Here is a 72,089-nt window from a genome sequence, read left to right as displayed (position 1 = left end):
CACGCCGTCCGTACTTCATCGCCCTTTCTCCCCTCCCCTCTCGAAACCCTAGACTGCTCATCCACCGGCGTACCTAGCCCATTCACTGCCAGCAGCGTCCACCTCGCAGGATCTGCTTCTCCGGCCGCATCTACCCCTCCCACCTCCCCTAGAAACAAGTAGACTGCTCATCCACCACTGTACCACAACCCATTCAGTGCCTGCCTTGTCCACGGTGCCGGAAGTGCTTCGCCGGTACTCTCATCAACCGCCGCGCATCTGCAGCGGCTCATTCGTACTCCCCACCGGAGACGCTTCGTCCACACCCCCCGGAGCCGCCCTACCGACGCCCCCGTCGACGGCCTCTGATCCTCTTCGCCAACACCTTCATCAACCCTACCGGAGCCACTTCGCCGACACCATCGTCAACCCTACCGGAGTAGTTTGCCTATACCATTCTCAACCCTGTCGGGGCCACTTTGCCAACTCACAAGTCCACGGTCTCAGATCCTCTTCCTCGCACCCTCAACCAACCTACCGGAGCAGCTTCTAACGCCCCGTCCACGGCCGCAGATCCGCATCGTCGACACCACCCTTAACCCAACCACCGGAGCAGCTTCTGACGCCCCGTCCACGGCCGTAGATCCGCATCGTCGACACCATCCTTAACCCAACCACCGGAACAGCTTCTGACGCCCCGTCCACGGCCGCAGATCCTCGTCGTCGACACCATCCTTAACCCAACCATCGCAGCAGCTTCACCTACGCCCTCATCCACGGCCATAGATCCGCTTCTCCCACACCGTAGTCCACCCTACCGGAGCTGCTCCACAAACACCCTACTCAAAGGTTCTAGATCTCCTAACCGGACCCCGATAGCCAGCGCAGCATCATCACCCTTGACGTTTCTAACATGATTCCCACCGTTTGGAGAGATGCCAAGCACCCGCCACGGCCTAGGTACTTGTCACCTTTAATCCCGTCCAACTTCACCTGCCCGATGTACTTAAAATATACTAACTGGTCGCTGTTACCTGTTATGTAGCTGGCAAAAACTACAAGGACGATGTTTCTTCTGGATCTAACAGCTTGGCCAACCAAGATCCTGAATTGAGGCATTGCTATGATCTTGTAAGCGCGTATCTCTCTCTCTCTTGTATTGTTCTGTGCCTGCCAGCGTGCTTTGCTAGGATTTTCGACCAGTAATCCCTATGTGCAGACAATGATTTCTACTACTGGCTGCTAAATTAGATATGTAGATGTCATACATGATAATACCTCGTACCTCTGTTCCTAAATATAAGTCTTTCTAGAGATTCCACTATAGGCTACATACGGAGCAAAATGAGTGAATCTACACTCGAAAATCCATCTATATACATATGTATGTGGTCCATACTGGAATCTCTACAAAGACATATATTTAGGAACAGGGGCAGTACATTACACAAAATCGTAGGTGGCATGTAGGAATTCCAGTGCACTACATTAGGCTCCCTTAGAGTGCCTGCTAGTCCAGCATACAGAGTCATGGCTAGTTTATGGTATGCACACAATCGTTAATTGGTGGTTTGAATATGCGCAAGGGATATGCAATGTAGTATCTTGTAGAGATGTCTGAAATTAGCCGTGTCAACTTGCAGATAGGGTTACACAATGAAAAAGTACAAGATGTATGTGGCAATTTCATGGGACATCGCAAAAAAGGAGAGGCAGCGGTGAGCCTATACAGTGTGCTATGGTACATCACTCCTCCATTGCAATCATCGCGACATGTTATTTGTATGCCAGTTCTATTAGCCAAGTTTCTTAGGGACAATTATTACGAGTTATCCTAAGAAAATAAGCACCTGTGAATATAAGCTCCATGTAATAAGCCAACCAGTTCTTTTCATTGCGTTTTCAGCTTATCTTTGGTATGATCAGTGGAAAGTCTAGATTGCATTATATTTTTTCATTTTGCTTCCCATATGGAAATTAATTTGACTTGCAAAGATCACAAATTGAACCCAGTGCAGTAACTATTATGATAGGAAAACAGACCATCACTATTTGCTCAAAATGCAAATACAAAGATACCATCTACTTGGCACAATCTACATTGGTCAATGTTTTCCATAGAGATCCCATTGCCTAATTTAAACGAAGAACGCATGACCCACATTTAAATGAAGAACAATTATTTATTGAAATTCGATGGTCCAAGTGGCTGGTTATTATCGTATAGCAGCACCACCTGAAAGCATCATATAGCAGCAGAAGCAGCTCATAGCAACTCATCATACAGCAGCAGCAGTCTGTAATTCATCATATACTAGCAGCAGCTCATAGCAATTCATCATATATCAAAAGCAGGAGAAGCTCATAGCAATTCATAATATAGCAGCAGCAGGAGCAGCTCATAGCAATTCATCACATAGTAGCAGCAGGAGCAGCTTGTAGCAACTCATCATATAGCAGCAGCAGCTCATAGCAATTCATCATATAGCAGCAGCAGCAGCTCATAGCAACTCATCATACAGCAGCAGCTCATATCAATTCATCATATAGCAGCAGGAGGAGCAGCTCACAGCAATGCATCATATAGCAGCAGCAGAAGCAGCTCATAGCAATTCATCGTATAGTGGATCAGAATGAAAATTTGGCAAAAAATCAGAGGAGATCCTCACCTTGTTGGATGAGCTCATCCTTCAATAGCACCTCAAGGCCATGCCCTAGGAGGAGGAGAGGGGGAATAAGGTGCCTTCTGCCGCAGTGTGGCATCAGCCGTAGTTGTGCAGCGTCCGCCAGAGTTGTGCGTTGGACGAACCACAATGGAGCAGCTGCTGGAGACCATGAGAATGAGGGGCGGCGCTCGAGGGAGGAGCAGCCAGGGAGATTTGCCCCTACCCGCCGGCCATGTAGCCTAGCTAGACATAGCATCGTCGAGGACCAGGCCAGATGGGACCAGTGGCGATGGCTCGCTGGAGGAACCTGTAACGCCCTCGATGCGGCTATATCTCCCACGTGTCGAAGCACGACTTAGAGGCATAACCGCATTGAAAGCAATGTCGCAAGTGAGGTAATCTTCACACAACCCATGTAATACATAAGGGAAAGAGATACATAGTTGGCTTACAATCGCCACTTCACACAATTACATGAATAAAGCATTACATCATCCAAATACAAACAAGGCCCGACTACGGAGCCAAAATAAAAGAAGACTACCCCAAATGCTACACAGATCCCCGATCGTCCCGACTGGGCTCCACTACTGATCAACTAGAACAAAACAACACAAAGGACAAGATCTTCATCGGGCTCCTCCTTGAGCTTGGTTGCGTCATCAACACGGACTCATCGGCACCTGCAAGCTGGTTTTGGAAGTATCTGTGAGTCACGGGGACTCAGCAATCTCACACCCTCGCGATCAAGACTATTTAAGCTTATAGGAAGGGTAAAAAGGTATGAGGTGGAGCTGCAGCAAGGGACTAGCAATATAGTGGTTAACATATTCGCAAAAGAGAGCGAGAAGAGAAGGCAAAAGCACGGTCGAACAACTATGATCAAGAAATGATCCTAGAACAACCTACGTCAAGCATTACTCCAACACCGTGTTCACTTCCCGGACTCCGCCGGAAAGAGACCATCACGGTTACACACATGGTTGATGTATTTTAATTAAGGTCAACTTCAGGTTTTCTACAACCGGACATTAACATATTCCCATCTGCCCATAACTGCGGGCACGGCTTTCGAAAGTTCAAATCCCTGCAGGGGAGTCCCAACTTAGCCCATCATAAGCTCTCACGGTCAACAAAGGATATTCCTTCTAGCGGGAAGACCCGATCAGACTCGGAATCCCGGTTACAAGACATCCTCGACAATGGTAAAACAAGTCCAGTAAGACCACCCGCTGTGCCGACAAATCCCGATAGGAGCTGCACATATCTCGTTCTCAGGGGACACCGGATAAGCTAAGCGTACGGGAGCCAACGTAACCCAAGTTGCCAAGGGACGGCCCCACACAGTGCTCTGGGTTGGACCAACACTTAGAGGAGCACTGGCCCAGGGGTTTAAATAAAGATGACCCTTGAGTCTGCAGAACCCAAGGGAAAGAAAATGCTAGGTGGCGAATGGTAAAACCAATGTTGCGCCATGCTGGAGAAGTTTTATTCAAGGCGAACTGTCAAGGGGTTCCCATTATCACCCAACCGCGTAAGGAACGAAAAATCCGGGAACATAACACCGATATGACGGAAACTAGGGCGGCAAGAGTGGAACAAAACACCAGGCATAAGGCCAAGCCTTCCACCCTTTACCAAGTATATAGATGCATTAATTAAATAAGAGATATTGTGATATCCCAACAAGTAAACATGTTCCAACAAGAACAACATCTCCATGTTCCAACAAGGAACAAAATTCAATCTTCACCTGCAACTAAAAACGCTATAAGAGGGGCTGAGCAAAGCGGTAACATAGTCAATCAACGGTTTGCTAGGACAAGGTGGGTTAGAGGCTTGGTTCAACAATATGGGAGGCATGATAAGCAAGTGGTAGGTATCGCAGCATAGGCATAGCAAAAGAGCGAGCAACTAGCAAGCAAAGATAGAAGTGATTTCGAGGGTATGATCATCTTGCCTGAAATCCCGCAAGGAAGAAGAACGAGTCCATGAAGAAGACAAACGGACATAGTCGAACGGGTCCTCACAAACGCGACGTTACCGGAACCAACCCGAAGAAGCAAACACCGGAAAGAAGCACACAACATAGTAAACAACCAACACATGAACATGGCACGATGCACAACCAAGTATGATGCATGTCCGGTTTAATATGCATGGCATGGCAAAGTGCACAAGCAATCCTACAAATTAAGTGTAGCTCAATATGCAACAGAGTTGCATATTGAAGAAAACAACACATGACTTATTTAGTCCTCTCCCGGTGATGTACTCAACAAAATTAAAGGTTGGTTAACATGGCAAGAGGTGAAACATGAGTAAACTACACAATCTAAGCAATTTAAATGGGCCCAGATATAACAAACAAAGAATCCGGTAAATCCTCATATGCCTTAGTAATTTATTGCAACAACAATCTAAACATTTTAATTGTTGTTATCATGATGCGGATGACATGAACAAGTTTTATGCAAAATTTATGAAAATGTTGGCATGTTATAAGATATGGGGCATTTGTCACCGTGGTGGAAAGGAAAGGTGTGCCACGGCAATGATAACGAAAATGGTGCCACGGCAGTGTTCCGGTTCCGGTAACTCGATTGAGATACCGATGCAAAGGAGAAGTGTGCGGATGCGTGCAAAAGATGGTGGGGCGCTCCCGGATTCCGGGTGTCCCACGAGACGACGGTAACAAGGCAAAAGAGGGGCAACGTGCATCGACAATTTGAGCACGGAGTAAGCACGAGCATCTCATACATCACACATGCATTAGTTCACGGACGGTCGTCTCGGCGGCTATACCTTTGAAGCGTGCATTATCGGAGCAGTTCGAGTCGGTGTAGAGGAAGTAGTGGAAGTAGACGTTCTCGGACGTCGAGGGAAGTAGTGGTTCACGCGACGATAGTCAAAGTAGTCGTCCTATCGTTCATCGGCGTTGGTAGTGGTTCACAGCGATGGTAGTCGTTCACGTTCTGCGGTAGTGGAACTTGTCGTTTCGGTGTGAAGTCGTTCGGGCGTCGGTCTTGCCGGTGGAGTACTTGGCGAACCCGCATAGTCGAACTTGGCGTAACCAGTGGTACTTGTCAGGTTCCAACAAGGAGAGGCATCGAAGGATCTCCGACTCGTTTGGCGGTGGACGAACTTGGCGAAAACCACGAAGGCGGCCTTGGGCTTCCCTGTATGCCATGTCTTGAAAGTGACAAGAGGAGCGACGAGGCCAGCGGGCAGCAACCGAAGATGTCCGGGTCGGGCATCGGGGTTGAAGACCGGAGGTGGTTGCGGCCAAAGCAGCGGCGACCTTGGAGGCGGAGGAGGTCCGGCGAAGGTAGCAAGCCGATGGCGGGGAAGGCAGCAAGGCGGCAACGCGCGGTGGAGGGCTCGAGTCCCTGGCGCAAAAGAGAGGCAGGGAAACAACGGGGGCTGCCGCGTCATGGGACGGAGGTGGATGAGGACCGCATGGTGATGGTGCGGCAGCCGGCAGCGGCACCTGTGGCCGGCGGACTTGGAGTAGAGGAAGGGGTCCGGCGAATCCCAAGGGCGCAGGCGGGACTTGGCGGCGAGGCTTCGGCAGTAGGGAGGCGCAGACGGCGGAGGGTGACGCGAGGCAGAGGAGGAGACCATGGCAGGAGCGTGCGGCGGCTGGGAGAACATCTCCGGCGTGAGGAACTGGGGAATCGGGCTGCGGGTCTCCCTCTCCTCTGGTGCGATGCATGCGTGGCGGCGGTGGAAGGGAATGAGGAGGAGTGGGATCGAGAGAAGAGGGAGGTTGCGGCTGGGCCTCGATGGCCTAGGGTTACGGGGAAGGTGGGGGCGCGGCTGGGCCTTAGAGGCCACTGGAGGCTGGGCCTAGGCAGCTGCGGGAGAACTTAGAGGAGGCCGGCCTGGGTCGGGTCAGAGAGGCCCAGTTGGGCTGGCTCTCCTCTCTCCATCTTATTTTCTTTAACAGAAAACAAGAGAAGAAAAAAATAAAGAGGGGGGGTTACGGAACGAAGTTGGACTCGCAGATAAATTTCCTGGACTCACAAAAATGTGAGGAACTTAAATAAAATGGCAAGAGGGTTTTTGGAGAGCAATAGATTCGCACATGTTGAATTAAATTCAAGATGTTTGAATTTTGAAACCCATTCGAAAGGACTCTAAATGGGCTGAGATTTTTAGAGGAGTCTCGATAAAAGAGATGAGATATATTGGCAGTGTTTGAAGGTCAAACTCGAAGAGGAATAGACATGGAAAATATTTTGCACGTGTGTTATGGGTGATTCCGAAAATGAAATATTTAATATAGCTCCCTAATATCGGGAGGATATGTTATAAAGAGAAGTCACTCTTCCCTCGATTTAAATGGATCGAAGATCCACACAATTTATTTAGTTGAGATGCAGAAGATTTATGAGATGATGGCATGATGACATGATATGCAATGCATGACACGCACACAAGGACAACACAACAACAGCGAATAACTAGAGGACACCTGGCACATCGGTGTCGGGGCGTTACAACACTCCACCACTACGAGAGGATCTCGTCCCGAGATCTAGAATGGCACTGGAGGGAAAACAGAAGAGAAAGAGAAGAGGTAAAACTAAGTTGCTCCTTTGACAAACGAGTGAAACCAAAGAACCTTGAAAAGGTTAAGCCATTTTGAGAAAAGAATACAACAGAGATAAATGAAGTTGAAAGCACTCCGTTAACTTCGGGCAGCACTCTGATTGAAAAGAAAAGGAATTGAATAAGAACTTGGTAAGATGAGAAGATACTTGATGAAATCACAACACACTGCCTCCGGAACTATTGAATGAATGGAACAAGGGGTAAGAAAGATCTCGGACAGCACTCCGGTTTAAAAGAGATGAAAAACTTGATAAAATGAAAGAGCTTGAGAAAAAGGGACACAATACTCCGGTTAAATGGATAAGCATGAAAAGAACACGATCATCACCATTCGAGATGAGAGAAAAGAGAAACATCACAATGCCTCCGGATGAAGGAATAGAAGATAGATAATTGAAGTAAAAGAATGGAGAGGAAAATGCCAACTTCTGTCACAATTGAGCTTGAAAAGGCATCCTTAGGAGAAGGGTCGAACGGAGTTGCTGGAACACCAACAACGAAAAGAATAAACTTGATATGGTCTTATGGAATACATCTCAAATTATGAGGTGACAACCTGCCACTCACGGAAAAGAATTGGATTGGTATGAACAAGGAGACAAGAAATTTATCTCACCGGGAGGATAAATGAAGAACTTGGGTCAATTATAAGCACCATAATAGCAACAATCCTTAGGGAAAGCTTTAGGTGAAATATAACCCAAGATAACTCCAACAACGAGATTGATGGATTTAATATACCTCATTCTTAACAACATGTGAATCATGAAACATGAACTCAACTTATCAAGAATGACATAAAACCACCTCCAACAATACGGTAGAAAGAAATTGCACTCCGGATTGCAAGATGAAGAAAGCTTGAGCTCCTTTGAAAAGAATCTCAATGAACACTTGGAGAAGGAATTATTTCTTTGATGAACCATCATGTAGCACCTTGATGAAGAACTCTGTAAACAAAAGAATGATCAAACGGAAGGAAAAAGAAGTTGAAAACACAAGGTGAAATCTTGTAATGATTTAGATGGAGCTTCGCGACGATATAATGCAGAAAAAAACTTGGAACTCCGGAAAAGAGAAGATGAAACAACTGAAATCAAGAATTTTGATGAACCTTGGATGAAACAATAATAAGAATTACATTATGCTTATCCTTCACCAATTCAAATTGATGACAAGCCATGGATTTGGCATACTACTTATTCTCGTAGAAAGGATTAAGATAGATATGGAGAAAACTTGAGAAGGTCTTCAACGAACCACCGTAAGAATTGAAACAACGAATAAATTGATATGATAACGAATGACGAGAGCTCTTGAACGAACCACCGTAAGAACTAAAAATGAACGAAGAGAAGATAAAGAAACACTGGGAAGAATTATAAAAAGAACGAAGATACTTGAGAGAATTTAGATACAACTAAAATGAAGAGATCACAAATTGATTATAGGATGTTTAAACGATGCACCGATGAGATTTGGGGAACGAGAGCTGAAAGCTGAGAATGAATAAATCTGAGATGATGGACTCAAGATAGGTGAACGGAATTCTCAAAATCAAAACAATTATGAAAAGATGGCCTTGAGCTAGAACCACGAATCTTGAAGAGAATGGAGCAATATTGAGAGAAAAGTCTTCTTCGGTCTTCAAATGCAGAGAATGACGATGAGAAATACCATCTTGACTCATTTATGCACTCCGGAAGAATCAAAATGAATAGGTTGAGCCAACGATGAAAAGAGTTTGAAAGATCTTGGCGAAAGGCAATTGACTGATGATAATTCATTCTTACGTCAAACTTTAGAAGATTTGAGAATAACTCCGGGAGAATAAGAAGAGTCAGGTACAATCCTGGGAAAAGACCTGTGGGTTAGGGCCCACTAAAAAGATACACCGTAGAACGATTTCAAAGAGAGATTGCACCGGTTGAATTTAAATGGCTTGAATGAGATAACATCCTCGAAAGAGCTTGAACGAAAGCAGAGTGTAAGCACGAATCTTCGGGATTTCTTGAGCACTCCGGAACAATTGAATAGCGAGAATTGAATGATTATGAGGTACACCGGCACGAGAAAAGCATTTGAAATACAGAAAAGAATATGATCAACACCGAAAGCTTGAATTGAATCCACAGGAGAAGAAAAGAATTAAGGGTGATGACCTTGAGGCTCCGTTAAAATCTTCATGAGAATCACTGGATAAGAACATTGACGGAAAAAAAAGAATGGAGAGGCTTCACATGAATAAGATGGATACTTGATTAAGAAATATGAGTCCTTGAAGAAACAAGGGTGGGAGGGTGGGAAAAACAAAGGCAACTTGGAGACGGATGAAACAAACACCGTTGGGAAGAACTGATACTTGATCTTGCGGTTGTTGAAATGATCGGATCCACTTGAAGAGAAACACACCGGTTGAAAAGAAATTAAAAAGACAAAGTCGATGATCGAGAAGGATAAGTATTCACATAGAAATATGAGAACACCGCTTAGAAAAGGTATGGAATCAACACTTGACTTCGAAGCAACTCGAATACCACAACTCAAAACAAAACAAAGGATTGGCTTGAAAAATAAGCCGGAACAAACATATGATAGAGATTTCGTCCGAAGTTTTCGTGGTGGGGCCTACACGGGCTCGATCGTACAGCACATCATGTACAAGGCAGTGCACATGACATACGAAGCGTCCCCGAGTCAGCATAGCTAAGGACTCTTTAAGACACAACGAGACCACTGTAAAACCGACCGTGGATAGGCGGACCACTAGACGTCGAACCCCAATTTCATATCATACATCTGTCGGAAAGATATCCTAAGAGCTACTTGAATTCCTACCTATGAAACTCCCGAACCTTTCCCGTTATGCAATCGGGTGTTGGGGATACAGGGGAAGCATAATATCTCACCCAAACTAGCAAATCCTACATCCAGCTGTATCCATCCTTCAACACATAACCAAGAAACCTTCGGAAATCATCTACCTCAACCTTCGAAAAGCATCCATTATACGAGTTATGGCAATACTCCCGAACTCTCGCCCTAGTACTGGGTGGCGTCGAGGTTATCTCACCAACAACTACATAAAAGAGATTTTCGTTGTCGGCATACTAAACTCAGGTATTCCAGAACTGCAACGATAAAATTGTGACGACAACACCTCGGAGCTCAACTCCCAGGGACACTGCCAAAACCCCTAAATGACAGGAGGCACCAAGAACAATGTTCTCGTCACAAAACCATCGGAACGATTCCAAGATACCCGCGTGATCCTAAAAAAAATTAGTGAAATTTGAGAAGAGAAGAGTCAAAACTCTACATCAGGATGCCTTACCAGAGCGATGAGGAGACTGCAGAGTAAAAATTATTCCTAAACTCTCCGATATATAATTCCTAAATGACTCAAAACATTTTTCTAGACTCAACAACGGCTGCTAAAAACGATCAAGCAGTGGGGCTCCTAAGGTCGGGGAAGGCTCTGATTACCAACTTGTAACGCCCTCGATGCGGCTATATCTCCCACATGTCGAAGCACGACTTAGAGGCATAACCGCATTGAAAGCAATGTCGCAAGTGAGGTAATCTTCACACAACCCATGTAATACATAAGGGAAAGAGATACATAGTTGGCTTACAATCGCCACTTCACACAATTACATGAATAAAGCATTACATCATCCAAATACAAACAAGGCCCGACTACGGAGCCAAAATAAAAGAAGACTACCCCAAATGCTAAACAGATCCCCGATCGTCCCGACTGGGCTCCACTACTGATCAACTAGAACGAAACAACACAAAGGACAAGATCTTCATCGGGCTCCTCCTTGAGCTTGGTTGCGTCATCTACACGGACTCATCGGCACCTGCAAGCTGGTTTTGGAAGTATCTGTGAGTCACGGGGACTCAGGAATCTCACACCCTCGCGATCAAGACTATTTAAGCTTATAGTAAGGGTAAAAAGGTATGAGGTGGAGCTGCAGCAAGCGACTAGCAATATAGTGGTAAAAAGGTATGAGGTGATCCTAGAACAACCTACGTCAAGCATTACTCCAACACCGTGTTCACTTCCCGGACTCCGCCGGAAAGAGACCATCACGGTTACACACGCGGTTGATGTATTTTAATTAAGGTCAACTTCAGGTTTTCTACAACCGGACATTAACAAATTCCCATCTGCCCATAACCGCGGGCACGGCTTTTGAAAGTTCAAATCCCTACAGGGGAGTCCCAACTTAGCCCATCACAAGCTCTCACGGTCAACGAAGGATATTCCTTCTAGCGGGAAGACCCGATCAGACTCGGAATCCCGGTTACAAGACATCCTCGACAATGGTAAAACAAGTCCAGCAAGACCACCCGTTGTGCCGACAAATCCCGATAGGAGCTGCACATATCTCGTTCTCAGGGCACTCCGGATAAGCTAAGCGTACGGGAGCCAACATAACCCAAGTTGCCAAGGGACGGCCCCGCACGGTGCTCTGGGTTGGACCAACACTCAGAGGAGCACTGGCCCGGGGGTTTAAATACCAGGGAAAGAAAAGGGAAAGAGAAAGGCTAGGTGGAACCAATGTTGGGCCATGCTGGAGGAGTTTTATTCAAGGCGAACTGTCAAGGGGTTCCCATTATCACCCAACCGCATAAGGAACGCAAAATCCGGGAACATAACACCGATATGATGGAAACTAGGGCGGCAAGAGTGGAACAAAACACCAGGCATAAGGCCGAGCCTTCCACCCTTTACCAAGTATATAGATGCATTAATTAAATAAGAGATATTGTGATATCCCAACAAGTAAACATGTTCCAACAAGGAACAACATCTCCATTTTCCAACAAGGAACAAACTTCAATCTTCACCTGCAACTAAAAACGCTATAAGAGGGGCTGAGCAAAGCGGTAACATAGCCAATCAACGGTTTGCTAGGACAAGGTGGGTTAGAGGCTTGATTCAACAATATGGGAGGCATGATAAGAAAGTGGTAGGTATTGCAGCATAGGCATAGCAAAAAGGGCGAGCAACTAGCAAGCAAATATAGAAGTGATTTCGAGGGTACGATCATCTTGCCTGAAATCCCGCAAGGAAGAAGAACGAGTCCATGAAGAAGACAAACGGACGTAGTCGAACGGGTCCTCACAAACGCGACGTTACCGAAACCAACCCGAAGAAGCAAACATCGGAAAGAAGCACACAACATAGTAAACAACCAACACATGAACATGGCACGATGCACAACCAAGTATGATGCATGCCCGGTTTAATATGCATGGCATGGCAAAGTGCACAAGCAATCCTACAAATTAAGTGGAGCTCAATATGCAACGGAGTTGCATATTGAAGAAAACAACACATGACTTATTTAGTTCTCTCCCGGTGATGTACTCAACAAAATTAAAGGTTGGTTAACATGGCAAGAGGTGAAACATGAGTAAACTACACAATCTAAGCAATTTAAATGGGCCCGGATATAACAAACAATGAATTCGGTAAATCCCCATATGCCTTAGTAATTTATTGCAACAACAATCTAAACATTTTAATTGTTGTTATCATGATGCGGATGACATGAACAAGTTTTATGCAAAATTTATGATAATGTTGGCATGTTATAAGATATGGGGCATTTGTCACCGTGGTGGAAAGGAAAGGGGTGCCACGGCAATGATAACGAAAATGGTGCCACGGCAGCGTTCCGGTTCCGGTAACTCGATTGAGATACCGATGCAAAGGAGAAGTGTGCGGATGCGTGCAAAAGATGGTGGGGCACTCCCGGATTCCGGGTGTCCCACGAGACGACGGTAACAAGGCAAAAGAGCGGCAACGTACATCGACAGTTTGAGCACGGAGTAAGCACGAGCATCTCATACATCACACATGCATTAGTTCATGAACGGTCGTCTCGGCGGCTATACCTTTGAAGCGTGCATTATCGGAGCAGTTCGATTCGGCGTAGAGGAAGTAGTGGAAGTAGACGTTCTCGGACATCGAGAGAAGTAGTGGTTCACGCGACGGTAGTTGAAGTAGTCGTCCTATCGTTCATCGGCGATGGTAATGGTTCACGGCGATGGTAGTCGTTCACGTTCTGCGGTAGTGGAACTTGTCGTTTCGGTGTGAAGTCGTTCGGGCGTCTGTCGGATTTCGGGTTCCGGTAGACCCTTAAGGTTCGAACACTGGGGTGCGCGCGGATATTACGCCTTCTACCTCTCCATCTCGCAAAGATCTAGACTACTGAAAGAACTGCACAAGAGACACAAGGTTTATACTGGTTCGGGCCACCGTTGTGTTGTAATACCCTACTCTAGTGTGTGGTTGGTGGATTGCCTCTTGGGGCTGATGATGATGAACAATACAAGGAAGAACAGCCTCGCGAGGGTCTGTTCTTGGCTGGGGCCATGAACTGCTGGGAGGAGTTCAGCCACCTTTCTCTTTCTCTCTCTCTCTCTCTTACTTGCCAACCGAACGAACGAACCCCCTTGCTATGTGGGTGGCTGGTCCTATTTATAGAGGCCCTGGTCCTCTTCCCAAATATTGAGCGGGAAGGGAGCCAACAATGGCGGGCTAATTTGAAGGGGGACAGCAAGTATCAACTATCCTGACAAAAGCAGTCTTCGCCTGCGCAAAGCTCTGGTGATGATGCCGTCTTGGGCTCCACGGTGACCTCCGTCTCGTAGTCCTCCTGGTCTTGGTCTCGTTGCACCGAAATGGCAACCTTTGCCTAATGCCTCGGTACTCCGCGGCTGCGCTTGCCCCCTTTGCACCAAAGAGGAAAGAAGGACGCTGCGCGGGCTGGCACCCGCCTGGCGCCCTGAGTCATCATGGCTTGCCTCACGGGCACCTCGCGAGGTACCCCACCTTGATCTCTTCGCCTTCTCGCGAGCCAGCCTGACGAGGCCGTGCCTGAGGAAGCTCCGTGTCGTCTGCCTCGCGAGGCTTGGCCCCTCGCGAGGGTCTTGAGTCTTGTGTTGATGAAGATGGGCCGTGCTGGGCCTCCTTTGAGCCACGCCGCAGGCCGCAGGCAGGCAAGTCTGGGGACCCCCGTTCCCAGAACACCGACAGTAGCCCCCGGGCCCAAGGCGTGCCCGGGCTTGGCCGTGCTGAGAGGCGAAAGGGCAAAGGTGAAGCACTGCGGGCGCTAACAGCCTGCTGCCTTGGGCGCCATGTGGCGGTTGATGGGACGTGGGCGGCACTGTTCCCCCACGCCCCCTTATTCTGCGCCCTGCTAGGCGGACTTGTAGTTGCACACAGCCGCTCCCCTTCCTATTGCTCGGGCGTCCCCTGTCCTTCCTTCCTTTGAACGCCAGCTCCTGCCTCCAATCCAATCTCGAATCTTCCCCCTCCTTCCCATCGCTATGGCTCCGACGAAGAAGGATGGAGGGAAGCAACCCATGCCTCCGTCTTGCGTGCCGCCATCGGCGGCCCCCGCCGTCGGCCAGTCGACCATACTCAATCAAGAGTGCCTGGGCAAGGACAGCTTGGCTCTGGCCACCATCTTCAATGAGTGCGGGAGGACGACGGCCTGGCCCGCGTCCCACTTCTCCATCGACAGGATAGCTACCGAGGTCCCATATTTTACCGACGCCCTGTGGGCGGGTCTGGTTTCCCCCTTTTCTGATTTCTTCAATGCTGTCCTCTCCCATTATTAGATCCATATGATGCATCTACGTCCTGAGTCCATCACCCTTCTTTCGGTCTTCGCCTTTGTTTGCGAAGCCATGGTGGGCATCCCTCCTTCGGTTGCCTTGCTGCACCATTTCTTCTCGCTGCATCTTGTCGACCCTACCCAATGCTGGGCGTGCGTGAGCTTCGCTGCCGAGCCTGAGACCGAGGCCTCTGGGATTGACTTCAAGCTCCCCCTGCCCGCGGTTGGGTTCCGCGAGCGGTGGCTGTATGTGGACGCAGGGGTGCCCAGCCCCCTGCTATCGGAGCCGACCTCGCCTGCTGTCCCCAATTCGGGTTGGGGCTAGGAGACGCTCGAGAGCCCCCGGCTCGTCTTCGTCTGGCGCCGCTTCACGCTCCTGAGGAAGCTCGGCGTGACAGCGCCCAAGGTGGTGAAGGACTTTCTGTTATGCCGTGTTGCTCCCCTTCAACGCCACTCTCGCCGGATGTGGGCCTTCCATGGGCGCGAGGATAGCATGAGGCTCCAGGAAGAGGACCTGGCTCCCGAGGTGCTGAAGTCGACGCTCTTGACCTTGGTCGGGGACCCCAACCACGGCAACGTTCGGCAGGGAGGGGCCTCGCTGTATCTCTGCCAGAGCAGGGTCGACTTCGTGAAGCAGATGCCCGTCTTTGATGAGTGGGGGCTGCACCCCGCCGGCCTCTAGGGACCTCGTGAGAATCCCGTGGTGGTGACTGCCCTTCCAATCGGCTGAGGCGACTCCTCCTCAAGTGGCGGAGCAGGGAGGCAGGAGGCGCCGGAGGCCGAGGGGGCTCCTGATGAGGTGGCAGCGCCGGGTGATGCTCTCGAGGGGACAGCTCCTGGGACCCGTACCGCTGTGGCTGAAGGTGGCAAGCAGCCGCTCCCAGCGCCCGGGGCTGAGGCCTCGGAGGCCCCAGCCGCGTCTTCTGGCGAGGCGATGGACGGCACGCGCCAGGCAGGCACCCCTGACGCGGATCGCTCCGATGCTCCGTCTTTGTCGCAGGTTGATCCTTGCGCTCTTCTCTTGGGCCGCTTCCGCGTGGACTTTGAGGCCCTCCGGAGGAAAAGGGAGGCCCTGGGTGATGACTTCCCTTGTCGCGTGCTGAAGCACAGGAAGTACTTCGCCACTGACGAGTAAGTCTTCTCCCTCTCTGGCTCCTGATCCTCTTGTTGCTTTCATTGATCCTTGCTCCGCAGGCCCCTTCTGGCCGAGCTCGCAGAAGTAGCAGAGGTGCCGCCTCCTTTGGCTTCGCCCCCTCTACCATCCTCAAGTGCTCCGAGCAGCTCTGCCCTTGTGGTGAGGGCGACTGAAGGGGTGGACCATCCCAAGGTGCACCGTGGCCCCTCATTCCCCCCGATTTTCCTTCACGGGCCCTCTCGGGGAATAACCAGTCTGCCGTGGGCTTCTCGTCTGGTCGTGGACTGCGACTGGTTGAGGCGCCCCCTACGCCCTTCATCTGGAGACGGGCTGGCTCCAGGCTGGGCTTCTGGTGCGGCGCGCCCGGCCGTCGCGAGGGCGCCAGTCCCCAGCCCCCTGCCCGGAGGAGGAACGATGACTCGTGGCCCCCGGCGCTTGCTTGGGACGGATGATGGTGTGGAAGACGTGCTTGAGCACGCCCGGGAGCGCCGCGCTCGCCGCCAAGGGTTCCTTCGAAGGGCGACCGACGCGGTGAACCTACTTGGGGAGGAGCTTGCTGACGAAGACGCGCGCCTGAAGGCCGAGGGCCTGCGCCTGGCTGCAGGGAGGCGTGAGCTGGAGGCCGCCATCGCCCTCGCGCGCCGTCAGCGTGATCTTGACGATGAAGAGGCGAAGGCGTCGCTGGAGGCCTCTCGAGTGGCCCGATCCCAGGCCGCCAAGGAGGCCCGGGGAGCCGACCGGCGGCGAGAGGCGGCGGAGGAGCGGGCTCGAGAGCTCCTGGCCCGGTGCCACTCACTGGAGGAGCAAGTGGAGCTGCACGAGTTGGCCCTTGCGTCGATGCGGGTGGCCTCCGGCGACCCAGCTGAGCTCCAGAAGCGTGAAGAAGCATTGACGCTGAAAGCCGCCGAACGCACCCGCGAGTACGAGCGGCTGGAGACGAGGGAGCGCTTGGTGATGCAGGCGGAGGACGATGTCGCCGCACGGGAAGCTCGTGTCCTGGAGGAGGTCGGACGTCGGGTGGTGATGGCGCGCCAAGACCTCGAGCGCGAGTTCGAGGGGAGGCTGGAGTTGATCCGGGCCGAAGCTGAAGGGAGGACCGCAGCCTTGAGGGCCAAGCGGGAGGAGGCGACGCGGCTGGCCGACGCCTCCCGGGCCGCCCTTGAGGTAGCGCAAGGGGAGTTAGCCACCTCCCAGGCTGAGATGCTCCGTCTTCGCCAGCGGGTGGAGGAAGCTGAGGGCGTCGCGCGCCAGAACGCGGATGAGATATGTCAGCGGCAAGTCCTGGAGCACATGCATGGCCCCATGCTCGCCATGCTCCGAGAGAGGGCTAGTGCAGCCTTGGGCAACATCTGTGAGGCGGCTGTTGGCGAGCCGCACACAGCCAACTATGCTGGCAACCTTCAGTTTTTCACTGCCGTGGTGACGCAGCTGGAGGCGCGGTCGGCCAGGGCCGATAGGTTTCTGGAAGAGAGGAGCCGCGCCCTGCTCGGGCGCGCCTTTTCCCGTGTCTTCAGTCATCTCCTGAACATGGATTCCCACTTCGATTTTGACGCCGTCATCGCCCCAGTTCCCCAGGCCGTCCGAGGCGACCTGGCGCACTGGGTAGAAGACAACGTGGACGCCCTTGTCAGGGCCTTCGCTTCGGATGATGATGACGTGATCGTGGCTGCTGACGAGGGCATTGCGGTGAACGGCCCTGACGCCGCTGGTGGCGACGGAGACGATGATGGCGAGTTCGGTGACGCCAGCGACGGCTCGGGAGGTGCTTCCGAGGACGCATTGGGGGATTGGTCCGAATGAGTGTATATCGCCCCTGTCTTTTTTACCCTGCATGAATAGAACTCAGGTTTTTGACCTGATGGCTGTGAGAGCATTTTGGGAGGGGAAGCCCCTCATGTAAAACTTGTGTTCATCGTATTAGTAGTTGTCATGTTGCACGAGCGCCCGCACCTGGTGGTTGGCTGGTTTACCTTTGTTTCGCGCAAGCCCCGAAGCAGCCTGTTGGAGGGCGTGACGTCTGGGGTGTTCTTTAGTTGAATCTGTAGGATATGAGAGTGTCGCTGGCGGGGAGCTTCACAGGCGTTGGCCTTTTCACAGGCTCCGGGCCTTTTCCCAAATGCGACGGCTTCACAGGCATTTTCCTTCTTCACAGGCTCTGGGCCTTTTTCCAAAACGTGATAGCTTCACAGGCTCTGGGCCTTTTCCAAAACGCGATAGCTTCACAGGCTCTGGGCCTTTTCTAAAACGCGATAGCTTCACAGGCACTCGCCTTGCTTCACAGGCTCTGGGCCTTTTCCAAAACGCGATAGCTTCACAGGCACTCGCCTTGCTTCACAGGCTCTGGGCCTTTTCCAAAACGTGATAGCTTCACAGGCACTCGCCTTGCTTCACAGGCTCTGGGCCTTTTCCAAAACGTGATAGCTTCACAGGCACTCGCCTTGCTTCACATGCTCTGGGCCTTTTCCCAGCAGGACAACCTCCGCAGGCACCCGAAAGTCCTCCCGAGAGGGAGCAGCAGCGGCAGTTTGGGTTGCGCATGAGCCAGGCCTGACCAGACTCGTGAGGGGCTCGCGAGGGGAGGCAGTTGTGGTGAAGCGGTAACCAGAACGCGAGAAACGGCTCGAATGAGAATAAGCACCCCTTCCCCGAACACACGCAAATCTCAAATTCGAATCCAACTTAAATCCAGCGGGGGAAAAGCTACAACCAAAGGGAAAGGCAATGAAAGCAGACAAAAGGCCGCGTCCGGCACCTAATCTAGTCTTGGACGTCTTCTCACCAGCGCGGAGCTAAGTGCTGTCCACTGGGCGTGGGAGGGAGCCCCAGGGCCTGAGGCCGGCACCTCTGAGACTCCGGGGCGTGTACAGCCCCACTCATTATTATGTGAGAGTGTCACGGGGCGGCGAGCTTCACAGGCACCGGGCCTTCTTCACAGGTACTGGCCTTGCTTCATATCGCCAGACGAGGGCCCTGCCTTGCGCCACACTCTAGTGCCATCAGCAACGACCGGAACCCAGGACGCTGCCCGATGGGGTAGAGCGGTCGCCAGCGGTACCCCCGACGACCACGGGTCCTCCGTCAGGGGCAGGCCCTGAGGCACCTCCCCAGCAGAGGGCCTACCTCCTGAGAACACCTTGCTCCGAATGCCGCGGTGGTGATGTCGGATCTCAGCCCCTCTCCTGCAGCCCCCTGCGCCCTCCTCCCGAGGGGTAGGAGACTGTGGGAGCGGGGCAGCTGCTTGCCGCGGCGACCTGCACCTCCTGCGATCCATGGTTAGTGTATACCTGCTCCTGAAGAATTAGCGGTGCCCGATAATCGTTGCCTCCAGCATGGCCAGCGGGACCATTCCGGGGCTCCTGGAAAGGCTCAGCTTCCAGCGCCTCGTCCCCCCAGCTTGGGCCGAGGAGCGAGCCTTGTCCGTTCTCGTGAGAGTGTCCTTGGTCCATCATGAGGGGCACGTATTCCTCCGACGCCGTCATCGGGCTGGTGCGGCGGCTGGTGGGGGCCTGTCCAAGGCTCAAAGTCATCAAGCGCTCCTTCTACATTGAAGGTGCCCATAGGGCCCTTGCCCGTGCTAAGGTGCACTGGGGCAAGCTGGATGCTGAGAAGCTTGTGAAGGATGGGCCACCGCCGGGGAAAGAGCATCGCAAGCCCGAGAATTATTATAAGGATGTTCTGAAGGGTGCCCGCCTTGTGGCGGATAAATGTTCTAGGGATGTAATTCTTGAGTGAAACTTGCTCGTTTTGTCTTGTGCACTGAAAACTTGTTCATATGCGCTAAGCAATGCTGTTTGAATTTAAAATATTACCTTCTGTGCGGATGTTTATCAATTCTGAGAGATGGAGCATCGTCGGCTTCTGCCCCCGTGCCGCTAGTGCTGGGGTGTTCGGGGATAAACCTGAGCGCTCTTTTTCCCATGTTTGGGTCCTTCGAGGGAGGTGCTCAGCACAACGAACAAGGCAATCGGACTATAATGCTTGAACACTCTCACTTAGCCATAGAATTCTATAATTTTAAATTTCGGCGAAGCCCCTGGTATTCGGAAGCCCGAGTTCGGGGCGCTATCCACGCCTTGGCCGGACAGAGCCGACTCCTCGCTCTAAGCGGCATAAGTCTTTAGGGACTCGAAAAACCTCTCGAACAGCGACCAACTCTCGCTTCATCATGACAGTCAGTTTTAGCTTTCTCTACTGAGGTGCTCGACCCAGCTCAACTGGGGCACAATCGCAGTAGTTCTCCTAGTGCTACCTTAGCCGATATAGCGGAACATAAGGCACCAAAACATAGGAGCCGGGCAAACCCAACTATTGACCCAAGACATGATTCGGAGCCGATGCATATAATGCTATAAGTTCGGGGTGCCGCACTTGTTAAAGTGTTCGGACTTCTCACACCATATTGAGGGGTAATAAAGCCCCTGGCGTATTTTGGCCGTACCAAAGTTTACGGGTGCAACATGTCGTTAAGGAACATATATTTGTAAAAAAAGAATAATGCAAAAATAGACAAAGGCTATGCATTGTTTATTAAAAAGGGCTGCGATCAAAGCAGAACGATACAAATAATGCGATAAGCAAAAGGTTGGACTATTTAACATGTCCATTCCAGGGGCAGGCTGTGGAATGGTAAGCGAAACAGGTATACTGCTCGTGATAGAGACCACCTGGGAGTTTCGTAATGCGGCATGGCTTGTCTGCTTCCCTGGTTCTTGCATCTTTTGTGCGGCAATTGAACTGCCGAACAGGGCTTCCGAAGAATGTAGTCCTGAAAGTTAGAGAAAATTAAAAATTCGGCAGCCCCGGGTGCGGTTTAAGCCGTGTTTCGGGCGTGCCGTGATGGTGCCCCTCCCCCTGTACCCATGGTATTTCTAGAGCGTAGTTATGTACGCGAAGCACTGGTGTCGCATTTTTGCGAGGGCTGGGGTTGGAGCCTCATTGCTACGCCTGCTCGGAACGTGCCAGGAGGACTTGTTGTAGGTTACTCCGGGCGCGCTTGACGGTGTTCGGACGTTTAATGGCCGGACTGGAGAACTGCCTGGAGAGGCTGCTTTGTACTTCCGTTGCAAGGGCCGCCGTGTGCTCCTTCGTTCGGAGGGAGCGTTCAGTGTTTCCATTTACCGTAATTACTCCCCGAGGGCCTGGCATCTTGAGCTTAAGGTATGCGTAGTGCGGTACCGCATTGAACTTGGGGAATGCGGTTCGCCCGAGCAGTGTGTGATAGCCACTGCGGAATGGGACTATGTCGAAAATTAACTCCTCGCTTCGGAAATTATCCGGAGATCCGAAGACCACTTCAAGTGTGACTAAGCCTGTACAGTTGGCCTCTACACCTGGTATTACGCCTTTAAAGGTCGTTTTGGTGGGCTTAATCCTCGAGGGATCTATGCCCATTTTTCACACTGTATCCTGGTAAAGCAGGTTCAGGCTGCTGCCGCCGTCCATAAGGACTCTAGTGAGATGAAATCCGTCAATAATTGGGTCTAGAACCAATGCGGCAAATCCGCCATGACGGGTGCTAGTGGGATGGTCCGTTCGATCAAAGGTGATCGGGCAGGAGGACCATGGGTTGAACTTTGGGGCGACGGGCTCTACCGCGTATACGTCCCTTAACGCGCGCTTCCGCTCCCTCTTGGGGATGTGGGTTGCGTATATCATGTTCACCGTCCGCACTTGTGGGGGAAAGCCCTTCTGTCCACTGTTGTTCAGCGGCCAGGGCTCTTCGTCGTCATCGCTATGCAGCCCCTTGTCTTTATTTTCGGCATTTAACTTGCCTGCCTGCTTGAACACCCAGCAAACCCTGTTGGTGTGATTGGCCGGCTTTTCGGGGGTGCCATGTATTTGGCACAAGCGGTCGAGTATTCGGTCCAAACTGGACGGGCCCCTAGGATTTCTTTTGAATGGATATTTTCGCTGACCGGATTTATAGCCTCTGAATCCGGCATTAACTGCCGTATCCTCAGCATTGTCGCCGTTAATGTGGCGCTTCTGCTTGTTGCGACGCGACCTGCCACTATTGTCCCTAGTATCCGAATTACCAGGGGTCTTGGTCACATTGTTACTACGAGCAAGCCAGCTGTCTTCTCCCGCGCAAAAGCGGGTCATGAGTGTCATGAGTGCTGCCATAGATTTCGGCTTTTCCTGTCCAAGGCGTCGGGCAAGCCACTCATCACAGATATTGTGCTTGAAGGCTGCTAGGGCCTCTGCGTCCGGACAGTCCACTATTTGATTTTTCTTTGTTAGGAACCGTGTCCAGAATTGCCTGGCCGATTCCTCTGGCTGCTGAATTACGTGGCTTAGGTCATCGGCGTCTGGTGGTCGCACGTAAGTGCCCTAGAAATTGTCGAGGAATGCGGCTTCCAGGTCCTCCCAACAACTGATTGATCCTGCTGGCAAGCTATTAAGCCAATGCCGAGCTAGTCCTTTAAGCTTGAGTGGGAGGTATTTGATGGCGTGGAGATCATCGCCGCGGGCCATGTGGATATGAAGGAGATAATCCTTGATCCATACCGCAGGATCTGTTGTGCCATCATATGATTCAATGTTTACGGGTTTGAAACCCTTGGGGATTTGATGATCCATTACTTCGCCTGTGAAGCATGGTGGGTGTGCGGCGCCTCTGTACTGGGCTATATCACGACGTAGCTCCAATGGGATTTGTCTATTGTGTTCGGCCCTACCGGATTTGTGTCCGGCGTGACGGTTATCGTCTCGAGTCGTGGGGCCCCCACGCAATCCGTAGATCGATCTTGTTTGCCTTGCCTTGTCCTCCAACATATCTCGCAGGTCTGGCGCATTTTCCCGTGCCTTGGTACGGGGTGCGGCTTGAGTGGAGGGCCGAGAGGCCTCTCTGTCGCGGCCACGAGGTGGCCGAGAGGCCGTATCAAGTGCTGGTGATGTAGGTTTAAGTGCTTCTTCCTCTATTCGGGGTAGCAACCTGCGCTTTGGGTAGCTCTTGGAGGGGCGTTCGAGTTTATGCTCTTCGGCCGCAAGGACTTCAGTCCACCTGTCGACTAGCAAATCTTGATCAGCTCTAAGTTGTTGCTGTTTTTTCTTGAGGCTTCTTGCCGTGGCCATAAGCTTGCATTGAAAACGCTCTTGCTCGATGGGATCCTCTGGCATGACGAATTCGTCGTCATCGAGGCTTGCCTCGTCTTCGGAGGGAGGCATATAATTAGCATCCTCGACCTCTCTATCTGCCGCTCTCTCATGAGGGCTGGCTTCTCCATCCTCCTGTGCTGAATCTTGCTGGAGGGGGTTTTCTTCGGCACTCTCTGGAGTATTATTATCTCCCGTGCTAGAATCACCGTATTTGCTTTGGCGGGATTTTGAGCGGTGCCGCTGACGCCGGCGCTTAGGCTGTTTCTTGGAGGGGTCATCCTCCGCTGTTCCATCGCCATCTCCTTCTTTTGGGGTGTCCACCATGTATATGTCATATGACGAGGTGGCTTTCCAGGGCCCAATAGGCGCTGGTTCATCATCGTCTCCTGCATCGGCGTCCATACCGTCGATGTCTTCGGAGTCGAAGTCGGGCATGTCAGTTAAATCGTCGAAAGTGGCTACAAAGTGGGTGGTGGGTGGGCTTTGAATTTCTTCATCGTCCGTATCCCAACCTTGCTGACCGTAGTCCGGCCAGAGCTCTCCTGATAAAGAGAGAGACTTTAGTGCCTTCAGAATATCGCCGAAAGGCGAGTGCTGAAAGATGTCTGCGGCAGTAAACTCCATGATCGGCACCCAATCGGATTCGATCGGCAGGGGCGTGGAGGGTTCGGAGTCCAGAGAGGAGTCTGGCTCCTTGGAGTCATGAGTCTAGCGGAGTGCGGGGCTGGTGTTCGGCTCGATCGCCGTTGGGATCGCAGCCCCCGAGGCGGCGTCCAACCACCCATCCTCGATCGGCGCAGTTGTCTCCGAATTAAGGGTCAAAGCCGATGCGGATGTGGCCTCCAAGGCATTGTTCGGCTGCAGAGCTAGATCATGCTCGTCGTGACAGTGCGGTGCGCTCGGCAGTGGCTCAAATCCGTCGAAGATCAAGTCCCCGCGGATGTCAGCCATGTAGTTTAAACTTCCAAATCTGACCTGACGGCCAGGGGCATAGCTTTCGATCTGCTCCAGATGGCCAAGTGAATTGGCCCGCAGTGCGATGCCACCGAAGACGAAGATCTGTCAGGGGAGGAAGGTCTCACCCCGGACTGCATCACTATTGATGATCATAGGAGCCATCAAGCCTAACTGCGACGACACAGAGGAACTCTCAGTGAAAGCACCAATGTCGGTGTCAAAACCGGCAGATCTCGGGTAGGGGGTCCCGAACTGTGCGTCTAGGCCGGATGGTAACAGGAGGCAAGGGACACGAAGTTTTACCCAGGTTCGGGCCCTCTTGATGGAGGTAAAGCCCTACGTCCTGCTTGATTAATATTGATGATATGGGTAGTACAAGAGTAGATCTACCACGAGATCGAAGAGGCTAAACCCTAGAAGCTAGCCTATGGTATGATTGTTGTTCTGTATGTTGTCCTACGGACTAAAACCCTCCGGTTTATATAGACACCAGAGAGGGTTAGGGTTACACAAAGTCGGTTACAATGGTAGGAGGTCTACATATCCGTATCGCCAAGCTTGCCTTCCACGCCAAGGAAAGTCCCTTCCGGACACGGGACGAAGTCTTCAATCTTGTATCTTCATAGTCCAAGAGTCCGGCTGAAGGTATAGTCCGGCCATCCGGACACCCCCTAATCCAGGACTCCGTCAGAGATCTATTCAATTGTAAGGCTGAGCATCGAGGTCCTCCACGTAAGCATAGCGGTGCAGAAATATATGAGTTATTGAAGAACTGGGAAGAGTGCCCCTCGCCGGGAAAGACAAAGAAAAAGGCGCCGGAGCCCCTGCTGAAGATATGGAAGACGAGATCTATTTTCTGGGACTTGGAATACTGGCCCATACTCGACACGCCTCATAGCCTTGATCAAATGCATATCACAAAAAATATCCTTGAGAGTTTGCTTGGAACATTGATGAACATGCCGGAGAGGACCAAGGATGGGCCGAAGGCAAGAAAAGACATGGAATTTTTGAAAATCAGGAAAGATCTCCAAATTCCTGGTAAAAGGTCGTCAGAGTAGACCGAAACGGAGATGGAGACGGAAGATAGGGGCAAAAAGTAAACAAGAAGGAAGAATAATATTGCCCCCCTCTTGCTTCACCTTAGATCCTAAGGAGGTCGATCAATTGTTCAAGTGCCTTGCCGGAATCAAAGTTAGTTCCGGATATTGTGGGAAGATAAGCAGATATCTGGACAATAAGAAAAAAAGGTTCAGTGGGATGAAGTCTCACGACTGTCATGTGATGATGACGCAGTTACTCCCGGTTGCACTTAGAGGGATTATGGACACACATGTGCGTGAGACGCTTACTGACCTATGCCACTTTTTTCATGCTATCTCTTAAAAGTCGATCAGTGTGAAGCAACTCCATAGGCTACAGGAAGAGATCGTTGTCATACTGAATGAGCTAGAGATGTACTTCCCTCCTACGTTCTTTGATGTCATGGTGCATCTATCTGTCCACATCGTGGACGACATCATCGACCTAGGGCCGACATTCCTTCATAGCATGATGTCGTTCGAGAGGATGAATGGAGTCATCAAAGGATTCGTTCGTAACATGTCCCGTCCAGATGCAAGCATAGCCCAGAGATATCTGACCAAAGAGTGCATCTCTTTCTGTGAGAGTTATCTGACCAAAGACCCTGTTGTTGGTTTGCCCGTCAACAAGCACTGTGGAAGGCTCGAAGGCGAAGGTCACACCAACGGTCATAGGGATGTGAATGTGTTACACTCGGGCCGACAAAACGACCTTGACAGGGCAAACTTAGTAGTGCTACAACACCTATATGTGCTAGAAGATTTCGTTACACTGCACAAAGAGACCATCGCAAAGAAGTACCGTGACCATGGTGTGCACAGGACGGACGCTGAAGTTATTAGAGAGCACAACTCCACTTTCGTGTTTTGGTTCAAAGAGCGAGTTCTGGCTAATCCCCCGGAAGAGGGTTGTCCAAACAGAACACTCATATACGCCTTAGCACATGGCCCCTCGACCATGCTCGCGACTTATCAAGCATATGATATCAACGGATACACGTTCTACACGGAGGAGAAAGATATAAACAGTGATAACCAAAACTCAGGGGTGATGATGGAAGCCATGACCGGGAATGTAATTGAAAGATATTACAAAAGGTTCGAAGAGATATGGGAGCTTAACTACTCTGGATTGCATAGCGCGACAATGTTCCGTGTCAGATGGGCTAAGAATGTACACATAGAAAACCGACATTTCACTACCATGTGTATACTCGACTCCGATAGCGGTACCGTCAATGCCATCGCCAAAAATGAACCATGGGTACACGCTAAACACGTGACACAATGTTTCTTCATAACTGATCCGATCAATCCCAGCCGTGTTGTCGTGAGGAGAAGCAAAAGGAGCATCGCCGGAATGGATGGAGTCGCCAACAAGGAAGACTATGACTAGTACGGTGATCCGATGAGGGAAGATGATGCTGATGACGACGAAACATATGTCAAAAGAAGAATGAAGACTACATTACGTACGAAAGATCGTGATCCTTGGAGAAGGAAAAGTCACGACCATGGGCCCAATTATTCGACAATGAACAAAAGGGGGAAGAAGATCAGTCTGAAGCATCGTCGTCGCCCAAGCTACAAACTAATCCCAAAAGTTTGTGTGTGTCTAGCTATTTTGTATACCACCGATAGCGGTCAAATGACGTAAGATATATATTATACTAATTATTATCCGAAGGGTAACAGTGGTATTGCTCAAACGACAGACCAAATTAAAGGCAGGAAAGTGCAAATGAAAGATAAGACAAAGAAAAGTGCAAATGAAAGAAAAAGAAAAATAAAAAGAAATGAAGTTTTGCAAAATGAAATGAAAGAAAAAGAAAAATGAACTAATAAGTTGTGGAAAATGAAATGCAAGAAAAATAAAAAAAAAGAAAGAAAAATAATAAAAAATAGTTAGCAGTAGCTTGTTTTAGCTTGTGCGGTGCTATAGTTAAGAAAAATAAAAAAAGAAAGAAAAATAAAAAAGAAAAAAGTTAGCAGTAGCGTGCTTTGCCAACACGCGCTAAAGCTAATTTAGCTACAGCGCGTTTTGCCAACACGCGCTATAGCTAAGTTAGCTATAGCCCATTTTGCTGACACGCGCTATAGCTAAGTTGCCTACAGCACCCGCCCACGCCACGCTCGATCCCTTTCGTCTCTCTCTCACTCTCTCGCTCGATCCCCTTTCTCTCGCACCCGCCCACGCCGCCGTCGCCGCCTGCACCCGCCCACGCCACCGCCCACGCCCGCACCCGCCCACGCCACCGCCAACGCCCGCACCCGCCCACGCCACCGCCGACGCCCGCACCTGCCCACGCCATCGCCGAGGCCTACACCTACCCACGCCGTCGTCGACATGCGCCGCACCCGACCCCGACGCCGGCCACTGGCCACCCCGATGCTCCCTCCCCCCGTGCTACCCCCTGCCCTAGGTGCACCCCTGGCCCAGCTCCTCCCGCTCCAACGCTCTCGCTCTCTCTCTCTCTCTGACCAAATCTGGTCTCTCTGCAGATCGACAAGGAGGAGAAGGACCCCCTCTGCCTCGGCGACCCCGACGCCACCCCTCAGCCCCGGCGAGCCCTGACCCCGACGGCACCCCCTCAGCCCCGACGACCCTAACCTCGACATGCGGTGAGCCACCCCCTCCTTTCTAGTCAGGTAGCAGGATTTTGCAGGATTTTGCCTTATGTAGTGTTCCATGTCTGGTCAGGTAGAAGCAACAGTAGCATTAGTATCTAGGTTCTATGGTAATTAAGATAAATGCGATGAACTAATGGTGCAGAGACCATACTGAAACTAAATGTGCCACTGAATATGTGACCTATGTTTAAATGAAAATGAAATTGAGGATTTCTAATAATTCAGAAAATGGAGTAGTAGAGGCCACTGAATATGCCACTGAAAATGGAGTAGCTAGCATCATTGCAAAAAACAATGCTCAAAAAATATCTTGGAAAGTGTCATGTTAGCATCATTGAGCATTTTTCTGCCACTGAAGATTAGTGGAAACTGAAGATTGTTTTTTGTATTAAGCCACAAGTAGTTGTATTGGCAGCAAGTAGTTGGCAGAAAGTATTGTTAGTGAAAATTTGTGGTGATCAATTTTGCATTTCTATAACTAGTCCATTACAATAGTCTGCAATTTTATTTGAATGCAATGCTGATGGACACAGCAACAAGTTTATGAAATGAAATGATGTCCATTGGAGTCCATTTGGAGTTGCTCCATTGCTTGCGAGATGCTCTATATGTGACCTATGTTTTTCCGGTTGCGAGTGACCTATGTTTTGCCGGAAATGTTGATTCATTTCCATTCTGGCAAATTTCAGGCACTCTATATGTGCACTTTCTAGCAAAGGTCATGCCGAAATTTTCCGTGAATTTCGGCATGACTTGTGCTAGAAAGTTGGACATATCGAGTGCTTGAGATTTGTCGCGACGGGAATGAAACGACATTTCTGGCAAAACAAAGGTCACTTTTTCTGTCATTATTCACTTTATTATATAGAGCTCGATAATTTGTGGTGAACCCTAGGAAACATGACCGACACCGATGAGGCCGGAGGTTCTCAGTCCCAATTAGGTCGAGCACACGCCTAACTCGACTTTCTGGCGGATCAGGAGAGATAGCAAGCTAGGTGTCCGGACCGCCTTGTCATGACGGATGACGACGGTGGTGGCGCCGGCGCCGACACTGATGCCACCAATGACACCGGCACTGAGACTGGCGCAGATGATGTTCCTAACTACAGCACGGAAGGTGGGACCTCCCAAGCCAGTGAGGGAAAGAAGGAAAAGAGGACACAACGCCCAAATGAGCTTGGCACCGGAAGACTGGTGGTCACGGCGGTGCACCCTGGCGAGTTCGAGCCAATAGAGCCGCGAGAAGTGGCAGCGTGTTACGGCAACCAACTAGCATGCATCCTACGGGATACCGCTAACATCAACACCACAAAAATATGGAAGAATGAACATTTGAAGAAGCTGCTTCTAACTACGTTGCACGCAAGATTCCTGTTCCCCAGTCGGAATGACGATGTCGACCCATGGGATGATGGTGCCATGAAAAAAAATCAACAGCAAAGCCCTAGGGAAGTTCAGCAACGCATTGAGCGCTCGGAAAACTAGGGTGAAAAGGGCGATTCAAGTAGACCATAAAACCTATGCCGAGATTACTGCAGACAATCCGAAAATTACGATAGAGGACTTCGAAAGGTTCAAGGAGACTTGCAATGAATAAGTTGCCAAGGCCAGGTCGGAGAGAGGCAAGCAGCTGCAGGTAAAGAACATGGGGAACCACCGCCTTGGAAGTCGTGGTTACACGGGAAAGAGGCCCGTGTGGGCTAAGGAGGACGCAGAACGTGAATGTCAGGGGATCCTAGACACATTGGCTGAGTTCACCGACCAGCAAGAGCATGACTTCATCAGGGCCCGATTCTCGTGGGACCCCAAGAAAAAGATTTTTTTTTCACCGACGGGCCGACTAGGAAATTCATGAGAATACTTGTAATTATGCTTTTACCACCTTACATATTAGGTTCTGATCAACAAAGTCTACTACATTCTAGTCGCATTCGTAAATGATTCACGGTCCATTTTGCACAGAGGGCAACACAAGCTTGCGGCCGAGAGCGACTCGTCGACTCAGTCGTCGGTGAAGTACAAGTGGGACACTCCTTTCAACCGGGCCATGATCATAATGATGGGACACCCGCCCGGCCAGCGGCCGCAATATGGACGTGTGCATGGCGCCGCGGATGGCGCCACGTGGAAGTACTATTAAAACAAGGACCCCGAGGCCAAAAGACAGAGAAATAAGTTCAATCAAGTGACTATCAACGAGAAGGTGGCGCGGGCGATGGAGAAAGCAAAAGCTGACACCAAAGCTGAGATAATTGCTACCTGTAGAGATGATATGGTGGCTGCCTTTACAAGCTTGATTCCAACAGTGGTCACATGGGTGCAACAAAATCCAAACGTGCCACCAAGTGATTTTCCCATGCCCAGCTTCACTGGGAGCAACTCAATGAACATCGCACCCATACCCATACCTAGTATGGCAACCGCACCCACACCTCCTCCAGCACCTGCTCCTGCACCCAGCTCTCACAGCAGCCCTAGCTTCGTCTCTGGCTTGAATGTCGGGCCGTCGACATTGGCTGAGCTCGACGCCCTCATGGTAAATACGTGTCGCACCTTCATCAACTCAACTAATTAATTAATCTTCAGTTGCCGTTCTTTTTGGATCTCTGACGCCGCACGTATATGTCTTTGTAGGCCAACTCCACTCCGTGCACCCTCCTTTACAACATGAAGGTGTCTTCCAGTTATTCGCTGTTGTTGCCTTGTCATTTGTTTGTGTGGCATGCATTTCATATCATGTCATCATGTGCATCGCATTTGCATACATGTTCGTCTCATGCATCCGAGCTTTTTCCCCGTTGTCCGTTTTGCATTCCGGCACTCCTATGTCAATCGGCGCCCTCCTTTTGCCTCTTTTCGTGTGCGGGTGTTAACCATTCTCGGATTGGACCAAGAATTGCCAAGCGGCCTTGGTTTACCACCGGTAGACCACCTGTCAAGTTTCGTGCCATTTGGACTTTGTTTGATACTCCAACGGTTAACTGGGGAACCGTGAAAGCCTCATGTGTGTTGCAGCCCAACACCCCTCCAAAGTGGCCCAAAACCCATCCAAACCCCCTCCATCCTCTCAGTCGTTCGATCACAATCGCGTGGCCGAAAACCGCACCTCATTTGGACTCTCCTAGCTCCCTCTACCTATATATATGTGTCTTCCCCCGGATTTTCGCGCGGATGAAACCCTAAAATTCTTTCCCTCGCGCCGCCGGACAAAATTCCCTCACTGATGGACATGTCCGGCCTCTCCCGCGCCAATCCGGAGCCGCCAAGTGGCGTTCACCGCCTCCCGCCGCCGCCGGCCCGCGGGGCCCGCGTCAGGCCCCCACGGGCCCAGATCCCGCCGCCGCCCGGTTCTCGGCCTCCCGTGCCCGAGCGCTCGCCGCCGCAGCTCAGCGCGCCGCCCGAGCCACGGCTCCGCTCGTCGTCGACCGCACCCGCCGCCGCCTGTCTTCTACGCCGGCAACCCCGCGCCTTCCACTCGTCGCCGCCTGTCCACACCTCGTCGTCGCTCCGCCGGCTTCGCCCGCTTCTCCGTCGTCCGGCCGTCACCTCGCTTTCCTCCGGCCGCGTTGCCTCGTCCTCGCGTCGCCGGAGTTCACCTCACCAGAGAAGACCACGCCTCGCCGGACTTCTCGAGCTCGCCGGAGCCGTTCCGCACCAGATCTGGGAGGGTGGATGAGATCCACCTGTCCCCCGATCCAAACGCCACCGTCCCGCGAACCGGATCCACCCGTCCTGGAACCGCTCCGTCCCGCATTGACTTTTCGTGGAGGTGATATTTCAGCTAAGTCCCCAGATCTGCATATTTTCTAGCCCTGTTCATTGCGTCATAACTTCTCATTCATAGCTCCGTTTTGGACGTGTAGCATATCAAATTGTTCGTCTGTATGTGCACTTCATTTCATTCCATTGCACCATGTTCATTTGAGTTCATCTTGATGCCCTAAATGCTCTTGCAAGAGTGCTATGTAATGTTAGTTTCTGTTTCTTAGCAGATTATGGACATTTGTCATTTTTGCCATGATTAATGTGTGCTGCATATGGTCATGAGGTCTACATGTGTTTTGTTATATGCCATGCCATCTTTACAGGGGTGTATGCCATGTATTTTTGTGATCAACGTGGTGACTAGCACAAGCATGCAAATTAGCTCTCGTGATGTTGCTGATTTCAGGGACTTAGATTTTCACTAAGTCATTTTCCTGATGTTATTTTTATGACATGTATTCATGTTGCTACAGAGTGATCCATGCCTCTTTTGAGCATGGTCAGTAAGGATGATTTTGAGATATTGTTATGCTCTATCCATCCATGTCTTTGTTTGCAATTATGGAGTGCCCTAGCATGACTCAATCTTGCTCTGCTTTTTCTATAAAATGTTCCTGGCAGATCGTTTACGTGTTAATCAATTTTGTCGAGGTTGTTGTAGTTGATCGATGCATGCTATGAGATTGTTCTTGCCATGTTTAGCTTCTTCATCATGTCTTCTTGCTGGGTGTATGCTTAGTTTGTCATGCAATGCCTTGTGGTGAGTGCATCGAGCTCGTAAACATGCCTTCATAATTCTGTCATTGCCATGTCCAGATTTCTGCTAAGTCTGAATCTGTTAACGAAACTTGCTATGTTTACATGGGTGCCATTGTATCTTCTGATCCTTTTTGCATTGATTAGTTTCATGCCATGCCTTGCTTTGCCATGATATGTTCCTGTAGCATGTTGTTATTTTCACTAAGTCTGTGAACCTGATATCTTTTGCACTTTTGTCATGCTTGTTTAAACCTGCTATTGTGTGATTTAGCCGTAGCTCAGTGTTCATATTTTGTCAAGAATCTTGAGTGGATCACTGCCATGTGCTTTGTTTCTATGTTAGGGTGTAGTAGCTTATCTTTCTTGATGCATTTAGATGGCATCGTGCTGTTAATGGCAGAATCGTGCCATTATTGTTTAGCTTGCCATTTGCAAACCGTGCATCCGATTCCGGTGATCTTTATATCGATTTCGACCGAAATCAACCCATCTTTCCAGCGGCACACTTGGTTTGCCAAGTTGAGGCCTGATTCAATCTTTCCTTTCCGAGGCACGCATATGCATTGCATATTACATCCCACATATCATGCCATGTTTTGCATCATGTTGCTTGTGCATTGCATCGTGGTTGATTGTTGTTACCTTTGCTTGTGTTCTTGCCTTGGGTAGAGCCAGGAGACGACTACGTGTTCGAGGACCCGTTGAGTATGCTTACGAGGATCAAGCTTTCGTCTACTCAGAGAACTTTGCAGGCAAGATGACCATACCCTCGAAATCACTTCTATCTTTGCTTGCTAGTTGCTCGCTCTTTTGCTATGCCTATGCGGCGATACCTAACACTTGCTATATCATGCCTCCCATATTGCCATGTCAAACCTCTAACCCACCTTTCCTAGCAAACCATTGTTTGGCTATGTTACCGGTTTGCTCAGCCCCTCTTATAGCGTTGCTAGTTGCAGGTGAAGATGAAGTTTGTTCCATGTTTGGAACATGATTATTGTTGGGATATCACAATATCTCTTATTTAATTAATGCATCTATATACTTGGTAAAGGGTGGAAGGCTCGGCCTTATGCCTGGTGTTTTGTTCCACTCTTGCCGCCCTAGTTTCCATCATACCGGTGTTATGTTCCTTGATTTTGCGTTCCTTACACGGTTGGGTGTTATGGGGACCCCTTGACAGTTCGCTTTGAATAAAACTCCTACGGCAAGGCCCAACCTTGGATTTACCATTTGCCTCACCACTACCAACTTTTCCCTTGGGAGTCGCTCTCTCGAGGGTCATCTTTATTTTAACCCCCGGGGCCAGTGCTTCTCTAAGTGTTGGCCCGAACTAGAGTCCTTTGCAGCGCCACCTCGAGGAAACTTGAGGGCTGGTTTTAGTTGTATGGAGTGCTCATCCGGTGTTGCCCTGAGAACGAGATATGTGCAGCTCCTATCGGGATGTCGGCACATCGGGCGGTCTTGCTCGTCTTGTTTACCATTGTCGAAATGTCCTGTAACCGGGATTCCGAGCCTGATCGGGTCTTCCTGGGAGAAGGAATATCCTTCTTTGACCATGACAGCTTGTGGTGGGCTAAGTTGGGACACCCGTGCAGGGTTATGAACTTTCAAAAGCCGTGCCCGCGGTTATGGGCAGATGGGAATTTGTTAATGTCCGGTTGTAGAGAACCTGAAACTTAACATAATTAAAATGGATCAACAGCGTGTGTAGCCATGATGGTCTCTTCTCGGTGGGGTCCGGGAAGCGAACACGGTGTTGGAGTTATGCTTGACCGTAAGTAGTTTCAGGATCACTTCTTGATCACTTCTAGTTCACGACCGTGCTTTGCCTTCTCTTCTCGCTCTCATTTGCGTAAGTTAGCCACCATATATGCTAGTGCTTGCTGCAGCTCCACCTCATATCTTTTACCTACCCATAAGCTTAAATAGTCTTAATCGCGAGGGTGTGAGATTGCTGAGTCCCCGTGACTCACAGATTACTTCCAAACCCAGTTTGCAGGTGCCGATGATACCATGCAGGTGACTCAACCAAGCTCAAGGAGGAGCTCGATGAAGATCTTGCTCATCGTGTTGTTTCGTTTCAGTTGATCAGTAGTGGAGCCCAGTTGGGGTGATCGGGGATCTTTTGCATTAGGGGTAGTCTTCTTTTATTTTGGTTCCGTAGTCGGACCTTGATTGTATCTGGTTGATGTAATGCTACATTTATGTATTGTGTGAAGTGGCGATTGTAAGCCAACTCTGTACCTCTTTCTTATTCAGTACATGGGATGTGTAAAGATTACCCCTCCTGCGACATGCCTACAATGCGGTTATGCCTCTTAGTCATGCTCCGACACGTGGGAGATATAGCTGCATCGTGGGTGTTACAAGTTGGTATCAGAGCCATTCCCGACTTAGGAGCCCCCTGCTTGATCGAATCGCTGGCGTTGTTGAGTCTAGAAAAATGTTTTGAGTCTTTTAGGGTTATATATATCGTAGAGTAGGATTCTTTACTCCTAAGGCCCTTCGTTGCTCTGGTGAGGCATCCTGATGTAGAGTTTTGACTCTTCTCTTCTCAAATTTCACTAAAAAAATAGGATAACGCGGGTATCTTGGAATCATTCCGATGGTTTTGTGACGAGAACATTGTTCTTGGTGCCTCCTGACATTTAGGGGTTGTCGCAGTGTCCTGGGGAGTTGAGCTCCGAGGTGTTGTCATCACAATTTTATCGTTGCAGTTCTGGAATACCTGAGTTTCGCCGACATCGAAAATCTCTTTTATGCAGTTGTTGGTGAGATAACCTTGATGCCACCCAGTACTGGGGCGGGAGTTCATGAGTATTGCCATAACTCGTATAACGGATGCTTTTCGAAGGATGAGGTAAATGATTTCCGAAGGTTTCTTGGTTATGTGTTGAAGGATGGATACTGCTGGATGTAGGATTTTGCTAGTTTTGGGTGAGATATTATGCTTCCCATGTATTCCCAACACCTGATTGCATAACCGGAAAGTTTCGGGAGTTTATAAGTGGGAATTCAAGTAGCTCCTAGGAAATCTTTCCGACAAATGCATAATATGAGATTGGGGTTCGACGTCTAGTGGTCCGCCTATCCACGGTTGGTTTTACAGTGGTCTCGTTGTGTCTTAAAGAGTCCTTGGCTATGCTGACTTGGGGACGCTTCGTATGGCATGTGCACTGCCTTGTACATGATGGTGTTGTACGATCGAGCCCGTGTGGGCCCCACCACAAAAACTTCAGACGAAATCTCTATTATATGTTTGTTCCGGCTTATTTTGCAAGCCAATCCTTTGTTTTGTTTTGATTGTGGTATTCGAGTTGCTTCGAAGTTAAGTGTTTGATTCCATACCTTTTCTAAGCGATGTTCTCATATTTTTACGTGAATACCAATCCTTCTTGATCGTCGAGTTTGCCATCTCAATTTCATCTGAACCGGTGTGTCTCCCTTCTAGTGGATCCGATTATTTCAACATCCGCAAGATCAACTTAAATTCTTCTCAACGTTATTTGTTTCATCCGTCCCCAAGTTGCCTTTGTTTTACCCACCCTCCCACCCTTGTTTTCTTCAAGGACTCGGATTTCTTAATCAAGTATCCATCTTATTGATGGGAAGCCTCTCCATTCTTTTCCGTCAATGTTCTTACCCGGTGATTCTCATGAAGATACTACGGAAGCCTCAAATTTGTCAATTTTCACTCGTTTTCATCTCCGGTGGATTCAAGTCAACATTTGTCGATCATATCCTTTTGTCGTTTCAAATGCTTACTTATGCCGGTGCACCTCTTAATCTTCCCCGCTTGCTATTCAATTGTTCTGGAGTGATGAAGATATCTCTAAGATTCGTGTTTCCACTCTGCATTCGTTCAAGATCTTTCGAGGATGTTCTCTCATTCAAGCCTTTTAATTCAACCGGTGCATTCTCTCTTTTCAAGCAATCGTTCAGCTGTGTTTGTTTTGAGTGGGCCCTAACCCGCAGGTCTTTTCCCAAGATCTTACCTGACTCGTCTTATTTTCCCGGAGCTTCTCATATTCTTTTCTAAGTCAGACATAAGAATGATATGTCATCAGTCAAATGTCTTTCTCCAAGATCTTTCAAATTTTTTTCATCGTTGGCTCAACCTTTCCATTCTTCATTCCGGAGTGCCTCAACAATTCATGGTGGTGTTTCTCATTGTCATTCTCAACATTTGAAGACCGAAGAAGAAGTGTTTTCCTCTAAAACTTGCTCCATTCTATTCAAGATTCATGGTGTTAGCTTTATGCCATCCTCTCACAATTGTTTTTGATAGTGAGAATTATTTTCACCCATCCGGAGCAATCCAGGAGTTTTTTTCAGTTTGATTATCCGGAAGCCACCATCTCAGAATTATTCATTCCAGCTTTTAGCTCTCGTTCTCCAAATCTTACCGGTGCATCATTCAAATATTTTCTAATCAAGCGTCTCCGTTCATTTGCTAATTCTTCCCGGTGTTTTGCTATCTTTTCTTTGATCGTTTCTTAATTCTTACGGTGGTTCATTCAAGTTTCCTTTTCTCTTGGTATCATATCAATTCATTCATTGTTTCAATTCTACCAGTGGATCGTTGAAGACCTTCTTAAGTTTGCGCCATATCTCTTCTTAATCCTTTCTACGAGAATAAGTAGTATGCCAAATCCGTTGATTGCCATCAATTTAAATTGGTCAAGGATACGCATAATGTAATTCTTATTCTTGTTTCATCCAAGCGATTAATTCTTTATTCCGGAGGCTCATCAAATTCTCGGTTTCACTTGCTTCATCTTTATTTTCCCGGAGTTCCAAGCTCTCTCAATTTTCTCATCATGGAGATCCATCTAATCATTGCAAGGCTTCACCTTGTGGTTTCAACCTCTCTTTCCTTCCGTTTGTTCATCCTTTTATTACCCGAGTTCCTCATGGAGGTTCGCCAAGAACGTAAATCCTTCTGGAAGTGTTCATCAAGATTCTTTTCAGAGGAGCTCAAGCATTCTTCATATTGCGTTCCGAAGTACAATTCATTCTATCTTATCTTTTGAGGTGGTGTTATGTCATTGTTGATAATTTTCCTTCGTGTTTCATGATTCACAAGTTATCAAGAATGAGATATTTTAAATACATCAATATCGTCATTGGAGTTATCTTGGGTTATATTACACCTAAAGCCTTCCCAAAGGATTGTTGCTATCTATGGTGCTTATAAATGACCCAAGTTCTTCATTTATCCTCCCGGTGAAATAAGTTTCTCGTCTTCTTGTTCATATCTATCAAATCTATTATTTCCATTAGTGGCAGAATTTCACCTCATAATTTCGAGATGTTTTCTATAGGCCCACAAAAAGCTTACTCTTTTCGTTGGTGGTTTTCCAACAACTCCATTCGACCTTTCTACCAAAGATGCTTTCAAGCTCATTCGAGGTAGAAGATATAGTTTTCTCCTCCGTTCATTTCATTCCATCCTCTCATTTCTTCCGGAGGCTTGTGATGTTGCTCTCTCCACCCATCATCCCATTTTTGTCAAAAGATCATGTTCCTTTCCTTGCTTATCCGTTTAACCGGGGTGTCGTGCCTTCTTATCAAGTTCTTCCCATTTTGCCAAGTTTTACCTCCCTTCTCAACCGGAGTGTTGTGTCATCTCTTCTAGTTCTTTTAATCTTATCTAGTTGCTTATCACTTTTTAACCGGAGTATTGTGCCCCTTTGCTCAAGTCCTTTTCATCCTATCAAGTCTTGCATATCTTTTCTACTGGAGTGATGTCCGAATTTGTTCTTCCTTGTTCCTCTTTTCTAACGGAGGGCTTTCAACTTCGTTCATCTCCGTTGCTTTCTTTCTTTCAATTTTGCTCAACCTCGCAAGGTTCCTTGTTCTCACTCGTTTGCCACAGAAGCAACTTAGTTTTACCTCTCATCTTCCTCTTCCTTTTCCCTCCGGTGCCATCCTAGATCTCGGGACAAGATCCTCTCGTAGTGTGGAGTGTGGTAACACCCGAGACCGTTGCGCTAGGTGTCTTCCAGTTATTCGTTGTTGTTGCCTTGTCATTTGTTTGCGTGGCATGCATTTCATATCATGTCATCATGTGCATCGCATTTGCATACATGTTCGTCTCATGCATCCGAGCTTTTTCCCCGTTGTCCGTTTTGCATTCCGGCACTCCTATGTCATCCGGCGCCCTCCTTTTGCCTCTTTTCGTGTGCAGGTGTTAAACATTCTCGGATTGGACCGAGACTTGCCAAGCGGCCTTGGTTTACCACCGGTAGACCGCCTGTCAAGTTTCGTGCCACTTGGACTTCGTTTGATACTCCAACGGTTAACTTGGGAACCGTGAAAGCCTCATGTGTGTTGCAGCCCAACACCCCTCCAAAGTGGCCCAAAACCCATCCAAACCCCCTCCATCCTCTCGGTCGTTCGATCACGATCGTGTGGCCAAAAACCGCACCTCATTTGGACTCTCCTAGCTCCCTCTACCTATATATATGTGTCTCCCCCCAGATTTTCGCGCAGATGAAACCCTAAAATTATTTCCCTCGTGCCGCAGGACAAAATACCCTCACCGATGGACATGTCCGGCCTCTCCTGTGCCAATCTGTGGCATTCTCCGCCTCCCGCCGCCGCCGGCCCGCGGGGCCCGCGTCAGGCCCACGCGGGCCAAGATCCCGCCACCTCCCGTGCCCGAGCGCTCGCCGCCGCAGCTCAGCGCGCCGCCCGAGCTGCGGCTCCGCTCATTGACGACCGCACCCGCCGCCACCTGTCTTCTACGCCGGCGACCCCGCGCCTTCCACTCGATGCCGCCTGTCCACGCCTCGTCGTCGCTCCGCTGGCTTCGCCCGCTTCCCCGCCGTCCGGCCATCGCCTCGCCTTCCTCCGGCCCCGTCGCCTCGTCCTCGCGTCGCCGGAGTTCACCTCACCGGAGAAGACCGCGCCTCGCCGGACTTCTCGAGCTCGCCGGAGCCGTTCCGCGCCAGATCTGGGCGGGTGGATGAGATCCACCCGTCCCCCGATCCAAAAGCCACCGTCCCGCGAATCGGATCCACCCGTCCCGGAACCGCTCCATCCTGCGTTGACTTTTTCGGAGGTGATATTTCTGCTAAGTCCCCAGATCTGCATATTTTCTTGCCCTGTTCATTGCATCATAACTTCTCATTCGTAGCTCCGTTTTGGGCGTGTAGCATATCAAATTGTTTGTCTGGATGTGCACTTCATTTCATTCCATTGCACCATGTTCATTTGATTTCATCTTGATGCCCTAAATGCTGTTGCAAGAGTGCTATGTAATTTTAGTTTCTGTTTCTTAGCAGATTATAGACATTTGTCATTTCTTCCATGATTAATGTGTGCTACATATGGTCTTGAGCTCTACATGTGTTTCGTTATATGCCATGTCATCTTTACAGGGGTGTATGCCATGTTTTTTTGTGATCAATGTGGTGACTATCACAAGCATTCAAAGTAGCTCTCGTGATGTTGCTGATTTCAGGGACTTAGAATTTCACTAAGTCCTTTTCCTGATGTTATTTTTATGCCATGTATTCATGTTGCTACAAAGTGATCCATGCCTCTTTTGAGCATGGTCAGCAAGGCTGATTTTGAGATATTGTTATGCTCTATCCATCCATGTCTTTGTTTGAAATTATGGAGTGCCCGAGCATGACTCAATCTTGCTCCACTTTTGCTATAAAATGCTCCTGGCAGATTGTTTACGTGTTAATCAATTTTGCCGAGGTTCTTGTAGTTGATCCATGCATGCTATGAGATTGTTCTTGCCATGTTTAGCTTCTTCATCATGTCTTCTTGCTGGGTGTATGCTTAGTTTGTCATGCAATGCCTTGTGGTGAGTGCATCGAGCTTGTAAACATGCCTTCATAATTCTGTCATTGCCATGTCCGGATTTCTGCTAAGTCTGAATCTGTTAACGAAAGTTGCTATGTTTACATGGGTGCCATTGTATCTTCTGATCCTTTTTGCCTTATGGTCAGTAAGGGACTTTTGTTATATGCTTTGAGTAGTTTCATGCCATGCCTTGCTTTGCCATGATATGTTCCTGTAGCATGTTATTATTTTCACTAAGTCTGTGAACCTGATATCTTTTGCACTTTTGCCATGCTTGTTTGAACCTGCTATTGTGTGATTTAGCCATAGCTTAGTGTTCATATTTTTTCAAGCATGTTGAGTGGATCACTACCATGTGCTTTGTTGCTATGTTAGGGTGCAGTAGCTTATTTTTATTGATGCATTTAGATGGCATCGTGGTGTTATTGTTTTGCTTGCCATTTTCAAACCGTGCATCCGATTCCGGTGATCTTTATATCGATTTCAACCGAAATCAACTCATCTTTCCAGCGGCACACTTGGTTTGCCAAGTTGAGGCCTGATTCAATCTTTCCATTCCAAAGCATGCATATGCATTGCATATTACATCCCACATATCATGCCATGTTTTGCATCATGTTGCTTGCGCATTGCACCGTGGTTGATTGTTGTTCCCTTTGCTTGTGTTCTTGCCTTGGGTAGAGCTGGGAGATGAGTACGTGTTCGAGGACCCATTGAGTACGTTTACGAGGATCAAGCTTTCGTCTACTCGGAGAACTTTGTAGGCAAGATGACCATACCCTCGAAATCACTTATATCCTTGCTTGCTAGTTGCTCGCTCTTTTGCTATGCCTATGTTGCGATACCTACCACTTGCTATATCAAGACTCCCATATTGCCATGTCAAACCTCTAACCCACCTTGTCCTAGCAAACCATTGTTTGGCTATGTTACCGCTTTGCTCAGCCACTCTTATAGCATTGCTAGTTGCGGGTGAAGATGAAGTTTGTTCCATGTTTGGAACATGATTATTGTTGGGATATCACAATATATCTTATTTAATTAATGCATCTATATACTTGGTAAAGGGTGGAAGGCTCGTCCTTATGCCTGGTGTTTTGTTCCACTCTTGCCGCCCTTGTTTCCGTCATACCGGTGTTATGTTCCTTGATTTTGCGTTCCTTACACGGTTGGGTGTTATGGGGACCCCTTGACAGTTCGCTTTGAATAAAACACCTCCGGCAAGGCCCAACCTTGGATTTACCATTTGCCTCACCACTACCTACTTTTCCCTTCGGAGTCGCTCTCTCGAGGGTCATCTTTATTTTAACCCCCCCGGGCCAGTGCTTCTATAAGTGTTGGCCCGAACTAGAGTCCTTTGCAGCGCCACCTCGGGGAAACTTGAGGGCTGGTTTTTGTTGTACGGAGTGCTCATCCGGTGTTGCCCTTAGAACGAGATATGTGCAGCTCCTATCAGGATGTCGGCGCATCGGGCGGTCTTGCTGGTCTTGTTTTACCATTGTCGAAATGTCTTGTAACCGGGATTCCGAGCCTGTTCGGGTCTTCCTGGGAGAAGGAATATCCTTCGTTGACTGTGAGAGCTTGTGATGGGCTAAGTTGGGACACCCCTGTAGGGTTATGAACTTTCGAAAGTCGTGCCCACGGTTATGGGCATATGGGAATTTGTTAATGTCCGGTTGTAGAGAATTTGACACTTAACTTAATTAAAATGCATCAACCACGTGTGTAGCCGTGATGGTCTCCTCTCGGCGGGGTCCGGGAAGCGAACACGGTGTTGGAGTTATGCTTGACCGTTAGTAGTTTCAGGATCACTTCTTGATCACTTCTAGTTCAGGACCATGCTTTGCCTTCTCTTCTCGCTCTCATTTGCGTAAGTTAGCCACCATATATGCTAGTGCTTGCTGCAGCTCCACCTCATATCTTTTACCTACCCATAAGCTTAAATAGTCTTGAACGCGAGGGTGTGAGATTGCTAAGTCCCCGTGACTCACAGATTACTTCCAAAACCAGTTTGCAGGTGCCGATGATACCGTGCAGGTGACTCAACCAAACTCAAGGAGGAGCTCGATGAAGATCTTTCTCATCGTGTTGTTTCATTTCAGCTGATCAGTAGTGGAGCCCAGTCGGGGTGATCGCGGATCTTATGCATTAGGGGTAGTCTTATTTTATTTTGGTTCCGTAGTCGGACCTTGATTGTATCTAGTTGATGTAATGCTATATTTATGTATTGTGTGAAGTGGCGATTGTAAGCCAACTCTGTACCTCTTTCTTATTCAGTACATGGGATGTGTAAATATTGCCCCTCTTGCGACATGCCTACAATGCGGTTATGCCTCTAAGTCGTGCTTTGACACGTGGGAGATATATCCGCATCGTGGGTGTTACAATGCGGTTATGCCTCTAAGTTATGCCTCTAAGTCTTTGTTCATGCAATCCTCGCAGGACACGCCTCCAGATGCCGGCTCCACCCAAGCTCAACTAATTAGCCAGAGTCATCCAAAGCTAAGCCCGACAACACTAGGGGTGGTGCTCAGGGCGGGTCTGACAGACCCACCAGCACCTGAGCCCACCAAGAAGAAGCAGAGGAAGAGACCGGCGGCGAGAAAATCCAATAAAGCTGGCAATGTTGGTTCTAGCAGCCAGCCGCCTTCGACCAAGGTTGACTGTGTACCGATGAAACACGTGCCATTAATCCATGTCGCGGGAGAGCCAATGGTACCGGCGAATGCACTAGCTGCCATAGAAGGGGATCTCAAGAGACTCCATGACAATGTGCTTTTGACAGAGAGAAACCTCCTCGCCTCGGATGATCCAGGATACCCACTTTATATGGTTCATGTGCCGAGCAGTTGCAAGATGTATATCCACACATGCCCCGCGGACCTCTTCTTCCTGAGGTTTGATTACATCTCCCAGATGTTTCAAATGAGGACACTCGATTTTACGTTCGTCCGCCTGTATGCGCTGCACATGAACTACATCGTCAGGAGAGAGCAAGTCACCAGTCTTGCGGTCGAGGACCCATACTACATGCATGAGGGCTTCTTGTCAATCAACGATGCCAACCGTCAATATGCGAGTCAGTACATCAAAGAATTCTTGGTCAGCAATAAGGACAAAGAAACGATTCTCCTACCTTATCATCCCAGGTAAGTCATCCGCGGATAGAACTATAACACATACATCCTTTCGTGCATTTCAATAGTTACTTTGCACGCATGGAGGCTAAACTTGATCATGTATTTTGCGCAGCGGGGGGTGTCGTGCCGTTCTCATTGTTCTTTACCCGTGTTACTCCTGCGCTCTATATTTGGACCCGTCGAAGAACATACAGAAGAAAGATTACACACACATAAAGTATGTTCTGGACAGAGCTATGCTGGTCTTCAGCATGCGAGGTGGCTACATCCAATGCAAAAAATCAAATAAGGCCGGGCTTTGTTTCAGCCACAAGACTGACTTCTGTTGCATCCAACAACCGGCAAGAAGTGAGAATGATGGATTCTACGTCATCCATCTAATGATGGAGTACAGAAGGGATGTGCAATCACTTTGCATGAAATCTTCATCCGATACCCATATCCAGAGATGGGTCGAAGCCTTTGGAGCCGTGCCAGATAATCGACTTCGAAATGATTTCTACCGGATCCAACAGGAAATTGCGTCCATCATCATGAAAGATGTCCTCGGAGAGAATGGGATGTTCTACGGCGTCCCAATATTGCGAGCTGACGTCCGAACCCGCATTGCCCTACAGCATCAGGATATGACGCCTTTCACTAAGCTTGGGTCCACCCTTCCGGATATGGATAGATGGGAAGAGTGCATTACTTTCTGTACGACGAAACTTCGAATCTCTCAGTACGATGAAACTATTAGATGTATGGTGCCGCGCTCTAGTTAATTACTTTCAGTATGATGAAATTTGTTAACAATGTTTACTATATATGTTGCTTCTATTTCATAACTGTTTCGTTGAATTTGCTTCATGATATGTGTGTGTGTGTGCATCTCTGACAGGTATATAGATCAACGATGGCGAGGAAGTGGTATGACGTGTATGTAGGGCATGTTCCGGGTGTGTATGATAAGTGGCCTGAGTGTCAGGCCCAAGTCTCTGGCTTCTCCGGCGGAAGCCGGAAAGGGTTTGATAGCAGAGCGGAAGCCGAAGCTAGTTACTTGAGATTCATAGCACAACAGGGGATTCAGAACCAGCGCCGCTGCAAAAACTACTACATACTACCGCTTTTGATCATCGTGATCGCTCTTATCTTCTATGCGGTCATATCATAGTGTACATAGATGATGAAACATGAGTATGTGACCATGTAGTTGCATGTATTGAGAACTTGTAATGATTTGTAACGCTATTTCGAGACATGTGTTCGACCATGATTGATAATGATGAGATATTTGAGACATGTCGAGACTTCTAATAACTTTGGCTCATCGATGACTCACTTGCTTTTCAATGAATATGCATGTTATTGTATAAATGGTGGATCTGTTTAATTGTGTACAGTGCCAAAACGCAAAAAAAATACAAAAGTTAGCAGTGGCGTGGGGGTAAAGATTACCAGTAGCACTCAAGTAACAGTAGCACTGGCTAGCTCCACACGCTGCAGATAAATATCAGTAGCGTTGGGTGGAAGCGCGCTACAGCTACTTTAGCTACCAGTAGCGCTGGGTTAAACAAGTGCTACTGCTAAAAAATAGTTGTAGCGCCATAGGAGTAGCATGCCTACCCACGCTAATAATAGTAAAAAAACAGCGCTACTGGTAAGGGTTTTCCTAGTAGTGTCAATCGATACGGAGGGATCGGTTGTTCCGTCGTATGATTCAATATTAACGGGCTTGAACCCCTCGGGGAATTCGTGATCCAGCACCTCATCTGTGAAGCAAAGAGGATGTGCGGCGCCTCTATATCGGGCCGCATCACGGCGCACCTCCGATGAAGTCCGTCTATGCTTATCAGCCTGGGTGTGACTAGGTTTGTCACGTCCGAATAGGTAGTCGTCATCCCGAATCAGGAAGCGTCCTTGCGATCCGTAGATTGATCTGGTTTGTCCTGCTCTACTGTCCAGCTCCTGCCGAAGGTCATATGTATGCTCCCGAGCTGTTCTGTCCCTGTTTTTGTGAGGCGGTGGGGCGGGCTGTTGTTCGGCTTGAGTTGTCGTTTTATTCCGACCGCGGGTTGGCCGGTCCGCCGTACTATCCCGACCACGTGGTGGTCGGTCCGCATTGCGTGAGGGAGGTATGGGGTCTGGTGCCTCCTCATAGAACTGAGGTAGCAGTCTGCGCTTTGGGTAACTCTTGGTTGGGCACTCGAGGCCGTATTCCTCGGCTGCCAGGACATCAGTCCACTTGTCAATGAGCGGGTCTTGATCGGCTTGGAGCTGCTGCTTCTTCTTCTTCAGGCTTCTTGAAGTGGCTATTAGCTGGCGCTTGAAGCGCTCCTGCTCGAGGGGTGCCTCAGGCATGATGAAGTCTTCATTGCTGAGGCTCTCATCATCCTCGGAGACTGGACGATAACTATCATCGTCTGGGTCATTGGGCATGGCCTGTTTATCAGGGTTATCTTGCCCGTTATCTTGTTCCTCCTGTTCGGATGCAGCCCCGACAGGGTCTTCATTATTTTTGGCGTCACCTGGAGTACTATTCTCTCTGGTGCCAGTGTTGCCATCAATTGAGCGACGAGGCTTAGAGCGGTGTTTAGGGCGCCGGCGCTTGGACTGTGTCTCAGAAGGTTTATTCACAACTGGATCTCCTTTGTCATCGTCGCTAGCTTTTTTAGGTGTGTTGACCATGTACACATCGTATGAAGAGGTGGCCGTCCAATGTCCAGTAACTGGCGGGTCTTGGCCTTGCTCCATGTCGGCATCGTCGTCCCTACCGTCGATGTCTACGGAGCTGTAATTAAGCACGTCGATTAAGTCATCGGCAGTGGCTATGAAGTGGGTGGCGGGTGGGAAGCGAAATTTCCCATCATCAGCCTCTTGCTCGAATCGAACATAGTTCGGCTGTGAGTCCTTCTCCAAGGACAAGTTCTTTAAAGAGTTTAGCATGTCACCCAAAGGTGAGTGCTGGAAGACGTCTGCGGCGCTAAATTTGAGAATCGATCACCGATCCAACTCGGTGTCCGCAGGCGTACCCGGTCCGGGACTTATAGCCGGAGACGAGTCCGGAGTTCCATTGACGCAAATATTGCAGGGTGCCGGGCCTGTGTGTGGCTCCAACGCCGCGGACTCTGTGGCCTCGAATGGCATGAACTGCATCGGTTCTAAGGCCGTTGCGGCAACAGGGACCATCTCCTGGATGTGATCCGATGACAGATTTAAGTCATGTTCATCGGGGTGAGGGGGAACGATCGCTGCGGTCTCAAATCCATTGAAGATCAAGTCTCGACGGATATCCGCAATGTAGTTCAAGCTTCCAAATCTGACCTGGTTACCAGGGGCGTAGCTATCGATCTGCTCCAGATGGCCAAGCGAATTAGCCCGCAGTACGAAGCCGCCGAACACGAAAATCTGTCCGGAGAGGAAGGTTTCTCCTTGGACAACGTCGCTATAGACGATTGAAGGGGCCATCTAACCTTTTGTTGACGGCATAGTGGAACTCTCAATGAAAGCACCAATGCCAGTGTCAAAACCGGCGGATCTTGGGTAGGGGGTCCTGAACTGTGCGCCTAGGATCGATGGTAACAGGAGACGGGGGACACGATGTTTACCCAAGTTCGGGCCCTCTCTATGGAGGTAATACCCTACGTCCTGCTTGATTGATCTTGATGAATATGGGTGTTACAAGAGTTGATCTACCACGAGATCGTAGTGGCTGAACCCTACAAGTCTGACCTGTATGACTATGGTAAGGAGTATATCCTTTCTGGACTAACCCCTCCGGTTTATGTGGCACCCCGGCTCAGAGGAAACCGGAATGCCCCGTATTCCAGCACAGAGATCGAAGTGAAGTCTTCTGGAATATGGCACTGCTGAGTATAGAACAAACCAGCTCTCTATTACAACACGAATACAAATACAAGGGTTCTGATAATACAAGGAATAACATCGGTATGGCGACACTACGCCAACCACGGTTGCTCTATAAAAGCAGCACAACAACTCGAAGCAGCGGAACAACTACTGGCAGTGGAACAATGAACGATGATGATGGACTCCAATCCGTAGGGACTCTGGCTGGAACGTTTATCCTAGCTCGCGAACACAGGAACAACACCAACCAGCAAGCAATTCAGGCACGACCTGCAAACTGGCATGACACGCCAGGTTAGTACATTGAATGTACTTGCAAGCTCACAATAACCAGAAGCATTCAAGACAAACAACAGCATGGCAATTACAGGTTAATCAGGAATTATCATGAGATCATCAGGATAACATGGTATGAACAACATGAACATAATATCGCTAGAACAATATGATCATGGCATGAACATATAAATCTGATGATACTAGCATGCAACATGATGACACTACATGCACCATTTATTCTGCTCGGGTTACCTCGTAACCATCACATGCATCACTTACCAACCTCGGACATTGCATGATCATCTCAGGATCAAATCAAGCTTGGTATAAACAATACCGTAGTAATCATCAAATGGCCACAAGAAGCTTGATATTTACCCACGATTCTCGCACAACATCACGAATATCCAACAACTCGGTATCCTGGATACCACGGTGAGCATTCCGGCGAACACAACCATGACCAACACTTGGTCTCAAACAATGATCCTTCCGGCGATCACAACCAACTTATCTCATCATCGAACTGGGGTTGTTATTAAGCACATTATTATAATTACTGTTGACTCATAGTGTGACCAACTACGAACTGGGCCCTTATCCGCGGGCGCGGCTATCGATCGACTTAATATACACTTTGCAGAGGTTAGTACACTGTACCCACACTACGGAACCCATGGCCTCGCACTCCCATTCGGGTGGACCAATGGCGTTCCGACAAAACCGATCTACTGCCATGACACTCTCCTGGCCACTCCGACCCACTCCCTAATGGGCTAGTCCTGGGTGGCCCCGTGTCTACAAAAGACACAACGACCACCGTCGTGGCCAAAACGTCCCTCACAGGGACCATCCCTCACGGGCACACAAGGTTATGTATGCTTACCGGGCCAGGGTACTGCACGCCCATAACCTTCCCTCACTGGAGGCACCGGCGAGAGGCATGACAATAGACCTAGTTAGGACCTTCCCATAAAGGTAAGCGTGGTTGCACTGGTCAGTTCGATATGGTGGCACCATGACTCAGCCAACAGGTGTTCAAGTTCAATTTAATCCGGTTAAACTTGAATGCAATATGCTGAGCCATGATAAAAATAACATGATGCAATTACAATGCATGATCATGATATCAACATAGTCATGAGGGTACAACATAACTATCCACCATATCAACAATGAATAATATCCAACTAAGCATGGCATACTGACTAGCATGAACATCATAAGTACATACTTCTCCGAAACATAGCATGACCACTAGCATCAACAATAAATATCATGCAAGACATATCAACAATGCCATCATGCAAGCATTTAACCAACTGGATGCAAAGGAACATGCATAACAACTGTACTCGGGACAGATGGCAGTCATGCACCAAAGACCATTACTAACATCAACATGTACTACTAGCAAGCATAAGCATATGAAAGGAATACTAACAACTAGCAGGGCATGACAACCAGGTGCATAACAACATAGCAAGAAAGTAAGCACTAGCCAAGAATCATTACCGAACAACGATAACCATATTTTAAACAAGCAAACATTTAATAAATATTCAAGTTGAAAACCATGTCTACTGCATGACCATCATGCAAGTGGGTATTGTGGCTTGCCTGGGGTGACGGAGACTCCAGGAAGAAGTGCGCTGAAGCCGTGAAACAAACCGTCAGACGGTTCTTTCTCGAAGGGGGCTGATTAGAGGCAAGGGCAAAATGGTCATTTTGACTGTGAAACCACCTGGTGAAAACGTTACCAAAAGATAGAGCTTGACGAGACGAAGAAGTGAGCCTTGGTTTCACCTCGATCGAAGTTACAATTGCGGAGTTATGAGGTGTAGAAGATCAGGGACCAATCTGTGAAAAAATTATCACCAACGGGTCCCTGGGAGGAAAAACAAAAGGCGCATAAGGAGAAATACGTTTTCAGACTAAGCAAACGTATCCTTGTTTGAATTACAATGAAAGTACGCTTTCCGGAGACGAAAACGTATTCCCCGGAATACGTCTCCACTTAAACACGTGGACCAGGGGGAGGAGAGGCTTACAGGTGGGGTCCAGGCGCAGGGGGAGTGGCCAGGCTCGGTGGTCTCCTTCCTCCCGCTCACCTGTTCTCCCGTGAAACAGAGCAGAGGCAGGGGAGGGAAGCGGCCAAGGGGCCGGCCAGCTCCGGCTATCCCCGGCCCGGCCGAGGGCACCGATGGGACCGCGGGGCTGCGCCGCCTCCATTCAGAGGGGAAGGGGGCACCGGGGAGGAATGGAGGCGCGGCGAACGACGACGCCAGGAGGAGGACAAGAGCTTCGGGCGGTGGTGGCTATCGGCGATGCAGGGCTCTCCGACGAGGGGAAAGTGGGTGGGGCGGCTGAGCAGGACGAGGGGGAGGCACTGGAGGTGTTGGGGAGACAAGGGAGGACTGTGGTGGCCGGATCCAAGCCGAGGCTGAGGCGGCCATGGAGGATGACGGCGAACAACGGCTAGATGTGGCGATTCCAGAGGGAAAATGAGGTGAGGGAGGGAGCGATGAGGAGAGGGGGACCTCGGGCACTCCTTATATAGCAGCGGGGAGGCTTCTCGAGCTCACGGGCAAGCTCCACTTGCAAACAATGGAGGACAGAGCCGGTTTGTGGCACGGGCAAGGCATTTGGGGCTCATTTAAGGCGAACCACGACGAGGCAGCGATGCCGGGCGATGCAGGACCTCATGGGGGAGCTACTAGCTAGACATGAATGGAGGTCGAGATGAGGAGGGAGGAGCCAAGAACAGTGGCCGGAACAAGCCAGAGCACGCGTTCAGCCATGACGCAAGCGTGACCACCATGCGCACTGGTGCAAGCGGCACTCTTTGGCGTGGCCAACCATGTCCAGTAGATGGACCTTGATTACCTTAGTCCAACTGAAGAAATAAATCGGTCCAGGGGCAAAGAAGAGATTTGCACTAAGCTCCAAAGTTAATCAGTAAGAAGGTGCTTGTAACTCTCTATGGTTAAACTAGCTAGCTAACGTGGTAACTAGTTTGTCTATTGATGAGCACACACTACGGTGATACTTATCACGAAAACTCAGACCAAGATGAGGAGTTTAGATGAGGGTTGCAGTAGAAAGTGCAATACTGGCCAAAATTAGAGACTTGGATGATACACTCACATACTTGATTTCTGTGAGCTGAAATTTGGCATGGAGGGGTTATATGATGATATGAAGCTTTTGTAAAAGTTTCATGCCATTTGGAAATACCAAAGTGGCACTTGCTTCACAAAGCTTCATTCTGGACAAAAACATGGAAACCTTACACAGGGCAATTGGATTAACCAATTGAGCTAAAACTTGGTGGAAAGAGTTTATATAGTTAGAAGCATGTCCTGGTAAATTTTCAGCTCAATTGAAGCAAAATAAAATATAGTTGCTTCACAAACTGAAAATCTGACCAGAAACTAAGATTTGGTGCTGGGCTCACATAGATGAGTTACATGAGCTCATATTTGGTGGAGAGTCGTGATTTGACCATAGGAAGGATCTTGCAAAATTTCAACTCATTTGGATATGCCTAGCTTGTACTTCCTTCACAATCACTTCCTTCAGACAGGAAATTTGAAAAATTGCTCAAGAATATTTACTAGGAAAATTGAGTTGAATTTTGGCATGAGGCAATTATATGGACAGCAAAAGCCGTACAAGAAGTTTGGGGTCAATGAAGCAAAATTAAATAGCACTTCCTTTGCAAAGTGCCATTTAGGACAGAATAAGAAAAGAATTATTGGAGGATTATTTTTGAACATGGCAATGAAATATTTTGCCATATTTGAGGAAGATAGTACCCAAAAAAATTATGAGAATTATTTGGAAATTTTAGGAGTGACAGAAATATAGGTTGCTTCACAACCTAGGGTTTTAAAGGGTTATTCCTTTATCAGAAAAGGAATATTCCCAACAAAAGAATTTTGGGTTAGGTCAAGGATGGAAATGACATGATCTAGGGATGATGATGAGGGTGAAAATCCACTATAAAACCTAGGAAGACATGATCTTCCCAAATTTCAGAACCACACAGCCATGGGAAAGCAAAACAAAACAGGAAATCCAAGAAAATCAAAGGAAAAAGAAAAGGGCAAAAATCTAGGTTGTTACAAACCTTCCCCCTTAAAGAAATCTCGTCCTCGAGATTTGGTTGCTCAGGGTTAAATAATCTTTCTGACTTGAAGAAACCGTTTCCAACTAAGGTTTCTTTATTTCCTCCTTATATAACATTTCCACTGAATTGGATATAACTGACTGTCTTGACCTGGGGGGGGGGGGGGTTGCGTCGCCGTATCTGACATTCTAATAGTACGTACCTTATATGTTCCTGTTTATACTAACTTAAGATTTCTTTCATATCTGTTGGCTGAGCTAGCATCCGAAATATTATTTTTAGGAACATACTTGTCGTTCCTGATATTGATCCTTGCTGGAAATGTTATTCTAGTATCGAGTGCCGAGAATATTCCACGGATTTGGGGAACATATCTTCTTGTGGAACAAAGAATCTCTTCTATCCAGGCATCGGATTCCTCGAATATATGCATGCCTTCTGGGTCCAAAACAGTGATGTGGATCATATCTGTTTTTGCTAATGGGTGCTAACATCTTGCATGAGTTTCTGACTTATCTTGACTGGTTTCACAGTCTTGAGTATCCAAGTTGTACCAAAGGTTTGACTGTCGCTTGTCGTGACTGATAGAAAAATGCACCATCTTCTGATGATAAGATTTGCAGACTTGACTGGCGGTAATCTTGGCAAAGAATCCCATCCACACATGCTATTTTTTTAATTGCTTCCCCTATGCGAGAGATAAAAATCCTCAAAGTACATGTTTTCACACGGATTCTTCATTTTTGCCAGTATCTCCCTGGGAATAACAGTCTATGTGATGCTCCATCGCGGGTGTTGAGGTCAATATATTGAGCTGTCCATTAGTCTGACCGGACAGACTCTGGCATCCAATGCTGACAGTTCTGAGCATACTGTGGACTGAGCTGGTTGCCTCGCTATGAGTTCCTTACCACAATGGAGTATACCTCTTGGGTTTGCCGTGGAATGAGACGGTCTTGGGCATCCACATTTTTCACATAAAAACCGGCATACCTGTATTGTTGGTCTTGCTCTTTCATTATTACTTTCTTCATATGGATTCTCAACTGAAAGAGCAGGGCCTTATATATATCATTGATGATTTTCGCAGCCCTGAATACTGTTACGTACAATATCTGGCAATCATACATTGGTCTGGTTCAGGTTTTGAGCCTTGGTATATTTATTCGGCTCATGTGTGGTTATGCAGGTCTCAATACTGTTGTTGATTCTGTGGGACAGTGACAGGGTTAATAACATCATATTGTTGGATGTGCCGGACTGATCTTGATAATCACCGCCAAGATTATTGTCTCAATGTTGTATTTCCTTCAAGACTAGTTGATTATGGCATCACCCACTAGTTTTTGTTTCTTGAATAACTGGTGAGGTTGTCGGATGTGTACCGTGAATTCTTCCTTGTGCGAGAGACTTGCATGGACGTGGCAGCATACTCCTTGAATGAACAAATATCTGATTCTCGAGGCATACCTTTATTCTGACTGATTTTTGTTTCAGACCAACTGTTGTAGATCTGTCACTTGGAAAACACTATCATATGCTGACAATTCATAATTTTAATGTCTTGTATTAGTGACGTACAGAAGACGACTGGGCAGCTTGTGTTTGGTAAACCACCAGGATATCGTGCTGAGGAAGACTGGATGTCTTGCGCTCGAAGCCTTCAGTGGATATCTTATTGAGGAAAACGGGGTACCGTACCTCATAAGCTTCCCCCCTTAAAGACTTTGCTAGGGAAGACTCAGTACCTCATGCCAGAAGCTTTTCTAGTATTTCATTAGGAAGACTGAATATCTTGCATGGGAATCCATTCATTCCCTACCGATGCAGACTTGGAACCTTATCTTGGTACACTCCGTCAATAAATTGGGGAGAAGGAAGGGACTGATTTTCTTGGTGAATGGAATGACATACATATTTTTTTTAGTCCGGCAGCTGATTATTGATATGACAAGAATTGTCTGACTGTCCTTACTGAATTCACTATGCATTTGGACTGGCCTCTGGGTGCCGCAAGGTTTTAATTTTGCCTTATGGTAGATTCAATCATTATGCATAGCCCATACCTTTGACTTGAAATGCACTATCGATCCAATTTTGTTCTCTTGCTGATTTAATCACTGCTGCGATAAAGTGTATCTCTGACAGGTACTTGTTGCTGAAAGTCTGATCAAAATACAATTTGTATCCGGGCGGATGTCTGCAATACAATGTTGTCGGCTGAAAACCTCATTGCTTTTAACTGAATTTCTTGGTGTATATCTGTACTGCTTACGGCTTCTCCTGATCTGGTGTTGGTCGAGGAATAATTTCCATAAGGGGGTAACACCGAGGATTTAAAACAAAGAAGCACGAGAAAACGATTTATTGCAACAAAGCACACAGCAAACAAGCTACAAAGCTGCTCCACACAGGCACACACAAGCATGATACTACAGCGGATGCACAAGCACTACACAAAGGATTAAATCCTACTCTTGAGCAAACGCTCACGGACAGACGAGGAAGGTAAGGGAGTAGCGAGTGGAACTACTGACTCTGAAACTCCGAACGGACGAGGCGGAGGAGTTGGAGAAGATGGCGGAGACTGAGGTAAAGTGACACCAAGCAATCTCCTAGCCCAAATGGTGTCTCGGACTAACTCAGAAATAAGAAGACACTCGGTCTTCATGTAACGAGACATGGCGAGCATAGCCAGGTCATCTTGAGGGTTGACAGAGGGAAATTGGATTTGCCTAGGATTTTCGACGATGGTGGGATAATATTGATAAGCACGGTTCTCTTGCACCATGCTCTCTTGATGACGAAGACTGGTGACTCCTGCCATTGTGGCAAGCTGAACGGCACGCTCAGGAGTAGTGCCGTAACCATCATGGAAACTGTAGGTGCGCTTACCGATAGGAATCGTGGCTGACAGATGAACATGAGCAACATATTCCCGAATTCTACCTCCAGTAGAAAACTGGAATACTTGATAATGAGGTGGATCTCCGAGGGGATAAATGCTACGCCACATGTCCCCAAGGAGGGCGGCAAAGCTGAGAGGTGCAGGAGTGGGACTGAACTCAATAGGAACAACACCGGGAGCTAAGGGAAGGGCACTGAACTCATGGAAGTTGACCGCGATCTATGCATGAAATAGGGGTTAATGGTAACCGAAATAAGACTATATGCAGCAAACAAATGCAACAATCAAATGCAGCAAGCAAGGGCAACAATCAGACCCTATACTACTGTTTTCTAACGTTCCAGCGGACAAGGATGCTCTACAGCCACACCTGCTCTGATACCAAGCCTGTGGCACCCCCGCTCAGAGGAAACCAGAACGCCCCGTATTCCAGCCCAGAGATCAAAGTGAAGTCTTCTGGAATACGACACTGCTTAGTATAGAATAAAGCAGCTCTCTATTACAACACAAATACGAATACAAGGGTTCCGATATTACAATGAATAACATCGGTACGGCGACACTACGCCAACCACGGTTGCTCTATACAAGCAGCACAACAACTCGAAGCAGCGAAACAACTACTGGCAGCGGAACAATGAATGGTGATGATGGAATCCAATCCGCAGGGACTCTGGCTGGAACGTTTATCCTATCTCGCGAACACAGGAACAACACCAACAAGCAAGCAATCCAGGCACGACCTACAAACTGGCATGACACGCCAGGTCAGTACGTACATTGAATGTACTTGCAAGCTCACAACAACCTGAAGCATTCAAAACAAACAACAGCATGGCAATTACAGGTTAATCAAGAATTATCATGAGATCATCAGGATAACATGGTATGAACAACATGAACATAATATCGCTAGAACAATATGATCATGGCATGGAACATATAAATCTGATGATACTAGCATGCAACATGACGACACTACATGCACCATTTATTCTGCTCGGGTTACCTCGTAACCATCACATGCATCACTTACCGACCTCGGACGTTACACGATCATCTCAAGATCAAATCAAGCTTGGTATAAACAATACAGTAGTAATCATCAAATGACCACAAGGAGCCTTATCTTTAACCACGATTCTCGCACAACATCACGAATATCCAACAACTCGTTATCCTCGATACCACGGTGATCATTCCGGCGATCACAACCATGACCAACACTTGGTCTCAAACAGTGATCCTTCCGGCGATCACAACCAACTTATCTCATCATCGAACTGGGGTTGTTATTAAGCACATTATTATAATTACTGTTGACTCATAGTGTGACCAACTATGAACTGGGCCCTTATCCACGGGCGCGGCTATCGATAGATTTAATATACACTTTGCAGAGGTTAGTACACTGTACCCACACTACGGAACCCATGGCCTTGCACTCGCATTCGGGTGGACCAGCGGCGTTCCGACAAAACCGATCTACTGCCATGACACTCTCCCGGCCACTCCGACCCACTCCCAACTGGGGTAGTCCTAGGTGGCCCCGTGTCTACCAAAGACACAACGACCAGCGTCGTGGCCAAAACGTCCCTCACGTGGACCGGATCCATAACAACAACAACAGGCACACAAGGTTATGTCTGCTTACCGGGCCAGGGTACCGCACGCCCATAACCTTCCCTCGTTGGAGGCACCGGCAAGAGGCACGACAATAGACCCAGTTAGGACCTTCCCATAAAGGTAAGCGTGGTTGCACTGGTCAGTTCGATATGGTGGCACCATGACTCAGCCAACAGGTGTTCAAGTTCAATTTAATCCGGTTAAACTTGAATGCAATATGCTGAGCCATGATAAAAATAACATGATGCAATTACAATGCATGATCATGATATCAACATAGTCATGAGGGTACAACATAACTATCCACCATATCAACAATGAATAATATCCAACTAAGCATGGCATACTGACTAGCATGAACATCATAAGTACATACTTCTCCGAAACATAGCATGACCACTAGCATCAATAATAAATATCATGCAAGACATATCAACAATGCCATCATGCAAGCATTTAACCAACTAGATGCAAAGGAACATGCATAACAACTGTACTCGGGACAGATGGCAGTCATGCACCGAAGACCACTACCAACATCAACATGTACTACTATCAAGCATAAGCATATGAATGGAATACTAACAACTAGCAGGGCATGACAACCAGTTGCATAACAACATAACAAGAAAGTAAGCACTAGCCAAGAATCATTAACGAACAACGATAACCATATTTTAAATAGGAAAACATTTAATAAATATTCAAGTTGAAAACCATGGCTATTGCATGACTATCATGCAAGTGGGTATTGTGACTTGCCTGGGGTGACGGAGACTCCAGGAAGAAGTGCGGTGAAGCCGCGAAACAAACCATCGGACGGTTCTTTCTCGGAGGGGGCTGATTAGAGGCAAGGGAAAAATGGTCATTTTCACTATGAAACCACCTGGAGAAAACGTTACCAAAAGATAGACCTCGACGAGACAAAAAAGTGAGTGCTGGTTTCACCTCGATCGGAGTTACGGTTGCGGAGTTGTGAGGTGTAGAAGATCAGGGACCAATCTATGAAAAAATTATCACCAAATGGTCCCTGGGAGGAAAAACAGAAAGCGCATAAGCAGAAATACGTTTTCAGACTGAGCAAACATATTCTTGGTTGAAGTACAATTAAAGAACGTTTTCCAGAGAAGAAAACATATTTCTGGGAATACGTCTCCACTTAAACACGTGGACCAGGGGGAGGAAAGGCTTACAGGTGGGGTCCAGGCACAGGGGGAGGGGCCAGGCTCGGTCGTCTCCTTCCTCCTTCTCGCCTGTTCTCCCGTGATACAGAGCAGAGGCAGGGGAGGGAAGCGTCCAAGGGTCCGGCCAGCTCCTGCGATCCCCGGCCCGGCCGAGGGCACTGGCGGGACAGCAGGGCTGCGCCGCCTCCATTCAGAGGGGAAGGGGGCGCCGGGGAGGAATGGAGGCGCGGCGAACGACGACGACAGGAGGAGGATAGGAGCTTAGGGCGGCGGTAGCTATCGTCGATGCAGGGCTCTCCGGCGAGGGGCAAGTGGGTGGGGCGGCTGAGCAGGACGAGGGGGAGTCAGTGGAGGTGTTGGGGAGACGAGGGGAGGCCTGTGGTGGCCGGACCCAAGCCGAGGCCGAGGCGGCCATAGAGGATGATGGTGAACAATGGCTAGATGTGGCGATTCGAAAGGGCAAATGAGGCGAGAGAGGGAGCGATGAGGAGCGGGGGACCTCGGGCACTCCTTATATAGCCGTGGGGAGGCTTCTCGAGCTCACGGGTGAGCTCCAACTTGCAAACAATGGAGGACAGAGCCGGTTTGTGGCACGGGCAAGGCATTTGGGGCTCATTTAAGGCGAACCACGACGAGGCAGCGATGCAGGACATCATGGGGAAGCTACTAGCTAGACATGAATGGAGGTCGAGACGAGGAGGGAGGAGACAAGAACAGTGGCCGGAACAAGCCAGAGCACGCGTTCAGCCATGACGCAAGCGTGATCACCACACGCACTGGTGCAAGCGGCGCTCTTTGGCGTGTCCAACCATGTCCAGTAGATGGACCTTGATGCCCTTAGTCCAACTGAAGAAATAAATCGGTCCAGGGGTAAAGAAGAGATTTGCACTATGCTCCAAAGTAAATTAGTAAGAAGGTGCTTGTAACTCTCCGTGGTTAAACCAGCTAGGTAACGTGGTAACTAGTTTGTCTGATGATGATCACACACTAAGGTGATACTGATCACCAAAAATCAGACTAAGAGGAGGAGTTTAGATGAGGGTTGCAGTAGAAAGTGCAATATTGGCCAGAATTAGGGATTTGGATGATACACTCACATACTTGATTTCTATGAGCTGAAATTTGGCATGGAGGGGTTATATGATGATATGAAGCTGCTGTAAAAGTTTCATGCCATTTGGAAATACCAAAGTGGCACTTGCTTCACAAAGCTTCATTCTGGACAGAAACTTGGAAAAATTACACAGGGTAATTGTTTAACCAATTGAGGTAAAACTTGGTGGAAGGAGTTGATATAGGTAGAAGCATGTCCTGGTAAATTTTCAGCTCAATTGAAGCAATATAAAATATAGTTGCTTCACAAACTAAAAATCTGACAAGAAACTAAGATTTGGGGCTGGGCTCACATAGATGAGTTACATGAGCTCATATTTGGTGGAGAGTCATGATTTGACCATAGGAAGGAGCTTGCAAAATTTCACCTCATTTGCATATGCCTAGCTTGTACTTCCTTCACAATTACTTCCCTCAGACAGGAACTTTGAAAAATTGCTCAGGAATATTTACTAGGTAAATTGAGTTAAATTTTGGCATGAGGCAATGATATGGACAGGAGAAGCTTTCCAAGAAGTTTGGGGTCAATCAAGCTAATATAAATAGCACTTCCTTTGCAGAGTGCCATTTAGGACAGAATAGGAAAATAATTATTAAAGGATTATTTTTGAACATGGCAATGAAATATTTTGCCATATTTGAGGAAGATATTACCCAAACAATTTATGAGAATTATTTGGAAATTTTAGGAGTGGCAGATATATAGGTTGCTTCACAACCTAGATTTTTAAAGGGTTATTCCTTTATCAGAAAAGGAATATTCCCAACAAAAGAATTTTGGGTTAGGTCAAGTATGGAAATGACATGATCTAGGGATGATGATGAGGGTGACAAGCCACTATAAAACCTAGGAAGACATGATCTTCCCAGGTTTCAGAACCAGACAGCCACGGGAAAGCAAAACAAAACAGGAAATCCAAGAAAATCAAAGGAAAAACAAAAGGGCAAAAATCTAGGTTGTTACAGTTTATATAGACACCGGGGGGATCTAGGGTTTACATAGAGTCGGTTACATAAGAAGGAATCTTCATAGTCGGTCGCCAAGTTTGTCTTCCACGCCAAGGAGAGTCCAATCCGGACACAGGTACAGTCTTCGGTCTTCATGTCTTCACAGCCCATTAGTCCGGCCCATGGATAACAGGCCGGACGCCCGAGGACCCCTTAGTCCGGGACTCCATCAAAGATCAATCTAGTAGTTCAAACCAAACTGATAATTCGAAGAGACTTGCAAAGATAACCAATCATACATAAAAGATTTCAGAGAAGAATCAAATATTGTTCATAGATAAACTTGATCATAAACCCACAATTCATCGGATCTCGACAAACACACCGCAAAAAGAGTTACATAAAATAGATCTCCAAGAAGATCAAGGAGAACATTGTATTGAGATCCAAAGAGATAGAAGAAGCCATCTAGCTAATAACTATGGACCCGGAGGTTTGAGGTAAACTACTCACACATCATCGGAAAGGCTATGGTGTTGATGTAGAAGCCCTCCATGATCGATGTCCCCTCCGGGGAAGCTCTGGAAAAGGTCCCAAGATGGTATCTCTTGGGTACATAAGGTTGCGGCGGTGGAAATAGGGTTTTGTGGTGCTCCTGGATGTTTTCGGGGTATACTGATATATATAGGAGGAAGAAGTAGGTCGGTGGAGCCACGAGGGGCCCACGAGGGTGGAGGGCGTGCCCCTACCTCGTGGCCTCCTCGTTGGTTGCTTGACGTCCACTCCAAGTCCCCTGGATCACGTTCGTTCCAGAAATAACTCTCCCGAAGGTTTTATTCCATTTGGATTCCGTTTGATATTCCTTTTCTGCGAAACACTGAAATAGGCAAAAAAAAATAGGAATTTGCACTAGGCCTTGGGTTAGTAGGTTAGTCCCAAAAATAATATAAAAGTGTATAAGTAAGCCCATTAACATCCAAAACAAATAATATAATGGCATGGAACAATCAAAAATTGTAGATACGTTGGAGACGTATCAAGCATCCCCAAGCTTAATTCCTGCTCGTCCTCGAGTAGGTAAATGATAAAAACAGAATATTTGATGTGGAATGCTACCTAGCGTAATTCTCAATGTAATTTTCTTTATTGTGGCATGAATGTTCAGATCCGAAAGATTCAAGACAAAATTTTAATATTGACATAAAAATAATAATACTTCAAGCATACTAACTAAGCAATCATGTCTTCTCAAAATAAACTTGGCAAAAGAAAGTTCATCCCTACAAAATCATATAGTTTGGTCATGCTCCATTTTCGTCGCACAAGAATGCTCTCATCATGCACAACCCCGATGACAAGCCAAGCAATTGTTTCATACTTTAGTAATCTCAAACTTTTTTCAACTTTCACGCAATACATGAGCATGAGCCATGGATATAGCACTATGGGTGGAATAGAATATGATGATGGAGGTTATGTCGAGAAGACTTAAAAATGGAGAAAGTCTCACATCGACGAGGCTAATCAATGGGCTAGGGATATGCCCATCAATTGATGCCAATGCAAGGAGTAGGGATTGACATGCAACAGATGCACTAGAGCTATAAATGTATGAAAGCTCAACAAAAGAAACTAAGTGGGTGTGCATCCAACTTGCTTGCTCACGAAGACCTAGGGCATTTGAGGAAGCCCATTGTTGGAATATACAAGCCAAGTTCTATAATGAAAAATCCCCACTAGTATATGAAAGTCACAAAACAAAGAGACTCTCTATCATAAAGATCATGGTGCTACTTTGAAGCACAAGTGTGGAAAAAGGATAGTAGCATTGCCCCTTTTTATTTATTTTATTTTTTCTTCTTTTGGGCCTTTTTTTATTATCATTTGGCCTTTCTTCTTTTTTTATTTTTTATTTGGGACAATGATCTATTAATGATGATCATCACACTTCTATTTATTTACAACTCAATGATTACAACTCGATACTAGAACAAAATATGACTCTATATGAATGCCTCCGGCGGTGTACCGGGAAACGCAATGAATCAAGAGTGACATGTATGATAAATTATGCATGGCGGCTTTGCCACAAATACGATGTCAACTACATGATCATGCAAAGCAATATGATAATGATGATGCGTGTCATGAATGAAATGGTGGAAAGTTGAATGGCAATATATCTCGAAATGGCTATGGAAATGCCATAATAGGTAGGTATGGTGGTTGTTTTGAGGAAGATATAAGGAGGTTTATGTGTGATAGAGCGTATCATATCACGGGGTTTGGATGCACGGACGAAGTTTGCACCAACTCTCAAGGTGAGAAAGGGCAATGCACGGTACTGAAGAGGCTAGCAATGATGGAAGGGTGAGAGTGCATATAATCCATGGACTCAACATTAGTCATAAAGAACTCATATACTTATTACAAAAATCTACAAGTCATCAAAACCAAGTACTACGCGCATGCTCCTCGGGGGATAGATTGGTAGGAAAAGACCATCGCTCGTCCCTGACCGCCACTCATAAGGAAGACAATCAAAGAACACCTCATGTTTCAAATTTGTTACAAAACGGTTACCATACGTGCATGCTACGGGACTTGCAAACTTCAACACAAGTATTTCTCAAATTCACAACTACTCAACTAGCACACTCTAATATCACCACCTTTATATCTCAAAACAATTATGAAGTATCCAACTTCTCATAGTATTCAATGCACTTTTTATGATAGTTTTTATTATACCCATCTTGGATGCATATCATATTAGGACTAATTTCATAACCAAAGCAAATTACCATGCTCTTCTAAAGGACTCTCAAAATAATATAAGTGAAGCATGAGAGATCAATAATTTCTATAAAATAAAACTACGACCGTGCTCTAAAAGATATAAGTGAAGCACTAGAGCAAAATTATCTAGCTCAAAAGATATAACTGAAGCACATAGAGTATTCTAATAAATTCCAATTCATGTGTGTCTCTCCCAAAAGGTGTGTACAGCAAGGATTATTGTGGCAAACTAAAAAGAAAAGACTCAAATCATACAAGACGCTCCAAGCAAAACACATATCATGTGGCGAATAAAAATATAGCCTCAAGTAAAGTGACCGATAGAAGAAGACGAAAGAGGGGATGCCTTCCGGGGCATCCCCAAGCTTAGCGTAAGGGCATATTTATCCCTAAGGTGTTTTGGTTATTGATGACAATGCTTTTGCAGACTGATCATGTGCTTTGAGCTTTCCAGAGATTCATCCTTTGGCACGAGACGATTCTTTCCCCTCGGAGTTTTTATTCAAGATGGTGTAGCTCTTTCGTTTCTAGTTTGGTGGTCTTGTCTCGTAGGAGTCACCGTACTATCAAGAGGGGGTCCACTTTGGTAAGGCTAGGGTGGAATCATCATGTACACTTCCTTTTCGCACCCTCTAAGCCTTCCCGTGTCGATGAAGGTCTCTTTCCCTGTGTTATGAGCCTGCTTTGGTCCAAGCGGTAGTACCGCGGTACCCAGTGGTAGTACCGCTTGTGGGTCCTCAGCCGCAGTACCGCTGCGGTACCGGGCTCCTACCGCATCGACTCGAGCGGGTCGCCTCTCGTGTCGGTTGTGCGACACTTAGCAGCGGAAGTAGAAGTAGTAGTACCGCTCGAGAGCGGTAATACCGCCCTACCACCGCGGCAGTACCGCACTGGGTATGTTTCCTGCTCATTCTCCAGCCCTCCCAGACTGCACGGCAATACTGCGAGGGGGGCGGTAGTACCGCTGCCCCCTGCGGTAGTACCGCCCTCTGCGGGGCTGCTTTGGGGGGTAACGGTTGGATTGTCCCCCCTTGTATAAAAGGGGGTGATAACCCACAAGTATAGGGGATCGCAACAGCTTTCGAGGGTAGAGTATTCAACCCAAATTTATTGATTCGACACAAGGGGAGCCAAAGAATATTCTCAAGTATTAGCAGCTGAGTTGTCAATTCAACCACACCTGGAAACTTAGTATCTGCAGCAAAGTGTTTAGTAGCAAAGTAATATGATAATGATGGTAACAGTAACAAAAGAGTAACTAAAGCAAAGTAATATTCTTGGTATTTTGTAGTGATTGTAACAATAGAAACGGGAAAGTAAATAAGCGTAAACCAGTATATGGAAAGCTCGTAGGCATTGGATCAATGATGGATAATTATGCCGAATGCGGTTCATCATGTAACAGTCATAACATAGGGTGACACAGAACTAGCTCCAATTCGTCAATGTAATGTAGGCATGTATTCCGAATATAGTCATACGTGCTTATGGAAAAGAACTTGCATGACATCTTTTGTCCTACCCTCCCGTGGCAGCAGGGTCCTAATGGAAACTAAGGGATATTAAGGCCTCCTTTTAATAGAGAACCGGAACAAAGCATTAGCACATAGTGAATACATGAACTCCTCAAACTACGGTCATCACCGGTAAGTATCCCGATTATTGTCACTTCAGGGTTAACGGATCATAACACATAATAGGTGACTATAGACTTGCAAGATAGGATCTAGAACTCTCATATATTGATGAAAACATAATAGGTTCAGATCTGAAATCATGGCACTCGGGCCCTAGTGACAAGCATTAAGCATAGCAAAGTCATAGCAACATCAATCTCAGAACATAGTGGATACTAGGGATCAAACCCTAACAAAACTAACTCGATTACATGATAAATCTCATCCAACCCATCACCGTCCAACAAGCCTACGATGGAATTACTCATGCACGGTGGTGAGCATCATGAAATTGGTGATGGAGGATGGTTGATGATGACGACGGCGACGAATCCCCCTCTCCGGAGCCCCGAACGGACTCTAGATCAGCCCTCTCGAGAGGTTTTAGGGCTTGGCGGCGGCTCCGTATCGTAAAACGCGATGATTTCTTCTCTCCTATTTTTTTCTCCCCGAAAGCAGTTATATAGAGTTGGAGTTGGAGTCGGGAGGTCTCCAGGGGGACCACAAGGTAGGGGGGCGCGCCCCCCACCCTCGTGGCAAGGGTGTGGGTCCCCTAGTCTTCATCTTTGGTGAGGATTTTTTATTATTTATTGTAAGATATTCCGTGGAGTTTCAGGTCATTCCGAGAACTTTTTTTTTCTGCACATAAAACAACATCATGGCAATTCTGCTGAAAACAACGTCAGTCCGGGTTAGTTCCATTCATATCATACAAGTTAGAGTCCAAAACAAGGGCAAAAGTGTTTGGAAAAGTAGATACGTTGGAGACGTATCAACTCCCCCAAGCTTAAACCCTTGCTTGTCCTCAAGCAATTCAGTTGACAAACTAAAAGAAATAAAGAAAAACTATTACAAACTCTGTTTGCTCTTGTTGTTGTAAATATGTCAAGCTAGCATTCAAGTTTTTAGCAAAGATTATAACTAACCATATTTACAATAATTCTCAGGTCTCATGATTACCCATATTAATAGCATAATCAACTAGCAAGCCATAATAATGAATCTCGGATGACAACACTTTCTCAAAACAATCATAATATGATATAACAAGATGGTATCTCGCTAGCCCTTTCTGAGACCGCAAAACATAAATGCAGAGCACCTTTAAAGATCAAGGACTGACTAGACATTGTAATTCATGGTAAAAGAGATCCAATCATAGTCAGACCCAATATAAATTAATAGTAATGAATGCAAATGACAGCGGTGCTCTCCAACTGGTGCTTTTTAATAAGAGGGTGATGACTCAACATAAAACTAAATGGATAGGCCCTTCGCAGAGGGAAGCAGAGATTTGTAGAGGTGCCAGAGCTCGATTTTGAAATAGAGGTGAATAATATTTTGAGCGGTATACTTTCATTGTCAACATAACAACCAAGAGATGGCGATATCTTCCATGCTACACACATTATAGGCGGTTCCCAAACAGAATGGTAAAGTTCATACTCCCCCTCCACCAACAAACATCAATCCATGGCTTGCTCGAAACAACGAGTGCCTCCAACATACATCAGGTCCCAGGGGGAGTTTTGTTTGCAATTATTTTTGATTTAGTTTGCATAAAGCATGGGACTGGGCATCCCTGTGACCAGCCATTTATCTCGTGAGTGAGGAGCGGAGTCCACTCCTATTGAGAATAACCCGCCTAACATGGAAGATACAGACATCCCTAGTTGATACATGACCTATTCGAGCATACAAAACAGGATATTTATTTGAAGGTTTAGAGTTTGGCACATACAAATTTACTTGGAACGACAGGTAGATACCACATATAGGAAGGTATAGTGGACTCATCTGGAATAACTTTGGGGTTTAAGGGATTGGATGCACAAGCAGTATTCCCGCTTAGTACAGGTGAAGGCTAGCAAAAGACTGGGAAGCGACCAACTAGAGAGCGACAACAGCCATGTACATGCATTAAAATTAATAAACATTGGATGCAAGCATGAGTAGGATATACTCCCTCCTTCCATCTATATAGGGCCTAATGTGTTTTACTAGACAGCCTTTGACTATTGACAAGATTAATAGCACGCACATGAGATGTATACTATGAAAATTATATAATTGGAAGCACCTTTGATATACGAATTTGAAGGTATGCTTTGTTTAAGTTGCATGTCATATAGTATTGCTCTAATGTTTGGTCAAAGTTAGCCTCAAAAAACGCATTAGGCCCTATATAGATGGAAGGAGGGAGTAATCCACCATGAACATAAATATCGTGAAGGCTATGTTGATTTGTTTCAACTACATGCGTGAACATGTGCCATGTCAAGTCACTTAAATCATTCAGAGGAGGATACCACCCTATCATACCACATCATAACCATTTTAATAGCATGTTGGCACGCAAGGTAAACCATTATAACTCATAGCTAATCAAGCATGGCACAAGTAACTAGGATCTCTAATTATCATTGCAAACATGTTTATTCATAACAACCTGAATCAAGAACGATGAAATCATCATATTTACAAAAACAAAAGAGGTCGAGTTCGTACCAGCTTTTCTCATCTCAGTCAGTCCATCATATATCATCATAATTGCCTTTCACTTGCACGACCGAACGATGTGAATAATAATAAGAGTGCACGTGCATCGGACTAAGCTGGAATCTGCGAGCATTCAATAAATAGGATAAGACAAGGTAATATGGGCTCTTGGTTAAATCAACAATAAAGCATATAAGAGCCACTTCAACAATCTAATCATGGTCTTCTCCTACTGACCCGCAAAGAAAAGAATAGAATTAAAACTATTTACACGGAAAGCTCCCAACAAGCAAAAGAAGAACATGAAATATTTTTGGGTTTTCTTTTTAATTACTACTACAAGCATGGAAAGTAAATTAATTAAAAACTACAACTAATTTTTTGGTTTTTTCTTAAGGTTTATTAAACACACAAGAAGAAAGCATAGAAGGAAATAAACTAGCATGGATGATACAATGAAAAAGTATGAACACCAACATCTAGCAATGAGTGTGTGTGAACATAAATGTAATGTCGGTGAGAAATACGTACTCCCCCAAGCTTAGGCTTTTGGCCTAAGTTGGTCTATGGCCACGGCTGGCCTGGCTGATATCCATAATAATAGTTTTTGGGGTCGTACTGTGATGAGGAAGAAGAAGGCTCCGATTGCCACTGGCTGGCAATCATCTCCGGATCCCACTAATAGTTAGACTGTCGTGAAGGGTCAAATTGTGGTTCCGGTTCTGGCTCCTCGGCTGGTGCAGGGTTCCGGTAGGCATGGATAGCCGTCAACGGAACAAGGTACTTGCCTGCAGTCAAATCAAACAAACAAGGAGCAGGCAAGGTAATAGTCTCAGGATGATGTTTATTAAAGAACAATTGATATTTAAGCTCTCCTGCCCTATTCTTAGTAATAAAATCATGTGCCACCATACTTTTATAGTCTAGATAAACACGAGGCAGCACTTCTTCTTCCTTCTCAGCATGCCTAATAGGTATGTTAAAATGTGCAGCTAGGCGTCTAGCATAGATACCTCCAAAGATGGGGCCCTTTGTACGGTTCAGACTTAACCGTTTAGCAATAATACCACCCATACTAAAAGTGTTATCACTGTATAAACCGTGGAGCACAATAATTATATCAGGGATACTAAGGTTTCCACAGTTTCCGCTTCCAATTAAGCAACGACTAGCAAATAATGCAAAGTAACGTAAAACAGGAAAATGTATGCTAGTGATTCATGCATCGGAAACCTTCCTAGTTTCTCCTACAGTGATAGTATCAATAAACCCCTCCACATCATCATGATGTGGTTCTTCTATCTTGCCCCCAAAAGGGACTAAACAAATCCGACAGAAATCATAAAGTGATATCTCCTTATGGTCATCATATAAATGAAAATCCACTGTAGGTGGTGAGTTCCTAGAACGAAAATGAAAGTTTTGCACAAAGGTATTTGTGAGTAAGAGATACTGATCGCATTGGGCATGGAGGAAAGCAGTGAGGCCTGCATTATGAGCCAATTCATGAAAATCTTCATAAATCCCGGCTGCTCTCAAGAAATCCTGGAAGGCCATTCACACGCCCGAACCTCCGCGGTGCGCGGAAAATTATACTTAGGCTTCGGTGCCTTTTCTTTCGAGCTTTGGCTCGATGAACCCCTCAATAATATCCTCATCATTTTCTGAAAAATTCTGAAATTTTTAGTAACTTCAAAATAAAAGTAAACCAAACTCAATAATATTGATGGCAACCACTCCTACAAGTGCCTAGGGCCTATATCATGCATCAAAACTACTTTTGACCACATAAATTGACATGCAAGCTCAAGAACAGGTCACCTAAGTAGCAAAAATTTGCAATGAATAAAGCACTAGAACAGAAACTAATTGGACCAATGGAGGAGTCACATACCAAGGAACAATCTCCCCAAGCAGTTTTGTGAGAGGTGCTTGAGCAAGGAGATCGAAAATGGCAGCAAAGAGGGCTGGAACTCGTGGTTGAGTTGGTTTTTCGTGTTTGTGGGAGGAAGAAGAAGAGGATGGGTGCAGGAATAAGTGGAGGAGGGCCACCGTGGGCCCACGAGGCAGGGGGCGCACCCCCCACCCTCGTGGCAAGGTGGTTGGTCCCCCTGGTGTGTTCTTTGTTCCATAAATCCTCAAATATTCTAGAAAAAATCATATTTAATTTTCAAGGCATTTGGAGAACTTTTATTTTCGAGGTATTTTTATATTGCACGGATAATCAGATAACAGACAGAAAAGTATTTATTTTTACTTTATTTCAACTAAATAACAAAAAGTATAGAGAGGGTACAGAAGGTTGTGCTTCTAGTTTCATCCATCTCATGCTTGTCAAAAGGAATCCACTAACAAGGTTGATCAAGTCTTGTTAACAAACTCATTCCGATTAACATGAAACCGGAGAAATTTCGAATAACACTAGGTTACCTCAACGGGGATATGCACATCCCCAATAATAAGTATATCATATTTCTTCTTGACACTAGGAAGAGGAAATTCAAAACCTTCAAATATAATCGATGGAATTTTTCCGATAGAATTGATACTATGAACTTGAGGTTGTTTCCTCGGAAAGTGTACCGTATGTTCATTACCATTAACATGAAAAATGACATTGCCTTTTTTGCAATCAATAACAGCCCCTGCAGTATTAATAAAAGGTCTTCCAAGAATAATAGACATACTATCGTCCTCGGGAATATCAAGAATAACAAAGTCTGTTAAAATAGTAACGTTTGCAACTACAACAGGCACATCCTCACAAATACCGACAGGTATAGCAGTTGATTTATCATCCATTTGCAAAGATATTTCAGTAGGTGTCAACTTATTCAAGTCAAGTCTACGGTATAAAGAGAGAGGCATAACACTAACACCGGCTCCAAGATCACATAAAGCAGTTTTAACATAGTTTCTTTAATGGAGCATGGTATAGTAGGTACTCCTGGATCTCCAAGTTTCTTTGGTATTCCACCCTTAAAAGTATAATTAGCAAGCATGGTGGAAATTTCAGCTTCCGGTATCTTTCTTTTATTTGTAATAATATCTTTCATGTACTTAGCATAAGGATTGTGTCGGTGTCAAAACCGGCGGATCTCGGGTAGGGGGTCCCGAACTGTGCGTCTAAGGCGGATGGTAACAGGAGACAGGGGACACGATGTTTTACCCAGGTTCGGACCCTCTTGATGGATGTAAAACCCTACGTCCTGCTTGATTTATTCTTGATAATATGAGTAGTACAAGAGTTGATCTACCACGAGATTAGAGAGGCTAAACCCTAGAAGCTAGCCTATGGTATGATTGTATGTCGTCCTACGGACTAAAACCCTCTGGTTTATATAGACACCGGAAGGGGCTAGGGTTACACAAGGTCGGTTACAAAGGAGGAGATATACATATCCGTATTGCCTAGCTTACCTTCCACGCCAAGTAGAGTCCCATCCGGACACGGGACGAAGTCTTCAATCTTGTATCTTTATGGTCCAACAGTCCGGCCAAAGGATAAAATCCAGATGTCCGGATACCCCCTAATCCAGGACTCCCTCAGTAGCCCCCGAACCAGGCTTCAATGACGATGAGTCCGGTGCGCAGTGTTGTCTTCGGCATTGCAAGGCGGGTTCTTCTCCAAATTTCGAACGTTTGTTAAGCAGTGTTCGGTCCCATAAATGTTGAACCTCTTGGCTTCTGCGCCCAATAAGGGCCATCTTCCACACGTCGAATGAATGCAAGGCGCCATGGCGTTTTTACATTCGCCCCCTAGCCAGATAAATAAATTGTCTATTAAAGGGATGGGGATTCTTAGATCCAATCCATACCCTCCTCCCCCAACGAGAATCCATCGGAGCGCGCTTCGAAAAGATCCACTCCAGCATGGCCGACCTCCGCAGCTCCTCCTCCCGCCCCCATAGCCCTAAGCCCGCTGATTGGGAGAGGTGTTCAGTCCCACACAGTCGATTAGTCGAACTGCAGACTAAGGGATTTCTCCCTCCAGCGTATATGGTGCCCGTCCGAGCCGGGCTCGCCACCTACAATGGCGGGGAGCAAGCGGAGAGCTTCCCCAGCCCCTCTAAGGGGGAGCGTGTATGCCTTGTTCCTTATTTATTAAGGGGACTCGGATTTCCAATTCATCCATTCCTCCGCGGGCTCCTGGAGTTTTACGGCCTCCAACTGCATAATTTCATCCATGCTTCCATTTTACACATCGCCGGCTATGTTGCCCTCTGCGAGTTATTCCTGGGCTGCGAGGCTCATTTCGAGCTGTGGAAAAGGTTATTTTGCCTCATCCCTCGCACACAGAAGGGGTCACTTTATCAAGTGGGCGGAGCCGAAATATGGCGCATCGCCGAAACTGGATACCTTCCCGGTACTCCGAAGAAGACGTCTGAAGACTGGCCTTCGGAATGGTTTTATATGGAGTATGTCCCCCTTCCGGACCCTGTTCGGCGGGGTCTTCCTGAGTTCAGCAATGCTCCTCTGAAGAAACGCCGAAGTTGGCACCCACGGAGTCCCCAGGAGGAAGACAACGGAGAAGTCCTTTACCTGATGAATCGGATTAAAGCGCTGGCTCAATCAGGATTGACAGTAATCGAGGTTATGTCAATATGCATAATGCGGGGAGTGCAACCACTTCAATATCGAGGGCACCCCTTGTGGTGTTTTAACGGGGAAGATGACGCCACCCGTTGCGGGCGTAAGGGTCCTGACAACGCTGCCGCTTTAGCAAAAATTATGTCCGAATTGTTCAAGAGAGAGGAAGAGGAGTTCATCCGCATCAATCCACGGGATGGATTCTCCATGTACAAACCTTCAAGCTGGGTGAGTTATATCTCCTTACTCCCATTATTCCCGCATTCTTTGTCGTAGGTTCTCACCTTGCCATTTTACGGCAGGAACTGCGAAATGCCATAACGGAGGTCAGCAGCCCATCTCCACAACTAGAGGACCCTGACCGGGCCCTCGGTCCCGGACTCGAAGAAGATCCGGACATATTCGTGGAGCTGATAGACTGACAGTTCTATCAATTAAGCTGTGATGACACCATGGTGGCCATTACGGCCGACTATCCCGGACTGCTTCCTGCGTCGCATGTAAGAAAAACCAAAAATCCCAACACCAAAAACTAGGATCCCCTTTTAGACACTTCACCTACCATATACATATGGTGTTTTAAAGGGAAGGCATTCGGACGCCATGTCGAACCCGCAGCAACTCGCCAACAAGAGGCACCGAGGCCGGGCAGGCCGAAAAGGAAGGCGGTCAGGACGGAGACGTCGTCGTAGAGGTATGACAGAAACCCCGCTCCATGGTTGTCGTCTTTCTTGAAATGTAATGACGTCCATGTTTCTTTACAGAAAAAACGCTCGCTGGAATATGTCCGGTGAGGCTGCCGATCACGCTTCCACCAGTCGGGCTCCAGGACCGGACATAGAGGCAGAAGCCGACATGGGGCGTACACCGGATACTCCCCCTACAGAGGATGCGGATAGGCTATCCGCTATGAATTCAGAAGTGGAGAGCACCATGAATCATAGGCGTCGCCGGGCCATACTGCGCGACGCTTGCTTCTCACCAGAGGCATTTGATGCCTTCAATTCTGGAGAGGCGTGCCTCTGTGCTGCTCAAAATGGTCTAGACAGAGCCACATACCAGCATGTAAAGGATTTACGGGTAAGCAAATCTGACGATTATATGTATCAGTAGCCCCTGAGACTTGAAACAGTTAGCAAAACTAATTTAAGGATCATCTTATTGTGCAGGTTCTTATAGAGAAGAATACT

Source organism: Triticum urartu, chromosome 3A, assembly GCF_056163025.1.
Source record: "Triticum urartu cultivar PI428250 chromosome 3A, HENAU_Tu73, whole genome shotgun sequence".
Lineage (NCBI taxonomy): Eukaryota > Viridiplantae > Streptophyta > Magnoliopsida > Poales > Poaceae > Triticum > Triticum urartu.
The sequence above is the reverse complement of the archived record's forward strand: the minus strand, read 5'-3'. Positions refer to the sequence as shown.